We start from the raw sequence: 72,089 nt of genomic DNA on the forward strand, positions 1-72,089 counted from the left end.
TTTTTCAAACCTCACTCTCTCCCATGCTCTGACAGTGTTCATATGCTCCACATGAAGAATCCTTTTCCAGAAATACTTTTGAAGAAAGTCTAAAGTAAGCTGAAAAGTATTACATTTTTCATCTCAACGGGGAAATGGATTTAAGAAAAGGAGCGAAGAGCCTGCAGGTCTTTCAGATTTTTAAAAAAGAATTCAACACTGCTGTATTGGCTCTGGGAACACATCTATCACAGAAGCCGAGAGAGCATCTGCATTTACACACAGAAAAGGTTCCCTTCGCCCTTGATCACGATAATGACTTAGAGTTCTGCTGAGCCTTTCATCCACAGGGGTGCTTCTACCCCTGCAGACATGGCCCAAGGAGGAGCTCTCTGTGCCATCACAGCCCTGTACCAGCCCTGGTGAGAGGGGAAACGGTTCCCCAGGAAGGGACATATTGAAAAAGACAAGCAGGCACTGTAATTCTATTTGCAGAGTCAAGAGGTACCTGAAACAGTACCCCAGCGTCTGGCACTTAGGAATGACAGGAGAAGGATCACAGGACACCAAGAGGCAATATGTGAATGAAGGAAGTGCTTGAAAGGGCCTACAGTCAGGGATACCCTATGGACTCCAAGAGGTCGTGCTTCTTAAACCTGCATTGGCTAGCTGAGGACCATTAAGCCCATTTTCCCTGCTCCCTTTGCCCTGAGACACAAAGGAGGTTGCATCGTGGAGGGAGGCAAGCAGGAGCTGGGCAGTCTAGGTGGAATGGGTGTTATGACCAGATCACAAGGACCCCCAAAAGACCATCACAGAGACCAAACCCCATATGTAAAAGCAAAGAGCCTTTATTACCTTCAAGCTCTGGGGCTTGGTCTCTCTGTCAGTCTGGTGAGAGCAGAGAGCCAAGAGCCCAGGAAGGGAGGGGTTTTTATCATAGCAGAGGTTGGGGTGAGGGGATTTCAGGGTTCAGGACCCTGGTTGGCTGACATTTGTCTGGAGGTATAGTGAATGTTTGGAATGTCAGATATTTCCTCTTAGACACAGGTCCCACTGGGTGGGGTTGGCTTATGGCTCTTCCTGGGTCCAGGTGTTGCCTGCCAGAAGCTGTGTCTAGCCTCAGATATTCCCCTTAGATGTGGACCCCACTGGGTGGGGACTGCCAGAAGCTGTGTCTGGGCCTCTAAGCCTGTCATGGCAGCTGTGTGGTCAAGCCGTTTTAGCCCCCCCTCCCACACACACAATGGGATCTTGCATTGAGCTGGGTCACCAGCTGGCACTTCATGGACTCTGGAACCCTGCGGAACTAAGCCTCACCCCCAGGCAGGCACAGATATGGAGCTATCCTTCTGGACTGGTTGGAGATTCCCTGAGCTAGTCACAGCTCTCCCCTAAGCCTGCTGTGACAACCTGGTCTAACTGAGAGGTACTTAGGGTGCTCTGCCTAGAGCTCTGTCTCTTCACCCCACTCATCAACCACCGTTAACTGCATGTCACTTGTCATTTTCATAGTCAGCCTTCTTTGAATTCCTCTAACTGGGCTAAATACCAGCAACAACCAACCAACCAACCACACACACACACACACACACACACACACACACACACACACACACTTCCACTATATGGACTATATACCTCACAAGCTGCATTCCCCCACACCCTGCCACACCTAGTGAATTTGAGGCTACCCTGGGCCAGATGAGACCCTGCCATTCTCAGAACAGAATGGTAGTAAGGAAGGAAGAAAGATTTCCTGTGCCCCACCCCTAGGTCACATTTCCCCACCAACTGGCATTTGAGGCTGGGTTTATATCATCACCATTTTGGTGTTCCCAACACTAGCACATACTCAGACATTTGTAGGCGTTCAACATACATTGGCTGAGTAATATCTTTGAAGGAAGTCTGTGTGAGCTAAGTGACCAACGTCATCTAACTATAATACAATGTCTTCATTAGCCTTGCGGCCCAGGTAATGATCTCATTTTCCTAGGTAACAATAGAATGTTGAGAGAGAGAGAGAGAGAGAGAGAGAGAGAGAGAGAGAGAGAGAGAGGGAAGCATTAAACAGGGTCTTGGGTATCATGTTGACGAATCAAAAAAAAAAAAAAAAAAGTGTTGTCTTCCTGGATTCAGGTGTTCCTTTCACTGAATTCAGTCAAACCAGTTCTGCATATTGACACGGGAGGTGTAACTTACAGCGATTCAATTGTCATGCATCACTGCATAATCACTTCTGTCATCCATCCCTGTCCTTCTCCACCAAGGCTGCTGCAGCATATTTCCCCAGAGAATGAGTGTGCGCAAGGACTGTGGTGACAGAGGCGTCCTCCTTGGGATAACAGGTCCATTCTGTCTGACAGACTGACAGACCTACTCTTGCTTTCCTGTTTTGTTTTCTCTTCTTTTTCTTTGTTTTGATTATTCCTCATGGTGGGGAAATCAAACCCATCTATTTTGCCATTGTCCCTGCTACTGCCCCAGCTCAGCCTTAATCAAGTGCCCTGGCCTTCTGACTTCACACCCCCACTGAGTCAGGCCTTAATGATATTTACTATGTGTCTCAGCCCTCCTCATCTTCAAGCTCTACACTACCTCCAAGATAAAGTCTATAGACGACAGACATTCAAGCCTTCCTCCATGCTGGCTCTAACCTACCATTCCAAGCTTGTTTTCCATTACCCTCCAATTCAACTCCCTGAAACATCCAGCTGGTGTCCTCAGTGGTTCCCAAAAGAACTTTGCCCTGACCTGGACCCCAATCTGTACACACTCTGTCCTGATTCAAGAGTAAGTCTATAACGTTCACCCCAGCTGGAACTCACAGTCATCTTGGCCTACTTTGCTCTCCCGCCTGGGCACCTGACAGTTGATGACTTGGGTCCTCATCTCACATAGGTGCCTCATGATTTCATTTCATGGATATTTGTATTCAGCCTCCCTCCCTGGGGAATGTTAGTCTCTTTGAGGGCGATGACATCCTCTTGCATATTTGTCCCATGAGAACAAAGCAAGTAGTATTTTAGTGTCTCTTAGAAGGCAGCTATGCACCATCCAGCGCAGGCACAGCAGAGTCGGGAGATTCCGCAACGTGCCACATGGCTCTTGATTGCACGTATTCTCACAAGATGTGCCTTCCACACAGCACTCCTAGTGTCTCCCCACCACCACCACTGCTGCCACCACCAGCCTACCTTCTTCTAGCTCTACTCTTCCTGGAAAGCTCCTTGGCCCCTAGAGGGTTCACCATCACTTCACAAGACCAGAAGAGGTTTGGTTTGATTCCACTCAACAGTTGTGACTCTGGTTAAGATCTCTAGACTGCATGTAATAGGAGCCAATTCAAGTTAAGGGAAAGCTGTAACTGACTGGCTTGTGCATCTGCAATGGTCACGGCAGGATCAGATGCAAGTGCATCCAACGAGGTCTTTCCTTCCCTTTCTTCTCTGTATCTATCATACCCTTCCATTCCAGGTGACCTTTATTATCTGTTATGCAAGAATCGGGGTGAGGGGGATTGTGTTGTTATTTGCCTTACTCCCTGTGGTCTTTTGTCAACATTTTAACCAAATATGGAAACTCCTCTGCAAATACCAGTGGCGTGATTAACTAACAGTCATTCTATTGGGTCTATACACTGGTTATTCTCTCTTCATCCTTGACAACTTGGATCCATAAGCACATGCTTACACATCACCCTTGAGGAAGTTGTGTTTTCTTCCTCAAGTTATTGTGCAAGTTCAAACACCTCCATGAAATTCTAGAACTTTCCAAAGGTTTCCCTTCCTGCACTATTACAGCATGGACACTCTGCACTCCACCTTTTCCACCAACCGCACCAACTTTGAATATGTCTCTCTTCTCTGCCTTTGTCCTACCATCTTCTTGGCCGCTTCTCTACCAATGGAATCCAGAAGCCATAGTATATCTTGAAGTCCAGAGTGGCTTGCTAGGAGGCAGAACAAAGTACTCAGAAAGGTGTTAGGAGAAAATTCTTCTATTTAAAAGACTTGAGAATCTTTAATTCAATCTGGGTATGAACTGAGAAGACAGTAAACTAAAGACTGAGTGGAGTTTTCATTCAGTTCTCTTCTGAGAATCGATTCCTTCCTAGAATGAAGGGTTGGAAGTTTATTTAGGGATATGCAGGAGGGAACAAAAAAGTTGGCAGTCTCCTAAAGGGTCTTTCTCCATGTAACTGAGCTATTTATTATATTAAGGTGAGCACAGGAGAACAGACACATCTGCCTTCAGATACAAATTCAAAGTCCTCAAGCAGGGAGCTCTGCTTTCTAGCGATGTTCTGAAAGCAGATACCTGCCTTGCTCTCTTCCAAAGGATCTGAATGAAGAATAGCAAAGGTAAGTTTTGAAATACGAGACCAGGACTGAGGGTGTAACTAACTCAGAGGAATGGTTCATGGCTAGCACGTATGAGTTCCCAGTACCTCACAAATAAACACACCAGTGAAATAAAATAAGGCAATGAAAACTGTTCAAGAACAGTAGAGTACAACCTAAGTGGACAGGAACGGAGGCATCACTGCAGAGCAGACAGCACAGGAGCCCCAAGTGAGAGTGAAATAAGACTGCTGCAGGAGAATCCTGGCCCAGCTCCAAGCTCAGAGTCAACACATGCAAAGCTCCGGGCAGGAGAAGTGGCAGGGAGGGGAGTGAGAAACCAGGAAAGCAATTAATTACAAGAATTGCCTTTGGAGCAGCTGAGCCAACGAAGCTCCCGCCCCCACCCTCCCACCCATGCCTGCAGATCTCCTAACAGTTTGCCTTCTGGTTAAAGCTGGAGAATTTCTCCCTGGAGAGAGGCCGGATCTGCCTACAAGGGGTCTTGTATCAGAGGAGACGAACGACACAACTGCCCATGGCGGAAAGCGTCAAGTGTGGCTTCACTCAGAGCTGGAGGTCAGCCTTATTTGGAAGACTTCTTGCCTAGCATGTACAAAATCCCGGGTTCAATTCCCAGGGACACCAGTTTAGCATGGTGGCATGGTCTCAGCACTCAGAAGTTACAGGCAGAAAGAGTAGGAGTTCAAGGTCATCCTTGACTACATAGCCATCCTAAGAAACATGAAGGCCTCTCCCCACTCCAAATTAAACAAATAATAAATAATTTAAATTAAAAATTTTAAAAAGCTGCTCAGCCTTGAATAGGGTAGCCAGCTATTTTGAGTCACCCCAAAAGTTCCAGTTTATATTATAATCCCCAAACACTTAATGGTTTAATGGTTTTCATTTTTCAAAATGATTATAATTTTAATATTACATCATGTATTCACTCACCTATGAGTAAAACAGACTTGAGATATGTTTTTTAATCATGGATCAGGTGCCATTTGTAGAAGTTATCATCCTGCACTAGCATCTGATGTAATTTAGTGAGCACAAGGCCCAAATGGCACAATAAACACAGAGGCAAACATGGATTCTGACATCATTTGCTACACAAGATGTTCTGGAACCCGGAAGTAGTATTTCAAAAGATTGTCACTAAATGAAAACCAGTTTTTTAATTTCTCTTAAAAGCTCAAGAACTCCTAAGAATATATATATATATATATATATGGGGACACATTCAAAGAATTATTAAATATTCTGTGAAATTACAAAAAAGAAAAGGGAGTAATTTACCTCTGAGAGAAAAGAGATTAGTCAGAAAGCACAAGATAATTTTGCTTAAATTTCAATTAGTTTCAGTAAAGATTCATGAGGACAATTATCCAATAACCAAAAACAAAATGCTGTTTTTCTTACAGTTCTCAGAGAACAAAAAACTAATTCTTGGAAACAGAAAAGCATAATATTTAAATTTAAAAACTCAATGGAAAAATCTGAATAACTGAATGTGTTATGAACAAAGCAAAGTGATCTTAAAAAAATACTTGGAAAGCTATCAAATCCTAGCCCAAGAAAATAGAGCCAGGACTGTGTCTACATTGATCCATCCACTCGCAAAGAAACCTGTGGAATATGGTACAAGACAAGCTAACAAATGTGAGAATCAAATTCAATAAAGGTCAAAAGCTGGCTAGTGGGGATGTTAGAACCATGAGATGGAGACTAAGAGGGGAAGAAATAACCACAGATGTGCATGAGGAAATTCCTCTGACCTGAGGAAGGGCATGAGTCTTCAGACTTACAAGACCTACTAACTGACAAAACATCATGAAGGAAGGAAGGAAGGAAGGAAGGAAGGAAGGAAGGAAGGAAGGAAGGAAGAAAGGAAGGAAGAAAGGAAGAAAAAAGAGCCATATCCTGACATGATCTGATGAAATTTCAAAGACCCAAGGATCAAAAGGAAACATAGCTGGGAGAGGGGGGGAAGAATTGGAATGGGCTATCCATAAAATAGTAATGGTGGACTGAAGGAATTTTCATCAACATTTGATATTTCAAAGGTAAACAGAACAGTGCCTTAAAGTGTTTCTTGTTGTCTTTATTATCTTAGTCTCCCTACACAGCCCAGGCTAACCTCAATCCAGAGACTCTCCTGCAAACTGCTAGGGTAATAGGCATGTACCACCACAGTCAGTAATGTGTGAAAACTTAGAAGTCCTTATAAATCTGCATTTCACTGGAAGGGGAAAGAGGTGATACCTCTTCCTTATGCATCCAGAGGATCATGACAGACATCTTACAAGAGAAACAAATACATTTATCAAAGTCTCGTATGATGTAGGAGGATTCAGAAACAAAGATGTAAAGATCCAGGGAGACCAGATTTTCTATTCTTTTGATGAAAGAAGCTGTAAAGAGATATGGTTGTGCCAAAGGAACCAGATCTAGTAATAATAAGTTTAGAACCTGTCGAGCCTGTTTAGATTCTGCTTGGCCATCTGGAAATCACAGGCAGAGGGAGAGAGCAGGACAGGATAGGGTTCTTGTGTCTCTGTGCATGCTCAGGTATAAGTTCACACACATGCCAAATAAATGTTTTTGCAGAGATGCAAAGACTGGATAATTTGTTATTGTGATTTACACATGAAAAATAATTATTCAAAAAATATTTTGGAAAGGAAACTAAGGCATCAGAGATAGATTAAGAATGAGTATGGTTGACCTGAGAGTGATGCATCCTACTTAAAGACATTATTAAAGTAATACTTTGACCTTAATGCTCAGAAGAGAACTCATATAAGGAGAACAGGCTGATCAGCCAAGCTCAGTTTCTCAGTCTTAGGTCCAAACATACACTCCTTAAAGGTTGTCTTAGTTAGAGTTACTATTGCTGTAATGAAACACAATGACTAAAGCAACTTGGGGATGATAGGGTTTATTTGGTGTGGTGGTTTGAATAGGTATGGGCCCCCATGGACTCAATTGTTTGAATGATTGGTCCATAGGGAGTGACACTATTAGGAGGTGTGGCTTTGTTGGAGTAGTTGTGGCCTTGTTGGAGGAAGTGTTGGAGGAAGTGTGTCACTGTGGAGGCGGGCTTTGAGGTCTCATTATATGCTCGAGCTATACCCAGTGCTGTACAATTCACTTCCTGTTGCATGCAGATCAAGATATATAAATCTCAGCTCCTTCTCCAGCACCATGTCTACCTACATACCAGCATGACCTGACATGATAATGGACTAAACCTCTGAAACTGTAAGCCAGCCCATTAAAAGATATCCTTTATAAGAGTTACTGGGGAAATGGTGGTGTACACCTTTAATCCCAGCACTAGGGAGGCAGAGACAAGTGGATCTCTGTGAGTTTGAGGCCAGCCTGGTCTACAGAGCAAGTTCCAGGATAGCCAGGGCTGTTACACAGAGAAACACTGTCTTGAAAAACAAAAACAAACAAAAAAGAGTTACTGTGGTCATGGTGTCTCTTCACAGCAACAGAAACCCTAACTGAGATATTTGGCTTACATTTCTATATCAGTGTTCATCACTGAAGGAAATCAGGACAGGAACTCAAACAGGGCAGGAACCTGGAGGCAGGAGCTGATGCACAAACCATAGAAGAGTCCTGCTTACTGGTTTTTTCTTCATTGTTTGCTCAGCCTGTTTTCTTATAAAATCCAAGACCACCTGCCCAGGGATGGCCCCAACCACAACAGGCTGGGCCTTCCCCCAACAATCACTAAGAAATTGCCCTACAGAATTCCCTACAGCCCAATCATGTGGAGAGATTTTCTCAATTGAGCATCCTTCTTTGCCAGTGACGCTAACTTGTGTCAAGTTGACATAAACTAGTCAGCACAACTCACCGCTTGTCAACTTGACACATAAACATATCACTATTAAACCACAACCTTCCCTTTTTTATTCATTCCCCAATATCTCACATTAATATAAGCATCACAATATAAAATATTCAAGATTTTAAAGGTTCCACAATCTTTAAAAGTACAAACACTTAAAAGTTCAAAGTTGGGGGCTGGAGAGATGGTTCAGCAATTAAGAGCACTGGTTGCTCTTCCAGAGGACCCAGGTTCAATTCCCAGAACCTACATGGCAGCTTACAACTATCTGTAACTCCTGTTGCAGGGGAACCAACACTCTCACACTGATATATATACAAGGAAAACATATAATAGATAGATAGATAGATAGATAGATAGATAGATAGATAGATAAAATATTTTTTTAAAGTTCAAAGTCTCTTTAAAATATCCAGACTTTCTTTTAAAAATCCAAAGTCTTCAAAAAGCTCCAAAATGTCTTTAAAAGCTTAAAAGTCTCTTAGCTGTGGGCTCCCGTAAAATAAAAAATAAATTACATCCTTTCTTATTTCAAAGGGGAAGAACCAAGGCACATTCAAAATCTGAACAAAGAAAACAAAACTCCAAAAGTATAAATAACTCAATGTCGATTTACCTGGGATTCACTCACCATCTTCTAGGCTCCTCTGAGGGGCTTGGGTCACTTCTCTGGCTCCACCCTCTACAGCACACAGAGCTTGTCTTCTAGGCTACAGCTGGCTCCACTGTACTGCTGCTGCTGTTCTTGGTGGTCCTCCAATGATACTGGTATCTCCAAAATGCTGGGGTCTCTTGTGCAATTGAGATGTGCTTTCACCAACACCTTCTCCTGGGCTCTCTTTGGTGACTCCAACCCTTCCCACAGTGTGGAGCCTTAGATGCTCTGCACACCCCCTTCATGCCTTCAAAACCAGTACCACCTGGGAAACTCTGACAATACCAACTTCAGATGCAAGCGCAAAGCCCAACCTTGGCCACCTCTGGAGCACAGCTTCTGTGTGTTGACTCTGAAGAAACACTTGCCAGAAGATTTCACTTCAGTGATGCTAGTCTCTTCTTAATCATCACTGATTTCTTAGCTCCAGCATCTATTGTCCCAGTAAAGCAAAGGTTTTATTTTAGTGGTTCTGGTCCCTTATTAATTACACCCAATTATTCAGCTGCAGCTGACCAGACACCCACAGATTCTTCACACAAATGGCTTGGTAGAGTCTTTGCTTCCCTCTGAAACCTCACAAGTCAGGCCTCCATCATCTGCCCTGCTCTCAACATTCTTATCCCCCAAGCTCCTACAGAGCAGCACACTGAGCTCTCAATATACAATGACTTTTCTAGACCAAATTCCAAAGTCCTTCCATGGTCCTCCCCAAAACACGGTCAGGTCTGTCACAGCAATACCCCATTATCCTGGTACAAGTGTTTTAGTTAGGGTTACTGTTGCTGTGGTGAAACACCATGACCAAAGCAACTTTGGGGGGAAAGGGTTTATTTGGCTTACATTTACCTATTACTGTTACTCACTGAAAGAAGTCAGAACAGTAACACAATCAGGGCAGGAACCTGGAAGCAGAGGCCATGGAGGGTGCTGTTTACTGGCTTGCTCGCCATGGCTTGCTCAGCCTGCTTTCTTATAGAACCTAGACGACCTGCCCAGGAGTGAGTGGCCCCACCTGCCATGGGCTGGGCCCTCCCCAATCAATCACTAAGAAATTGCCCTACAGGCCTCCCCACAGCCTGATCTTATGGAGGCATTTTCTCAATTGAGCCTCCTTCCTCTTCAGTGATCCTAGCTTTTGTCAACTTGACATAAACTAGCCAGCACAGTGGTGAGGTAATTATTATTTGTATAAGCATAGGACTGCTTTTAAATTTGGAAGGAGTAAGTACACAGAACATAAAATTACAAAAGAAAATGTAAATACAAACTTTCACAGCATAAAAATTATGTAATTAATCAAATTTGGGAGAACACAAGAAGAGCTATAAGAAAGTATAAGTGAATTAACTTTTCACAGGAGCAAGTCAATGCAAGTCTAATTTCAGTAAGCCATGGAGAAATTTGAATGTATATGCATTAAAATTATGAATATATTGTGTTAGTTCTTATTATTGTGACAAAATACTGGAGATTAACAAATTAAAATGAAAGACTGTTTGGGCTCCGGGTTCAGATGCACTGTTCCACAGAGGGTAAGCACTCTTGTTTTGCAGCCTATGGAGGTATATCCTCCTCATAGAGAACTTGTGATCAAACAAAACTATCCACTTCACGATGACGAAGAAGTTAAAAATCAAATGAAGAAGCCATGGTCTCACTAACAGGGAACACCCCCAATCTAACTTGCTTCTGAAGGTTCTACCAGCTTTACATAGCACCATCCTCTGGAGATCAAGCCTCAATACAGGAGCCGCTGGGAGACATCTAAGAGCCAAGCCACAATATATATTCCATGGAATAACCGTATAGGACTCATAAAACTTAAGAATGAGGTGATATACATGCACAACAGAATTTTATTCAGCTGTAAAGAGAAATGAATTATGAAGTTTACATGTAAATGATGAACTGGAAAATATTGTAATGGGTGGAGTAAGTCAAGCCCAGAAAGACAAACACTGCATGTTCTGTCTTGTATGTAGATCCTAGCTTCAAACTTTTAGACTAAAGTTAGAACTTACAGAGGCCAAGAAGTTACAAAGGGGCCCTGGGGGGTATGGTTTTTTAAGCAAGGAAGGATAGTAGAATATAGGTAGTAATGGCAGGAGAGGGGAATTACTGGGGCTGGGAGGGTTTAAGTATAGATTGGGGTGGGATGATGGGGGGGGGGGAATGAGAGAGGGGATGGAGGGCTAATCAAAACAAAAGGTATACAAAAAATGGGAACTTGTTTTGTACGACAACTAAAAATATGTCAGGGTCATTGAGACAGTTCAGTAGGTAAGAGTGTTTGCCACCTGGCAACCTGAATTCAATGCCCTGAACTCATAAATTGTCCTCTGACCTTCATATTCTTGTGCATGACTTAGGGAACACACACACACACACACACACACACACACACACAGATAGAGAGATAGATAGATAGATAGATAGATAGATAGATAGATAGATAGATAGATAATGTGAAAAATAAATGCTTTTAAAAATAATTTAAAAGAATAATTTGAAGGGAGACTGGGTGGTGGTGGCACACACCTTTAATCCTAGCACTCGGGAGGCAGAGCCAGATGGATCTCTATAAGTTTGAGGCCAGCCTGGTTTACAGAGTGAGATCCAGGACAGGCACCAAAACTACACAGGGAAACTCTGTCTCAAAATAAATAAATAAATAGATAGATAGATAGATAGATAGATAGATAGATAATAGTTTAAAGGAAAACCTCCTGTTTGGCTACAGAGTGAGGTTTCTAGAAGCAATATTACTAACAACAACAAGAACAACAAAATCGCAGTATCAGTTATGAGATACCTCTTTATCAGCAATTGGTCAGTGTGATGATTTGAAAGAAAATGGTCCCCAAAGGGAGTGGCACTATTAGGAGGTGTGGCCTTGTTAGAGTGGGTGTGGTCTTGTTGGAGGAAGTGTGTCACTGTGGAGTTGGGCTTTGAGGTTTCATATATGCTCAAGATTATTGGTGAAATTATTAAGGCCACTCCACATAGTTAAAAGGGAGGTTTATTTTGTGGGCTAACTTACAAATGAAGGGGTAGGTTGCAGGGTCTGGCAAAGGTATAGCGCAGTCCAGCAGTGTTCTCTGGAGAACTCTGCTTGGTCTACCTCTAGCGTCCAGCGTCCCGGAACCAAGAGAGAGACCTCTTCCCGATCCTTGGTCTTCCGCTTCCTCCTCTGCCTTGCCTTGTGGGCGTGACCATTACCGAAGCCTCAATGGGGGTTGGAACTTCCAGGCCAATGCTGGGTTGGCTATCCACTACACAAGATACCTCCTGGTATTGGAGGACCACTTCCTGCTGCCTGCAAGATGTAGGACTCTCAGCTACTTCTCCAGCACCATGTCTTCCTCCATGCTGCCATGCCCCACAATGTAGATAATGGGCTGAACTTCTGAACTGTAAGTGAGCCACCCCAATTAAATGCTTTCCTTTATAAGAGTTGCTGTGATCCTGGTTTCTCTTCACAAAAATAGAAACCCTGACTAAGACAGTCAGGGAGGCCCCAAAACAAAGCCCCCAAAAGAAGACAAGTTCTTGCCATTCTTCTTTGATGTCCACTAGAACTAGGTGATAAAACTATTGTTGAAGTGCAATATATGCAGTCTGCTAGGAGGAAAAACTTATCAATGGTCTTACCCAACTCTAAAACTTGAAAACTATAATAACAAACTGCTTGGTAAGCGATATTCACTGATGCAACCATGGCATGGCCATTGTAGGAGTAACCAAGTGCTTTCTGATAGGATTTTAGGTCTACTCCTTAGGGGGAATTCATACCTTGTACTATAAGCACTATAAATCTGCTCGAAGTGCATAACTAGAGAGATCATAGGCTGTAGGGGAGAACCTACTACTGTTGTTTTGCTAAATAGGCATGGTATCAAACTGCTCTCTAAATATTTCTATTTCTACTCACAAATCAGTGCTTCTCTCAGCTCTGGTTAAAGGTTTCTGTTTATGGTGGCTGACAATTCATACAGAGACACAGAACTTGTCAATGTGCTGTTGAGCGCTTGACCTTAAATGGGACATCTCTATCATCCCTCTAAGGTTTGAGGAACATCACAGAAGATGGAGTGGAAAGAATGTAAAAGCTAGAGGGTGGGAAAGAGTCTGGAAAATGCAGACTTCTGTTTGCGATATGGCTATTACACCACAAATTCACTGCCCATCTGTTGATGTATCAGGCCCAGCAACATTCTATCATGGATGACTGAGGGGTGCTTAGAAGGCTTCACCCTGGCAGAGGAGCTATAAAGTATTAAAGGCTTGGTGGGAGAGGCAGTCACACTCCTAACTGGCACATTGTCCTGACTCAAGCAAATAACCCACTATCCGTGATCATGAAGGCCACCTTAATTAAATGCAGTGGGTCACAAACAAAGGAAATAAAAGTAAGAGGAGACTAGGGAAGAAGGAAGAGAGTGGAAGGGGGAGGTGATAAAAGATCACAATGGGGATCTCATCAAAGACCAGTGTGTGTGTGTGTGTGTGTGTGTGTGTGTGTGTGTGTGTGTGTGTAACTGAAAGAATGGATAAAAACCTGAGAATGGAGTGGATGATGGGACATGAATAATACTACAGTCATACTAAATATTTCATGCTTCACAGCAAGGAGTGCAAAGTTGGCAAGTCAGTAGGGATAGCTGTAAAAGTGTAAAGGTAAGAGTGATGAGACCCAAAGACAGAAATGTCACAGGGATTGTCTAGAGTTGACTTTGCCACGTTACAGTGTGCCTTTTTTAACTATTCTTTTATATTTGTATTGCTTTTCTAATTTAAATTAAATTGTTTAAAACCTCTGCCCTTGCAATCACAAAAAGAGTCATAATGAAAGAGTCAACTCTTTGGAAACCTCTGCTTCCTGTAAATATTGGTCACTCCTCTGAATTGGAATTGTTCACTGTATTTCTAACAAGAACCTTTCCTTCACTATCCAGGCGCTGGACAGGAGGATTCTTAGAAGACCAGGTCATTCTGTATATCCAGCCTCCACCCAGTGTTCTCCCATCATCAGCCAGAGGATGGTTCCCCAGCCAGACCCCCTAATGAATGCCTTTGGTTCCAGCACAGGCATCACCTCACTGTCATACAGACATGTTACTGCACATTACGGATGCTCAAATGAGTTTCTAAGGAACTGAGTAGCACGTCCTAGGATGCCAATCCAAGTAGGCTGATTCCAGAACATTCCTACTACCTCTCAGGTGGAAGAAAAGTTTTCCCACCATCCTCCAGGCAAGGAAATGAAAACGTTGGGGCCTGATGATGCAACATTGATGAGAAAGCCATATGCTTTCATCAGTCACTATCACCAAGCCAATTCATCAACGTTTGGAAGCAAACAATGGAACTCCCATTGTTACCCTGGCAGCTCAAATCTCAGCTATGACTCCAAAGCCAAAGTGCTCTTCTAAATCTGAAGTCATCTTAGACAGGGGCATTACACTGTCTTATGCCCACGACAAACATGCTTTAGAGTATCCAGTTTGTAGTTACTCATTATCCAACCTTTTGCAATTAGTTCTTTTGCTCAAGGTTTTTCGTTTTTCTTTTGTTTTCTGTCCCTCACCATTCCTGTTTGCCTCAGTCGCCATTGTTGTTTGTCTTGTTAAAAGTTTCAGCTGAAAATGTAGTTCAGTGGCACAACACTTTCCTGCCGTGCACAAGGCCATGAGTTTGAACCTGAAAAAAATAAGTTTTTTAACTGAAAAATACGTGTGATATTTTTCACAAAACTCATGATACTTTATGATGATTTCCCCTCTTTGTACTTCCTATTCCCCTGTTACTACAGAGAAAGGAATCGGTGTTGGGAATATTCTGTGTCTGTGATCGTGTCAGATTTAAGTAACATCGACTTTGTTGAAAATAAATCTTGATCTTTATCCAGAAGTTGTTTCATTCTGCTGGAGATATGACAGAGTTTTCTTTATTATTGCCATTCAGTTGTATCGTAAGACCGAAAGTATGACCTCACTTCATTTCTGCTCGTGTGATAAAATACCCTAAGCATTGTGGGGGGTGTTTGCGTTAGCTTACAAGTCCAGATCATAGTGCATTATTTCAGAGGGGTCAAGGTGGCAGGAACTTAAAGCAGCCAGTCCCATCACATCCAAGAGCAGAGAGAAATGAGTGCATGTGTGCACATTGGCTTGCTTGTGCTCAGTCTGATCTCTCCATCCTCAGTTCAAGAACCCCTTCCTCAGGACAAGTGCCACCCACACTGGGCTGGATCCTCTCAGTGATTAACTTAACACAGTTTCTAACAGATGTACCCACAGGCCAAGCCAACACAAATAACCCTTCACTGAGAATCTCTCTCCAGACAGTTCTAGGTGTTGTCAAATCACTATTAAAACTAACAAATTGGATCTGGACCAGAAGTGAGTGCCTGGGGTTATAGTCAGAGAGGCAACTGCCCCTGGGTCCCAACCCTGGGCACCAGCCATCCCAGGAGGACCTGCCCAACTTGGCCCCAGTTTCCAGCCAATCAGCAGGCCCTGTGGGAGGGCTCCCCTTTTCCAAGACAGCAGGCAGACCTTGCAGTCTCCACACCCTGCCCCCACACCCATTTGCCCAAGCCACTTCCTGAGACTCAGAGAGCAGCCCCCAGCTTCCATCTGCCCCAGAACGCCCATCTGGACCAGAGAGACCCTCTGGTGGACACTACAACCTCAACGCCTTGGCCCCACACCCATCTGCCAGAGAACCCAGCCATTTCGGGAGACTTAGAGACCAGTGTCCAGCATTCCATCCTGCCCTGGAACTCCCATCTGGACAAGAGGAGCTCCCATATGGACAAGATAAGGAGACCCCAGGGACATACTGAGACTCAGAGTCCATCCCTTAGCTCCCATCTGGCCAGCACTCTCATCTGGACCAGAGAGACGCTTCCTAAATCTGTCAGCTCTGTCTGTACCAAGTACACTGATAAGACCAAGAATGAATCCATGAGGAGATGGGCAGACATCAAGGCAGGTGTACATACAACAAAATAAAGAGCAATACAGCATCACCATAACCTAGCCCTTCTCCAACAGCTAGACCTGAACATCACAGAATGGAAGAAGCAGAAGAAAACAACCTTATAAGTAACATCATGAAGAGGCTAGAACCTTATATAGAAGAAATCAAAAATAAAGTGGAGGAACAGACAAACAAAAAATGGGAAGAATGCTATAAAAAAAAACTAGAGGAAAGGAAAATTAAAGCAGAAGAAAACAATAAGTCCCTGAAAGAAAATCAGAAAAAAACAAGGGAAACAGTCCAAGACCTGAAGAGGGAAATAGAAAAAATGAAGAAGGCACTAGTAGAAGGAATGTTGGAAATAGAAAATCTGAGTAAACGAACAGGAACTTTAGATGCAACTATAACCAACAGAATGCAAGAGATGGAAGAGAGGATCTCTGGTGTTGAAGATATGGTAGAAGAAATAGATTCATCAGTCAATGAAAACAGTAAAACCAACAAAGTCATGACCCAAAATATCCAAGAAATTTTGGACACCATGAAAAGACCAAACCTATCAATAATAGAGATAGAAGAAGGAGAAGAATACCAACTAAAAGGCACAGAAAATATATTTAACAAGATCATAGAAGAAAACTTTCCAAACGTGAACGAAATGCCTATGAAGATACAAGAAACCTATAGAACACCAAACAGACTAGACCCCAAAAAAAAGTCCCCTCGCCACATAGAAATTAAACAACTAAATGTACAAAACAAAGAAAGAATATTAAGGGCAGCAAAGGAAAAAGACCAAGTGACTTATAAAGGCAAACCCATCAGAATAACACCCGATTTCTCAATGGAGACTTTGAAAGCCAGAAGGACCTGGACAGATATAATGCAGACACTAAGAGACCATGGATGCCAGCCTAGACTAATATACCCAGGAAAACTTTCAATCATCATAGATGGAGTGAACAAGACCTTCCAAGACAAAACCAGATTTAAACAATACTTATCCACAAACCCAGCCCTACAGAAAGCACTAGAAGGAAAATTCCAACCTAAGGAAGGCAGATACACCCATGAAAACACAGGCAATAGATAACACCACAGCAGTAAACCCCAAAGAAGAGAAGTACATACACACTACCACCAAAAAATAAAATAATAACAGGAACAAACAATCACTGGTCATTAATATCCTTTAATATCAGTGGTCTTAATTCACCTATAAAAAGACACAGACTAACAGAATGGATTCGAAAACAGGACCCATCTTTCTGCTGCATACAAGAAACACACCTCAAATTCAAAGATAGACACCTCCTAAGAATAAAAGGCTGGGAAAAGACTTTCCAACCAAATGGTCTTAAGAAGCAAGCTGGTGTAGCCATCATAATATCCAGCAAAATAGACTTCAAACTAAAATGAATCAAAAGAGATGGTGAAAGACATTACATACTCATCACAGGAAAGATCCACCAAGATGAAGTCTCAATTCTGAACATTTATGCCCCAAACACAAGGGCACCCACATATGTAAAAGAAACATTACTAAAGCTTAAATCACATATAAAACCCCACACATTAATAGTGGGAGACTTCAACACCCCACTTTCATCTCTGCACAGATCGACCAAATTGAAACTTAACAGAGACATAATGGACTTAACTGATATTATGGCTCAAATGGACTTAATCGATATCTACAGAACATTCCACCCAAACAAAAAAGAATATACCTTCTTCTCAGCACCCCATGGAACCTTCTCTAAAACCAACCACATACTTGGCCACAAAGCAAATCTCAACAGATACAAGACAATTGGAATAACCTCCTGTGCTCTATTGGACGATCATGGTTTAAAGTTAGATTTAAAAAAAAATTAAAAAAAGAAAGAAAGAAAGAAATCCTACAATCTCATGGAAACTGAATAAGGTACAACTGAATCACCAATGGGTTAAGGAAGAAATAAAGAAATTAAAGACTTCCTAGAGATCAATGAAAATGAATACACCACATACCCAAACTTATGGGACACTATGAAAGCAGTGCTAAGAGGGAAATTCATAGCACTGAATGCCCACATAAACAAGCTGGAGAAATCTCACGCTAGTGACTTGACAGCACACCTGAAAGCTCTTGAACAGGAAGAAGCAAAGTCTCCCAGGAAGAACAGATGCCAGGAAATTATCAAATTGAGAGCTGAAATCAATAAAATAGAAATAGAGAGAACAATGCAAAGGATTAATGAAACAAAGAGTTGGTTCTTTGAGAAGATCAACAAGATAGACAAGCCCTTATCCAAACTAACCAAAAGACAGAGAGAGAGCAATCAAATTAATAAAATCAGAAATGAAAAGGGGGACATAACAACAGACAATGAGGAAATCCAGAGAATCATCAGGTCATACTTCAAAAACCTCTTCTCCACAAAACTGGAAAATCTAAAAGAAATGGATAATTTTCTGGGTAGGTACCACATACCTAAGTTATATCAAGACCAGATAAACCATTTAAATAGTCCAATAACCCCTAAGGAAATAGAATCAGTCATTAAAAGTCTCCCAACAAAAAAAGCCCAGGACCAGATAGTTTCACTGCAGAATTCTACCAGATCTTCAAAGAAGACTTAATACCAATACTCTTTAAATTGTTCCACACAATAGAAGCAGAAGGAATATTACCAAACTCCTTCTATGAGGCTACAATTACCCTGATTCCTAAACCAAACAAAGATGAAACAAAGAAAGAGAACTACAGACCGATCTCCCTCATGAACACTGATGCAAAAATACTCAATAAAATACTGGCAAACAGACTCCAAGAACACATCAAAACAATTATCCACCATGATCAAGTAGGCTTCATCCCAGGGATGCAAGGTTGGTTCAACATATGAAAGTCCGTCAATGTAATACACCATATAAACAAACTCAAAGGAAAAAAAAAAAAAAAAAAACCACATGATCATCTCACTAGACGCAGAAAAGGCATTTGACAAAATCCAACACCCCTTCATGATAAAGGTCTTGGAGTGATCAGGAATACAGGAAACATACCTAAATATAATAAAGGTAATCTACAGCAAGCCAACAGCCAACATCAAATTAAATGGAGAGAAAATCAAAGCAATACCACTAAAATCAGGAACAAGGCAAGGCTGTCCCCTCTCCCCATACTTATTCAATATAGTACTTGAAGTTCTAGCCAGAGCTATAAGACAACATAAGGAGATTAAGAGGATACAAATTGGAAAGGAAGAAGTCAAGCTTTCCCTATTTGCAGAAGACATGATAGTATACATGAGTGACCCCAAAAATTCAACCAAGGAACTGATACAGCTTATAAAAACCTTCAGCATCACAGCGGGATACAAGATCAACTAAAAAAACAAACAAACAAACAAACAAACAGTAGCCCTCCTATATACAATAGACAAACAGGCTGAGAAGGAAATCAGAGATACATCACCCTTTACAATAGCCACAAATGATATAAAATACCTTGGAGTTACTCTAACTAAGCATGTGAAGGACCTATATGACAAGAACTTTAAGTCCCTGAAAAAAGAAATTGAAGAAGATGTCAGAAAATGGAAAGATCTCCCAAGCTCATGAATAGGCAGGATTAACATAGTAAAAATGGCGATCTTACCAAAAGCAATCTACAGATTCAATGCAATCCCCATCAAATTACCAACATAATTCTTCACAGATCTGGAAAGAATAATACTCAACTTCATATGGAAAAACAAAAAACCCAGGATAGCCAAAAGAATCCTGTACAATAAAACAACCTTTGGAGGCATCACATTCCCCGACCTCAAACTCTACTAAAGAGCTACTGTAATAAAAACAGCTTGGTACTGGCATAAAAACCAACATGTGGACTAATGGAATCGAATTGAAGACGCTGACATTAACCCGCACACCTATGAACATATAATTTTTGACAAAGAAGCCAAAAATGTACAATGGAAAAAAGAAAGCATCTTCAACAAATGGTGCTGGCATAACTGGATGTCAACAGGTAGAAGGCTGCAAATAGATCCATATCTGTCACCGTGCACAAAACTTAAGTCCAAGTGGATCAAAGACCTCAACATAAATCCAGTTACTCTGAACCTGATTGAAGAGAAAGTAGGAAATAGTCTTGAATGCATTAGCACCAGAGATCACTTTCTAAATATAACACCAGTAGCACAGACACTGAGAGAAACAATCAATCAGTGGGATCTGTTGAAACTGAGAAGCTTTTGTAGAGCAAAGGACATGGTCAACAAGACAAAGCAACAGCCTACAGAACGGGAAAAGGTCTTCACCAACCCCACATCTGACAGAGGGCTGATATCCAGAATATATAAAGAACTCAAGAAATTAGACATCAAAATGCCCAGCAGTCCAATTAAGAAATGGGCTATAGAACTAAACAGAGAATTCTCAACAGAGGAAGTTCAAATGGCTGAAAGACATTTAAGGAATTACTCAACATCCATAATTATCCAGGAAATGCAAATCAAAATAACTCTGAGATACCACCTTACACCTGTCAGAATGGCTAAGTTTCATCTCTACCTCCTTTTCTTCAAGGAGGAAATTGTGAGTTCACACCTTTGGACTTGTGAGAAAGGGCAAAATAGGTTTCACCTTCTTCAGTCTTTGCAAAGCTGAGCAGGAGGGGAGGTAGTTGCGCATGTCAAAGTCTGAGAATCTGAGCTACTTAGTGAGCAAAGTAGGGACCAGCTCCCCTCTGCTTGAGAAGGGCAGAACTGAGACAGACCCTGTCCTCCCAAGGCTAAGGGATTCCCAAGGGTGTGGAGAGCACAGAAAGGGAGCACTTCCTCCCCAAACTCTCCTTGGGTAGGGGACACTCCTACTTCTGGGGGAAGTCCCCTCCTGCAGCCTGGCACCATCTTGGCCTCCCTGTTGCTGAGGCGAATGAGCAACAGCAGTTCAATTTCCATCCTTGGGAGAAAGATTTGGGCTTGAAGCACTGGAGAATGAGGTTGCTGCCCACACCTGCTGAAACAAGTTCTTCCAGTTGTCTTCCCCAAATAAACCATCACTGGAAATGGGCTGGGCAGGGGGAAGGAAGGCTTTGATGAATGGTGAGATTGGCAGGTTAAGCCTGGAGTTCACAAGCCTGCCCAGGGAAAGGCAGGGGGAGGAAAGATGTTTCATGAGTAACTCTGTCTCCCAAGCACTGTCTCTGCTACTTTACACAGCTTCAGAGCAACTGCATGAAACTCAGGTTAGTCTTCCATCTTCCACATGAGAAAACAAAGGCTCAAAGATGTACTATAGATCAGAGGGTGTGATGCAGCATTGGTCTACTGTGCACAAATCTTAGGTTTGGTCAACCCAAAAGAGGTCCTGTCACTATCCCCTGTTGCAGCTAAGGTCAACACCTCAGCTGATGGTGAGCCCTTGGGCCACATCTCCTTCCAGCTGTTTGCAGAGAAAGTTCCAAGATAGCAGAAAACCTTCTGCTCTGAGCCTGGAGAGAAAGGGTTTGGATATAAGGGTTCCTCCTTTCACAGGATGATTCCAGGAGATATATATCAGATTGGTGACTTCACACACCATGATGGCACTGGTGGCAGGTCCATCTACAGGGAGAAAAGTTGAAGATGAGAACTTCATACTGAAGCATACAGGTCCTGGCATCTTTCCCATGGCAAATCCTGGATCAAACATAAATGATTCCAAGTTTTTCATCTGTACCACCAAGACAGACTGGCTAAATGGCCAACATGTGGTCTTGGGAAGGTGAAAGAAGGCATGAGCATCATTAAAGGCATGGAATGTTTTGGGTCCAGGAACAGCAAGAGCAAGACCAGCAAGAAGATCACCATTGCCAACTGTGGACAACTCTAATTCTTCTGACTTGTGGGCATCTTACCCACCAGACCATTCTTCTGTAGCTCAGGAGAGCACCCCCGCCCCATCTGCTCACAATACCTTACAACGTCTGCTCTAACTGAAGTTCTTTGGGTTCCATAGCTTCCTCATTCCCCTCTAAGTGCAGAATTAAGTTTATGGATTGCAGAAATAAGTTTACAACTATGAATAAAAACTAAATAAGGAAGGGGGGAAAAAGAAGTCACCACTCAAACTTAACAGCTTAAAACAATAGTGCAGGATTGGGCTGTAGGTCAGTTGGTATGTGCCTAGCATAGTGAAAGCCTGGGGTTCCATCCCCAGGACTGCATAAACCACATGTGATGGGGGTGGGGCAGGCCATATTTTTAGGACTCAGGAGAGAGAGGTGTAGGATTGAGAATTATGAGTTGGAGGGCAGTCTAGGCTATGTAATACCTTGTCTAAGAAAAATAACCCAGTGTTTGTCATGATAATGTGAGTTGGCCAGGGTTCAGCTACACCTTTCTTCTAATGGTCCCTCTCACTGCTGGGGACAGTTGCAAGGCTAGCTACTGCCAAGGGGCTGGGCCTGTTTGTCTGTCTGTCTCTGTCTTTGTCTCTCTCTGTCTCTCTCTCTTTCTCTGTGTATCTGTTTGTCTGTCTGTCTTTATCTCTCTCCCTCTTCCCTTCCTCTCTTCCTGTCCATTTTGACTTATAGGGCCTTTCTAGCAAGACTGCCATACTTCTCGTATGGAAGATCAAGCATTCAAAGAAGCAGGCACAGACACCTCAACTCTTGGAGAGATTAGACCTCAGCCTGGGATTACAAGATCTTTCTATTAACCCAGGATGGTTGTTGTTTTATTCTTTGCTCTTTGGGGGCCCACTACCCAGTTCCCAAATAAATCACACAGAGACTTATTATTATTTATAAATACCCAACCTTATCTTGGCTTGTTTCTAGTCAGCTTTTCTTAACTTAAATTATCCTGTCTATCTTTTGCTTCTGGGCTTTTTTCTCTATTTCTACATACCTATCTTTACTACTTACTTCCGTGGCTGGTTGTATAGCTAGGTAGCTGGCTCCTTCTTTTCTCACTCCTCAGTCTTGATCTTTTTCTCCCAGATTTCTCCTCCTCTTTATTCTATCTGCCTTCCAGCCTTGCCTATCCTTTCTCCTGCCTTGCTATTGGCCATTCAGCTCTTTATTAGCCCAATGAGGTGTTTTAGACAGGCACAGTAACACAGCTTCACAGAGTAAAACAAATGCAATATAAAAGAATGCAACACATCTTTGCATCATTAAACAAATGTTCCACAACAAAAACAAATATAACACATCTTAAAATAATATTCTACAACAGCTGGTTATGAAACCATCCTAAATGTAGCAACACCTCTCAGAAAAGAGACTGACCAGAATTTGCAATGATCTTTAGTCTACCCTATTGCCCAAAGTCCCACAGACCCACAGACCTGGATCTTTCTACAGGCTTTGGTGCTCCTGGCTCTGTGAAGTAGGGGCAGGAGTAACACCATGGTCAAGCTCAGGGTTTTATAGAGTCGTGGTTGTGGAGAAGGGCACTGTGCAAGAGCAAAGGCAATGGACATCTGAGAGGAGAGATGAAGGACATAAGTCTCCAGGAAGGCAAAAATTCCACCCAGACCATTTAACTCATAGATGAATTAAATGTTGTTCATCTGGGTCATGACTTCTGAGAAGACTCAGATTTCCAAATGAGATCAGAGCCTGTAGCACACTGCACATGCATTTAAAGGAAATGAGAATGTCCAGTTTCCATCTCCACTCAGGAGCCACTGATGGCAAATGATGGAGGAAGATAACGTGTGTCTAACTTCATTTATCCTGTGGTCCTGAAAACACCAAGCCACCTTTCCCCACCTTCATGTGTTCATTTATCTACTCATGGATCAATTTTTCATTGTGCCTCTGCTACGGGTTGAGCTCTGTTCTGATTGGGGACACAGCAGTGAGAAAAACAAAATCTTTACCTTCGGAGAGCTTGCCTTTTAAAAAATATTTTATTTCTCATCAGTTTTTCTGGTGAGCAAAATAGAAGATAAATAAAGGATAATTGCATAGCCTTTCCTGTGAAGCTTTGAATGAAATGAATGTGACTTGAGATGTGTGTAACTTTATTTAGAATAGCAGAGGAGGTACATCCTAGAAGAGGTGACATTGGAACAAAGACTAGGGAGGTAAGTGAGCAAGCCCAGGCTGTATCTAAGAGAGTGCTCGGGGGAAGGACTTGGAGGATGAGGAGCAAGGTCTGGAGCTAGGATACACCTAAGATGCTCAGTACAGGAAGCCAGGGTAGACGTCCACTCTTTTGTTCATTAGCTGACCAATATTTAACAGACTTCACTACTACTCCCCAGCATTGTCCTCAGTCCTGAGCATACAAAGACATCCAGGCCTCTGTCCTCAAGGAGGGCACCATCCAGAAAGGCAAAAGAAAACAGATACCTGGACATGATGTTAACAAGCATGATTATGGGTGTAAGTGTCTCAGCAGGCAGGATGCTTAGCTCAGCTGTGAATGTCTATTCTCCTCCCATCTGTTGATGGATCAGAGACACAAGGATAGTGTTTGGTATTTGACATAGAATCTACCCATATCCCCAAATATTACAGAATTATAATTTTTATTAAATGCAAATTTTATTATTGCATTCTAAAGCAAAAGTGCAGGGTAAACTGCGGAATATAATCACCATGTAACTATCGCTTTGAATTAGTACTGCAGATACTTCTAACTGCTTAATTATTTATTTTTAAAATATATTCCAATATTTTAATTATGTTCAGTTAAGTGTACTTGAATATTTGCAGCACTCTGCATTATTTATATTAGAGAAAAAGCAGCCTAAATCAACTTGCCCTGGCATTTCATAATTTGTGCTTGCATATCTCTAAAATAGATTTATATGTAGCTATCAAGTGGTTGTTCGGAATATGCTATGATTTTAAATTTTTATCTAAATTTTATTTTAATGTCCCACAAAATAAAATTTATTGGTTTCTTTATACTACTATGTGTCTTATCTGATTATTCATATTCAATATTTACAGAATACTAACTAAAGCTGCACTCCCTTCAATTAAATACAAATGCATAGGGGCCATCACACACCCCAACCTCCACCCCACTTACCCCATCCCTGCTTACCCCATCCCGGCTCCATTCCTGGGAATAGTCAAGATTTGGCATCAAATTCTCTGGCAGCCCAAAGGGACAGAGAAAGGGAAACTGTGTCAGCCAGCATGGAACACTACTATGAACCGGAAGAAGGGGAGATCAGAACCCCGAGGGAATTTACTGTCCCATGAAGAACACAGACCTTAGTGACACATGAAAGGAGGAATCGCAGAAGCTGGCACAGATGCAGGCTCCACCAGAACTGGCCTGAAAATAATGCCAGCTGCTCTGGTGTTTGGTATCTGTCCAAGGTCCTTCCCAGCTTTTAAATTCATTTAAAAGTCATTTCAATCTAAAGGATAAAAATATTAAAGTTACAGTATTTCAATAACCCTCTTTATGTCCTGCAAATCTAATAGACAGACGCCCTGGAAAGAGATTACCGCTTGAATACTTAAGCCCAATTTGGATGTTTTTTAAACAAGGCAAACCTGGACTTAAATGCAATGTGCACAATTTAGCTAAGTATAAAATATTAATGCACAAACATGACTACAAATACAGCCAGAGAACTAGGCAGGAAGAAGCCACCCAAATCCACCTCTGCACATTACTCTCCCAAATCAGAGACTGGGTGGATAATGAACCTGTCTGTGTCCAGGATGGAGGGACAGGTGAATTGCGACACATCAGCTCCAGCATGGGAGCAGAGTGCTAAGAACTGTAAGTTCCGAGACTCGGGCCAGGCCAGTGGTTGTGTTCCAAGGTGGTTTGCTTCCCCAGTGTTTCCTGCTTCCTTGGACTCTCTTTGAAAAGGAGTAAACATATTCTCTGTGCTCGGGGATATGGTGCCCCATATATGCACACAGTAGGATTACAAGCTCAGGTTTTGAAGTCAGATTTCCTGCCTCAAATCTCTGCCCCTCCCCACCACCACCACCAAACATTTGTTACCTGGGCTGCCTTGGAGAAATCTCCCAATCTCTCAGTGCCTCACTGAGTTTCCTCGTATAGTCATGTGACACAAAGTAATGGAAAAGGATCCACAATGTAGTTACTGTGACTTAACAGTTGATGGGTGAGGGGGAGACATCTTATTCAGTGACATAGACACTGGCAAGTCATGGATGCTCCCGGACATGGAAGGAAGCAGAAAGGGACTAGTTGGGGAGAAAAAGGGTCACAAGAAAAGGGGGGATACAAGAGAGGGTGACAGAAAGTGCACAGGATCAAAATACACTACGCATGTGTATGAAAAATCACAATAAAACCTGCTATGTATAATTAATGTGTGCTAATAGAGTGTCTTAAAGATAAAAAATAACTAAGTAAAATGGAACGTCTTTTTCATTTCATCCTTTGTCTTCCAAACCCTTTGCTCCCCAGCCCACCTTGTCACTAGCGGCACAAAACAAGTAGATTCTAGGTACAGCCACTGGATGATGTCACTGCCCAGAGCACCTCTTACTATGACTGAGACGCTGCCCCTGGGGACAGCCTAAGGGCAGGCCACACCAGCTCTACATACTTAGTGACTAAACTGCAGGAAGAAAGAAATGGAGGGGGGAGGGACAAAACAGGAGCGCAGGAATGTGCCTTTCTGTCCCTAGGGAGCCGAGTGACAGCCACCACCAGGCTGTGGCGAAGGCTGCTACTCAAAAAACAACACTCTTCACTGCTCACCTTACAGTCGAGGCCTATCTTGCACTAAATATGGTGATGAAATTCTGAATTCCAATTTTTAAAATGTCTTGAAATAGGAACTACATAATAATAAACACTTCTTTTCTGTAAGTGGAAGTAAAATCCACACAAGAACTAAAAAGGCCAAATAAAAACCCTTAAGGGTTTGGTTTCTCTCTCTGGAAAATACAATAATATCACCCAAAATTGGTCTTACTAAAATATCAGAGTTTTGTCTTCACAAAAACACGACGTGTTCCTCTCAACTCCATCCTCATACAACTCCAAGTGGTAGAGTCAAGTCTGAAGCATGAGTCCTGTCCGGCTCTCCCATCTCTCTCCAGGAAAACACTCCACACTCATCTCCCAACGAGAAGCCAGGCCACCAGCAAGCATCTCTCTTCGACTGGTTTCCTCAATTATGAAACTGTTATTTTTACATAACCTGCTTCATGGATCATATAAAGATTAGGCAAATGTGGGATATATTAGTGAAGTAGTTGTATATTAAGTACTCAAAATGTTATTGTCAAAATAACATCTTAATTCTTATCTTTCCTACACAGAGTGGTGATTTCTGACAAAAAAAAAAATATCTAACTTTCTTCATTTCTTCTTCCTCATCCGTAAGACAAGACTTGTTGGAAGACTCTCAATAAACTAATTTCTGGCTATAAAACTGATACATTTGTAAAAAAAGTACATAAATAATATTTATATATAAATATATATATATATATATAAAACATATGTTGGCCCTACATTACATGTGTTCTATGTGCATTTTATGTATATGTACATAACACATGTAAATGTGTAACATATAGAATAGGTCTATGTTACATGGTTTTTCCTGAGTGCACTACCCAACTCACATAAAGAAGACACAGATGAAAGAAAGGATCCCGTCTCAGTCCAGCTGGGCAAACCAAGGAGTTTACTGAGGTCACTTCAGGAGCATGATGACTCAAAGGCAGTGGCATCACCCCCACGTCCCCTGGGCAACTTAGGGGCAGCTGGGCCAAGGAAGAGTCTTAAGCACAGCATGGATGACTCATGACAAAGTACACCACTGAAGTTCCCTGTTGGAACTTGGAACTGCTACAGAGTCCCAAGGCCGGGTCCATTGTTTACCTCTTAAATGCTCTCAGAGAGAGGGGCCTAATGAGCCTCCCTTCTCTTCAGTCCTTCAGTGACGTAATGTCAATAGGTCCAATCTCATGCACGGTATGTTCAATGGCAAGGACACACACACACACACACACACACACACACACACACACACACATGAGATGGGAGGGTAGGAAGGGAAAGGGAAGGAAGGAGGATATTTGAGATGGAGTTTTGCTAAGTAGTTCAGGCTGACCTGGGACTCAAGTCCTCCAGTCTCAGACTCCCCTGTGCTAAGATTGTGTGTGTCACCATGCTCAATAGTTTTTGCATTTTTTATAAATGAGTTATTATTTTTCTTCTCTCATTCATTCTTCACTACTTTTTGGAATAGGTATTCTTTCCCTTTTAAAAGTTAGGAAAGGGAACTGAAAATAGGTAGTGAAATGATTAGAATTAAGTTATCAATTGGTATAAAAGGTAGGACTCAAAGCCTGGTTTCTGGTTCACAAAAGCCCACACCATTTCCAGTGCTCAGTGCTCAGTTCCTGCCCACCATCTCTGCCCATTCCCAGTGTGCCATCACGGACCAGCTCCTGACTCAAGCTTTCATCTGTTTATCCAACAATACTCATTGAGCTCCTGGCTCTCATCCGGATGCTGAGAACACAATGGTAACCTAGATCCACCAAGTCCTTTCTTCATGAAGTTTACCGTCCAGCAGGAGAGGCAGACATTAATTAGATAACTCTAGAAATAAGTGGTAAACTGATGGTAATAAGACGCCTATAGGGTTTGAATGCCTGTACCAACATCCACTGAGAAAAATCTAAAATAACAGACATTAAAGATACATAAATCCATATTCATTGTCTGGCAAGCTATAGAGAAGCTGACTTCTGAGGGGTACAACTCAATAGACAGCTGCAGCTAACTTTGTCCATGGTCCCTCTACCTGTAAAGCAACATTTTTGCTAGTTGGGAGATTGTCCAACATGGCTCCAAGGGCTTTTAGATCTGTGCCACATTCTTCTGAAATCCCATCTGCCACTGCTATCATGCCCTCAGTCCCTAACCCCCAGAGACCAGAAACTGAGTGAAAAAGCCACCTTTTAACAGAGTATGTTTTGTGGTGGTCCTTAGAGGAGCCAGTTTGGAAAGAAAATTAAGATATAATTTGTTGATAGCGCAACCTTCCTTTGTAAATGTGCTGAAATTTGGGGAGTCAATCTAGCCCCTGCTTTTTGCTCTGTCACAGTCTTTCCAGCGACCTGATGAGACTGAGGCATCATTCACTGAAAGCAGAATGGAGAAACCTGGAAAACCAGACACCCAGTTGCCGTACTTCGTATAAAATAACTGAGTAATATAGGTCTTGTGTGACATATTACTTCATACTTCTCTAGAAAGATAGTAAGAGGTAATTATCAAGGACTTAAGGACTCACACAAAGGACCACATTAAAGTCATAAAGACCCTCAAAAGCCTATGGAAATGAATTTTAAATGAATACCCTTTAATAAAATCCATTGTTACATGTGGTTGAAGAGTCACAGTGTATTGTGTAGAGTTTAACCACTTAAATTCTTCTGCAGTTTGGCATTTAAATTATTCTTCAACCTTGCCATCATGGTGCCCACATTTGGGAGGGTCTATACTAGCTTTGTTATCTGGGAATTTCTGTTGTTCTTTCTGGATACAGATTAATCCACCAGCTGACACTTGACCCTAGATGGGCCAACCACATTCTCTCCTCAAACGTGTATGTGCCTGTCCACTCAGGATTTCTTCAGGTGACCTGAAAAGAAAAGCAAGAAATCCCTGGAAAGAGGGAGAAGGGAAAGCAGGGGGGGGGGGGTGATGCATAGGAGCAGAAACGGGTTCCAATGGCTCTTGGTCCTCATTCAGCTTTTATTCCTGCCCTAGATCCTGGCTGCCTTCCTACCCCGTGCCTCCCGGACACCCTGGAACCCTTACAACTAGCTCTCTCCCTGTTGCATAACCACATTCACCTCTGTTGCTTGTACCCAAAGCATTCTTTCAAAGCACAAAGTCCAACCCAGTCTAGGGCAGAAGGCCATGCACTCAATGTCCCACACGCATTTGTGGGAGGCAGACACTGGAGACCCTGATTTGAATTAGTCACCATATTTGACACCAAAACCTTGTGTTTAGCTGATAAGAGAGAGAAATAAAATTTCAAAGTTGTACAAGGCAGGTGTGCATACCACATGTAAACATATCGTGAAAGCTGCAAAAAGGGATGAGAGGATGTGGCTGACCTCCAAGCCACGCAGCCACTGTCTTGGGGACTTCAGCTGCCCCTTCTTGCAAAACAATCATGCCAGCTGAGCTTGTTGACTTTTTCTAGCCCCTCACGGAGAGGCAAGGAGGACCATGAGACCCCCACCTGCGTATCCACCTGTTATCTTCTACCTGTTGGTTGTTTATTGTAGCCTTCTTTGCATGTGGTCTTGGGGAGGTGCTAGAGCATAGAGGCCTAGAAGACATGCAGCTAAGGGGAAGGCCTCAACCCTGCTTGATAAAGGTTATCCAAATGCACTCTGTTGACGGAAGAATCACGCACACTGCTGGAGTAACCCCTCACCTGAGCTCTGTCTGAGAACCACATAAACTCATTGGTTCCCCCAGAGTGAACTTCAGGGAATTGCACCTCACGTGGTCCCTGGGACCTTAGGAGAAGGGTAGGTATTGCTTATGTCTTTTCTTGGGAAGGAATTGCAGCAACAGGATGTAATTGACTAGTAGAGATACAGTGTAAGGATGGAGAACATCACCTGAGAAGCCAGAGAAGGTGGCTCGAAGGTGAGCATGGCAGGGAATCTTGACAGATGTGTAGGAAAGGAAAGGGGGAGAGCTTTCCCACGGGAGGATGAAGCAGCCTGGTGTTCTGGGGCAACTATAAAGAGCTCTGTGTGCCAAGGCACCTGGCTACTGAGGATACCAGAAGGTATAACAGGAGAGGAGCCAAGATGGGCACTGTGGCATTAACATGATCAGTAGTAGGCTTTGGGCTCTCAACTCAATGGGGAAATAGCACCAAGGTTTTGATGTCTCCCTCCCCACACACACAAACTCTGCCATTTCCATACATTTGTAGAAATGTCCTTACTCCTTCTTTCAGGAGGCAAAATGAGCTACTTGGTCGATCCATGAGAGCTGTTTCTGAAGTCATGTAAGGACTTTTGACTTGAGACCTAAGACCAACGGACATCATGAACTCTCGGTAAAGGTCCCAGCAAGATTCAGGAGAGGACATGCCCTCAAACACTAACCCTGAGTTCTGGAATCTGGGGAGTCAAGAAAATTGGATTTCTCCAGAAGTGAACAAAATCATGTCAGGACACCTCTCAAGTGCCTTGGTAGACCTTTTAGTAAAGGTCTTTGTTGTTGTTGTTGATGTTGTTGTTGTACCTATGTTATGATACAAATGGGAAAGTAGGACAATGAAGTTATTTTGGAAAGAAGATTAAACATGTTGAAGAAAACCCCAAGTAGCACGGGCTAAAGGACAGAGAGAAAGTTGGAAGAACAACTGTGGATTACGGAACTATAACCAACAAAGAAAGCAAAGTGCAGGGTGAGCAGTCTGAAGAAAATGCAGTCAGTCAAAGCGAGATGCGGAAGTGAGGACTGACTTTCCCAGGCAAGCCTTCCACTCCAGGGTTAGTGCCAAAGAATCATAAGGTGGGACGCCGAGCAGGTGGAATGGGGTTGCCCCTCTGTGCTGCCCTAAAACAAGAATTGATCATTGCAGATTCTGAATCCAGTCATGTCATCATGTGCCAACACAATCATGTCGGTCACACACAGGATTCAAGCTAGTGTTTCATTTGGAAAATTAAGTGAGATTCAATCAAATTTTGCCACCACACAAATTTAATAAATTCAGGAGAAACTACTAGGGCCCTCCATAGGCTAGGGTAAAAAGTCTAAATCCAGAGGGTCTAGTGGGCTGGCACTGGGGCCTGCTGTCTTTTTATGTTGACCCTTGGTTACAAAACAGCTCTAGCTGTTGAAGGGCTTACTAACCCTTGCTTATTCAAAAGATGCAAGAAAAGCAAGGATACCTATGGACCTGCTTCATAAGGCCATAGGGAGACTCTAATCCTAAAAGGTGCTCTGTGGTAGGGACACTTAACATGACTCCCCAAACCCACCAGTCAGGGCAGCTTTCTCAAGGACTCCAAGTTCCTTCTTAAACTTAACTTCAGTGTGCATACAAATCACTTGGGGGCCTTGTTAAAATACAGGATGGAGGGAGGGGTCCATGTGAGCATACACGTGTATGCGTGTGCCTGTGTAGGCCAGAGGTCAATATCAATATCTTTCTCTGCTGATTTCTACCATGCCTTTTAAGACAGGGTCTGTGGTAGAACCTGGAGCACAGCAACCCGGCTAGACTAGCTAGCCAGTGAATGCCAGGGATCCACCTGCCTCAGCCTGTCCCCAGCCCCACTACAGAGATTACACTTTCCACCGCAGTCAGCTTTGAGGTGGGCGCTAGGGACCCAAACTCTTACCTTCATGCTCGTACATCAAGTACTTCACCCACTGAGCCATCCCACCACTGCCCAAGACTTTGCCTCTCAACCAAATCCCCCCTGTGATTCCGAGGCTATACATACTTCACACAGTAAGGCCGTGGAAAGTTCTCAACAATGAACAATCCTTTAAGAGACTCAAACATGCACCTGGTTAGGACCGGTTAGTCCAAAGCCGGAATGGCTGTACCATGTGGAAAATTCTGCCAAGCTTTCAGATCACCTGCTACAGCAGCATTCCCCAAATGGAGATTTTTCACAACGAACCAGCTGGAGGTTGAGATAATCACAAGACTTCAGCCATGGGCTTCATTGCAGAGCAGATAATCACACCGAAAAGGGGAAGAGAGCCCGAAAGCATTCAAACCTCCGGGGGAATATGACTTGCGATTTATTATCGTGTGAAAAGCATAAATGGTAGTAGCATTGTGATTTTTTTTTTCCAGGATATAGAAAAATTGATAGCATCAGGGTTGAGCTATCTCCTGCCAGACTCCTCTCCTCAAGCAGTCTCCACCCGCTACAGAAGGTCCTCCTCAGCCTCGTCTATCAAGCAGGTCACACATGGTTACTCAAGTTAGATAGAAAGATTGCAAAAGAAGCGTGCCGGGGCAATGAGCTCTCTGCACCACAAGAATGCCGTTTAGAACAACCAACAATTATTAACCCTGGGGGAAATGCCATGCCTGGTGCCCCTCTGTTCCTGTCTGGAAAGAGAGAGGTCACAGGAATGGCAGCAGAAAGACAGATTCCAGGACAGTGGCTGGAACTCCGAGGTCTCCATCCAGCCTTCACACTGATCGCCCGGTTCCATTTGCTCCCTGGAGAGCCCTCCTTACCAAGAGCTGCGAAGCTGCTATCATTACGAGGCCTTGACTGTCTTCAGGCAATCGCTTAGATATTTTCTTTCTTTCTTTCTTTTTACCTTATTACCAATCTGCCTTTCTGAGCAGAGGTCACAAAATGGGCAGGAGACGTCTCATCTTCGTTATAATCCACTGTTTGAAACATTTCAATTAAGCTTCAGATCAGGCCCCAGAACTAAGGCCGTTTTAACGAGGGGAAGTAATGACCTTCTGTTGCAGGTGGCGTCTGGCACACCATCAGTTTTAATTCTTCTTGATCCTTCTGCACCCTTTGATAGCTGGGATCAAGGGTTCTCTTTCTATGCTCGCAGCGCATTGGAGGACTTCTAGAGACTGTGAGGACATGGTTTTCATCCCGCAGTCTCTGGGAAGCTGGTTGTCACCTGCAAGCTCTCCATGCTTGGTTCAATTTACCAAAGATTAAAAGACCTCTGAAAAGACGGGGCCCATGTGCTAAACTGTGAGTGTCTGCATGTGTTCCCAAGGCAAGGAGACATCAGGAGGATTCGGAAGAGACAGTGGGATAACCCCTTTGATGCTTGCCCTCGGGAGGAAGCAGAGGACAGGAGAACACTTGGCAGGTTTAATGGGGTGCGAGCGGGGAGTACCTATGCATCTGAAGCAAGACTTCTCCAAGTGGCAAGGGCTGCATATTGGAGGGTCCCGGCTCTGGTGCAATTTTGTTTCCTTAACCAAAACACAGATATTTTAAGAAAATGATGTATTATGTTTCCCATCTCTGATAAAGGGCTAGAAGGACAGAACATGCCAGCTTTCCCCCACCCCCTTCTCCTTGTCCTTCAACAACCCTTGAAGCCTACTGTACACTTGGCTCATTCCTGGGCTGCCACTGAGGGGGCAGCCGTGACAAATGTTCTCTGCCTCCAGAAGTTTGTCGTCAACACTGAGGGATTAATACAAAAAAATGATAATTATGGAAATAAATGTTTAAAGCAAATACCAAGTGAGCTGAGAGGAGAAGTGGGCTGCTGTGGGGGAGGGGCAGGGAGAAAAGAACAGCCTGGTTGAACATGTTTGAGGACACATTCCTGGAGAATGGAAGGGCTGGCAGCTGGAACCACAGGAGTGAAGGGGGGCTAGAAAGAAGCTTCCAGTGAGTGCTTGTGGGTGCGGTCGTCAGCTACAAAAGGCCTCGTCAACTGTCCACAAAAATGCCCCCTTAAGTGACTACATTTGGGTCCCCACAGTGGCTAAGCATGGAGATGACAGCCTGGAGCGAGAGTCTGTTTCAGTCTCTGCCTTGTCACTATGTGTCGTAGGTAAGTTCCTCGGCTTCTGTACAAGGCGGGGGACTGATGAGCGTGCCCACCTCCGTGGGGTTAATCTGAGGAGTAAGCGAATTAGCCAGTGCTAAGGATTCACAACTGTGCAAGCGTCTGCGACCACATAAAGGTCAAATTCGCTCTCTCTGCTTCTGAGGGCAGCAGGAGTGCCCTCTTCTTTCCAAGTTGCATCTCCTGATTTTCCTCCCCAGAAGAAAACAGCCTTTCCCTGGCCAGGAGGGCATGTCCTTCCAGAGCTCCTTCCCGGAAAGCCAGCAAATCCCCTCCTTCCTTCCGCACTGAGCCCTGTCCTCCTGCCCAGACACTGGGAACGGATCATTTCAATTCAAGAAATGGCTCCTGGTGTCTTTTCAATTCTTCCACTGTTCTTTCTTGCAACCAGACGGTTTATCAGGAAGGGTATCAGCAAATACTCTGTGCTTTACTGCCGTTAGATGGCACTGGCATTGAATTGAAAAAGCCTTAAAAATAGCCATCAATCATTTGATGTACGTAGGCAGTGATCTATATTGATATGGCTCCGGCTACTATCTGAAATGGTTGTCTTTCATTTTACCCTTTATATGAGGGTTATTACAGTGCACACCACTTACAACAGACATGGTTATTATAGACAATTGGTTATAGTGGACAAAAACTGATTTCCCAAACCAAACATATTAAATCCAATACATTTTTCATAGGTTATAACCGACAGAAACCTTGGTTTCAGCTGACATTTTCCAGGGCTTTTAATGACATTACTATAGGACTCCAACGAGGGAAAGGAGGGATGGCGGGTGTCAAAATGAGGCCAAGGAACACCAAAGGTTTCATTTCCAACAAAATAATTATCCAAGGGGAGGAAACTACTTTGGAGTTAATCCCCAGGGTGCCCTTGGCTCAGGTGACAAGGCATCAGGTCTCAGTTTCTCTGCCCACCCCAACTCAGCCAGGCACCTCTTGGTGGGTGTCAGTGGTGGCCTGAGGACACAAGAAACAGCCTAGAAGAGCCTCCTCCTTGCATATCAGCTAGGCCACAAGTGGTGGTCCCTCATCCATGCAGGGCACTGAGCCTCTAAATGCTTTTCTGTTCTTCATACGCCTAGACAAACAGCTCTCTTTTAGCCATATTTTAAGAGGTTTTATATAGAGGCAGGAGGATGGACTGAATGACCTTTGGGATCATTTCTGTTTCTCTCACAGGAAATATGTAGAAACCACCATCCGTTTGCTTAGTGCCCCAGCCCATCTCACACCATCCAGTTAACTCTCCTCTCAGCCTGTGCTTGTCCCCAAAGAGCTGGCTCAGCGTCTCCAGCTCTGTGTGATGTGTCTCTTTGCCTTTTGCCCAGAGCCCAAGGCTAGTCTCTCCTTTCTTTTGCCCCTCCACCACCTTTGGGTGAGCGCAGGAGAGAGCTGGGCCCAGCAGCTGTTCATAGCTAAAAGAAACACAATTCTGCCTTTCAGCTCGGAATCCCTGCTTGTTCTGCTCTTCTCCAGCTTCCTTCCCACGGCAGAGGCGGGCCATCCTGCTCCTGAGAAGACTTGCCTGTTAGCGAGCGAGTGTGAGCTCTGCCTTTCCCAGTTCTTGATTACCCAGGTCCTTCTGGTTAAAAGTAAGGACATGCTGGACTGGAGAGATGGCCAATGGTAAAGGGCACTAGCTGCCTTCCAGAGGACCCAAGTTCAACTCCCAACACTCACATGAGATTCACAAGCATCTGACTCCAGTTCAGCTTTCTCTTCTGCCCTCCCTTGCATTACACACAAACGGTGCACAGACATATATGAGGGTAAAATACAGAGAGAGACAGACAGACAGACAGACAGACAGACAGACAGAGACAGAGACAGAGAGAGACAGACAGACAACAGAGATAGAGAGAGAGAGAAACAGTAAGGACAGAGCCTCTGGAAAGCAAGAGTAGGCACTAGGGCCTGCTCTCCCACCATCCTGTGCCTTAGAGACGTCCTGTTCTTCTACCTGAACCTGTGGGATCCAGTGACAGAATACATGGAAAACTGCTGTGGAAACTGTGGGTTTCTTTCCCAAGATTTGAAGACATCGCTCACCACTCTTAGTTTCCTTCTGGAGTATTTCACCATCTAGTTGATGCTGAGACACAGTGACTCATGAAAATCCTTCTGACATGATGGGAAAGTGACCAGGACTTGACGGTCTCTCACCCGCTGGTCTGGCCATGTCTTCTTAGGGTCACTTAGAAGCCACCAAAATGCTACAGAAAGCACTGCCCCTCACTGGAGAGGCCCGGAGACTCGCCACACACCCACTTCTAGCCCTTCCGCACAACAGATTTCCCGAGGTGATTTGCCTGAATTCCATCATCTCTGACTGCATCCTTTTCATTTTGTATTGTTGTGACCAAAATCCCTGACAGACAAATGGGAGGGGAAGGGTTTGTTTGGGTCAGAGTTTCCGAGAGGTTCCAGTCCATCATGTGGAGAAGGCAGGCATGGCAGGAGCCACTCCTTCCGTGGAGAGTGGGCTACACAGGGAAACCCTGTCATAAAATTGAAAAAAAAGAAGAAATGGTGGGAGGCAACCAGGAAACAGCACCACAGACTGTCTTCCAGCCTTCATGTGCAATTGTGTGCACAACAAACATGCACACAACACATGCATACGCATATAACTAGATCTCCATATTCTTCATCACAGTAGGGGAACTGCAATTTACAACAGTTTATTATCAGTCTTATAAAGAACCAGGCGAGGACTCAAAGCCTCCCAGAACAAAAGGAAGGAAAGGCTAGTACCCTAATTTGATTAATACACACTGTATATGTGTATCAACTTCTCACTGTGCCCCGTGAACTTGTGAAATTCTGTGTCAAGTAAAACTGTATTTTAAAAAGGAAGAACTCGTGAGGGTCAGTGTTGAGTCCCAATCCCACCTCAGTCCCTCACTGGCTGGGTACATGGGACAGGTTGTATGTCTCTCTATGGGAATTATTATGGGAATAATAGTGGTGGTATCTTCTCCATATTGACAACTAAGAGACCCTATGCATGTAAAGCACTCAGAATAGTGACTCAAGCACCCTCAGTGTTGCATAAGGTGAGTGGTTGCCAAGCTTCATTTCTTGGGGGGAAATAATTGTTTCTCTCTCACTGGGTCCTGGTGAAAGATGCAGTAGATGTTTACAAGGTGCTAAGCACAGTTCTTGACAAAAAAGTCAGAACTCCCACAAATGTAAACGCAGCACCCTCTCTCCAATGTCCTTTCCTGCTCTGCCTGGCCATCCTTCCATTACCTGAGCCCCAGTACGAGCCCCATTTTCCCATTTCATGAAGTCCTTTCTCATGAAGCCCAGAAGAAAGCAAGCTTTCTCTCTACTGGTTTTGCAAAGGCCTTGTGTTAACAGTGGCTCATAAATGGAACATGTTATCCTCAGTCATTATAACACAATGATTTGTGTACATGCCATCTCTCTCATGAGCTAGAAACTCATAGAGGGCAAGGCCTGAGCTGAAATCATGCCAGGGGCCCATCTACCATAAGCCCTTTATCAATATGTGTGGGCTTTTAAATTACTTATTAGTGTGTGTGTGTGTGTGTGTGTGTGTGTGTGTGTCCCTGTGTGCACTCCATGTGTGCAGGTACTGAAGGGGTTAGAAGGGAGCAGTGACTATCTTGGAACTGCAGTGGCAGGCAGTTGTGGGTGCTGGGAATCCAGTCTGTGTCCTCCACGAGAGCAGCGAGTTCTCTCCACTTCTGAGCCTAAGCACAGAGCCTGACCTCCATGCCTGACCCCATGCTTGACCTCCCACCTCTGAGCCATGGTTCCAGCCCTATCTGTGAGCTTTGTAAACAAAAAAGAAAAAGCTTGGAGGAAACTTGGATTAGATAGTTCGGTGAGAAAGTAATTTTCAAGAGTGAAACTTGTCTGATTCATTTCCTTCTGTTGGTCCAGATTCTTTATAAAGTACCTTCTGGAGTATAGGCCTTCTGGATGGCTCAGAGGCCAAAAGCACAGGCCACCAAGTCTGACAATTCGAAGTCAATCCTGGGAACTCACACATAGGAGAGAACAGGCTCTACAAGTTATCCTCTGACCTCCACACATGTGCACACACACACTAAATAAATAAATAAATAAATAAATATCATCTAAATTAAAAAAAAAAATCTTTCAGGCATGATGGTACATGTCTTTAATACCAGCACTTAGGAGGCAGAGACAGACAGGTCTCTGATTCTGAGGCCAAACTGGTCTACAGAGTAAGTTCCAGATCACCCAGGGCTACATAGTGAGAGCCTGTCTCAAAAGAGGAGGTGGGGGCTGACAGCCTCAGTGAGTCACTCTGCTTTTAGGGGAAACCGACTGCTTTCTGCTTTCCTCTTCAGCTTGCTCTGGCTGAGAGTATGGTGTGGGGAAAGAGGCCCAGCACCCAGTTTAGGGTCTGGCCAGCACCTCTGGTTTCGCCCTTGCATTTCTTTCCTGTCTGGCCTTAAGTCTTCCTTGACCATGTTGTGGGCACATGACACCAACAGTTCAAGTAAGCGTTCAGGTTCGGGGTCGAGGGGAGAGTGGTTTTGAGTGAGGCAAGTGACTGAAATCAAGTTTTGGAGTTGTCTGTTGTGGCTTTCAGAGCCCCAGGTAGCTCCCTGACTTTCTCCTGAAGTCATCATGGAAAACAGAAATACTTCCTCAGAGGTATCCTTCAGACTTGGCCTGCCTTGAGCAGTTTCCAGAAAAAAAAAATAGCTGACATTTCTGGGACCTTCCCTTTCCAGATGGGTCCTTCCATGAAAGGAGCCAGGGAGATGAGATTCTAACCTAGGATTTCTCTCAGGCATTTACAAAAATCAATCCTCCAGCAAATTCCTGTAATTTATATTCAGAGTGTTAGTGTGTTGTGTTTGGTATTCCTGTCTTTTGTATGAGCACCTTACATACAGCAGCCCCTCCCATAAATACAGACACTTGATGAAAGAACAAATGATTGTACTGCTAAATAGATCAAACAGAAATCATCTTAAAACACAGAGGCCATTCTGCATTTGGCTACTAGTTCCTGCACCGCCTGAGTCCTCATGTCCCAGGCCAGACAGAAAAGGGAGAGAGAATTCACTCTGCTCCAGATCCACCAGTGGCTGGTGGGCTCACCCAAAGGGCCACGCAATATATGCAAGAGCTACCTCTGAATGCTGCTCTGTCCTGTTGTGTCCCTGCAGAGGGCACAGTGGAGAGCAGCAGAGGCTGAAGAAGCAGCTCTGGCTGGGCTTTTCAACCTGGTGTGCCAGAGGTGAGCAGCGAAGTCCCTCCATGCACCAAGGCAAGCTTTGGATGGTACACAAACAGTGTCCAGCTATTCCACCTGCTGCCCCAGCTCTAGGCTAGCAATTCGAGGCCTAGAGTTCAGCACATGAATCCCCTGGGGCCTCAGCATGGCCCAGCCCCACCCCAGCACACTGGAAAGGCAGAGGGGTAATTCTTTAGTTGAAGAGATGAAGCTCCCATTAAGGGCTTTGCCAACTGAGGGGCATGTGACTGCTTCCTTCGTACACTTTACTTACGGACTTATTAATCCATTATTTAAGTGTTCCATAATTTAAAAACTTCCGTGCTTTGTAAGTAGTAAGACTTTCCAGTTAAAGACAGTCATTGTCATCCCAACACCCACTATGTTCCTAATTAGCTCTGTAATTAAATTTCCAACTACAGAGAACTGAAAAAATTCATCATTGGATAAAGTAAAATGTTCTTAATTATGATGTTGTATCTCTGATGAACAGAAGTAGAAATACACACACACACACACACACACACACACACACACACACACACCACGGAATTAAATATAAATGTACCCATCTATAAATGTCATCTTTTCCATATCACAGCTTCACACTCAAGCTACACGCCAAAGTTGTGGCTCTATTTTTTTTTTCAAGAGGGTGGGTGGGAGATAAAAAGGACAAAGAAGAAACTTTATAGGTTTAAACTTGTCTCATGAAAATGATATTGATCAACTTTATAGTTTAATTCAAAAGGAATTATTCAAGCCACTTCTAACTGAAATCAATACAATGTTTAAAAACATGTAAGATGCAGCGCTATCAATGGGCTACTTTTGCTGCCATCTTTGCTCACATAAAAGCAGGTCAGAAAGTCGACAAGGTAAAACAGAGATTTAGAGGCACCCCTGGGTATTGTGCCTTAGTGGTCCTAAAGGTTGGACTCTGTAAAACTGCTTGTAACTGTCATTTTCCCTAAAGTCTAATACAACACAGAGAATAGAGCAGCTGGGGAGATGGCTCAGCAGGTAAGAGCATTTGCTGTTCTTCCAGAGGACCAGGGTTCAGTTCCCAGCACCCACATGGCAGCTCACATCAGAACTCCAGTTCCAGGGGATCTAGTGTCCCCTTCTGGACTCTTTGAGCACCAGGCATGCATATGGTGCACAGGCATGTGAACAAAACACTCATACACATAAAATAAATAAACCTGAGAGAGAGAGAGAGAGAGAGAGAGAGAGAGAGAGAGAGAGAGAGAGAGAGCGAGCAGGGAAAGGGAAAGAGTAGGAGAGAGACAGAGACAGAGAGAGAGAAAGTGCTGTGAATAGCAAGCAAAGAAGCTTTTTTTCTGTATTTACATTTTACAAAATTTACCCCTTTCCCCTGAGGGTGCAGAACCACGAGTGTGCTAATTAAGTTCACAACTGTGCACATGAAGTCAGGAAATACCAAAAGAAAAAACCCAACAACTTCCTCCAGCAAATCCGAGTTGCTGGGATTGCCCATGGCATATAATGAAGTCATACACTGTCCTGCTGCTCAAGCCTTCCAAATACCAAAGGAGCCAAGTAAATTTAGTTCTTAATTATTGGGATCTTAACTCTTTTCTCCCTTCCATTTTCTCTGCCTTCCTCAGCCCAGTACCCCTTCCAAGTCTGTGTGTGTCTGCATTCCCATGTGTTTGTTCTAAAGTCTTGGGGCTGGATTTCATGTTGTATACTTCCATTAGGGAGAGAGGAATTTAGCACAAACATTCCAGAGGAAATTCTAGTAGGGTGATGAAATTTAGTGTGGAAATTTTTATCTCAAAGAAGACATGAGTTTGGGAAAGTTCTTATTAAGGAGCATTTTCCATAGGCAAGGGTTGCTACTGTAAGCATAATAAAAGCCACATTTATAAATGTCTTCTCTCTCTCTCTCTCTCTGTGTGTGTGTGTGTGTGTGTGTGTGTGTGTGTGTGTGTGTTCATGTGGGTACAAGGATACACACAGATGCCAGAGGACAATTGCAGGTGTTTTTATCCAGGCATCCTTTACCTTTTTCCAAACAGGGTCTCTCACTGGACTGCAGCCTGCAATGGCCAGGCAAACCCAGGGATCCATCTGCCATGGCTTCCCCAGCACTGGGGTAACTGCTGTACACCACAAAGCCTTGCTTTAAAAAAAAAAAAATTAACATAATTTCTTTATTGAATCTTTGGGAATTTCACATTATGTACCCCAATTCTGCTCACCTCCCAGCCCCTTCATATATTCCCTCCCCCCTACAGAGGCCCCTCAGTAAAAATTTTTAAAAAATCAAAACAAAGCAAACAAACAAACAAAAAGAAAAACAAAAGAAAGAAAACAAAACAAAACAATGACAATGAAAATCCTTCACTCCTCCATCATTTCTGACCCTCACACACCCCTTCATTAGTCCTGCTGGCGTTGGGAGCCACACCTTTTGTCCAATCAGCTTTACTGGTAAATGTTAATTGCAATGAGTCACTGCTCTGGTTCAAGGCCTCTGGTTTCTCGTACACCATCATCACTGGATCCTCACCAGAACTCCTCTGGGATATCAGTAATGGAGATCCTGTGGGTATCGTTCCACAGGGCCAGTCCCTTCCTTAGCTCCAGCAGGTCCTAGATGGGTAGATGTTAGAGTGGGCCGACCCCAGGCCTGGCTGTGGGCCTGGGTGGTAGTTGAGCTGGTCAATCCAAGCCATTTGGGCTGCCCCACCTCAGCCCTTGCCATGTGGGGTAAGGGAGGTGAGCAGGGAAGTCGCATCTCTCCAGTGAGGGTCCAGGCCAGCTGTCTTGCCATAGAATCCATCGAGGGGCAGGGCCAACTATCCCAGAAAGCCAAACTTTTTTATATGTGTTCTGGGGACTTGAACTTAGGTCTTATTACTTACTCAGCAAGCATTTTATCAATCAAGTCATCTTCCAGTGCTATAGTTTTGAATGGATCCTAGGAATCCAATGCTGAACTCTAGTGGGCACCTGTTACTTTGAAGTTTGAGTATAAGAGACCACAAAGTACCAATAGTTTGCCCTTACTCCTTCTCCTTCCTCCACAGGTATGACTTAGCATTTTCCTGATAGAAATTAAAACACCCAAAGAGGATTCAGATGAATGCTACACTCCTGACTTGTAGCTGAAACTCACAACAACACTTTCTCCTAGCCAGCACTGTATTCCTCTAGGCTCTTAAAACTGAGTGAGAATTGTGACTTCTACTCCATCAACTGTGGGCCCCAAAACAGTCACAGAAAATGATGGGCTGTCAGGTCAGGCTCAAAGCAAAAAAAAAAAAAAAAAAAAAAAAAACAAAACCAAGGTCTAAACCTGCAAAGCCAACCTCTGGACTCAGAAACATGTTATCCCTCGGGCAACATTATCTGCTCACATGTCTCTGGAAAGCGTGCCTCTACACACAAAGGGGGCACCCCTCCTGAGAGCACGCGATTCTGGGTTGGGCTGGGAAGTCTGTCCCCCAGCATCACACAACTTTGCAGTAGGGCCTCTCTCTACATAAGGCACACACCCTACATGAGCTGCCACATGTCATATGCTTCAGGAGACGTTGGATGTGAATCCATTTTTATTTTAGCAAAGACTCGGTCCCTCTCACCATTAATCTTCCCCCTTTTGTTTCCTCCTTCATCTCTTGCCAAATGACATTTCAAGTACTACTGGGCTTAAAGGACAGAGCCTTTCCTCTGTCTAGGAGGAGGCATGAATTAACGTGGCTGAGGGATTTTTTGTTCAATGAGGGGTTTGTGTTCAGATTTCCACATTTGAGCAAATGACTGTCACCAAGGGAACCTGTTAAAGAATTAGTCCAGTGGCCTCTAAGTAGAGCCTGGAGCAGTGATTCTCAACAGTAGTATCCTGACAGAACCCTGGCTCCACTCCACCCAACTTAGTAAATATGGGGCCTAGAAGCCTGGAGTTTCCCAGGTTTGTGGAGGTTGAGTGGTGTGGGTGGTCTCTGGACCGCACCTGAACCAGAGACTGTTTATCCACAACACCAAGATAATTTGCAGCATAGGCTTGGGAGAGCCTGGCTTCAGGATATTGGAATGTGAAGAGGTCAGGGCCAAAGGGCTGGAATTGAGATACTGGAGCCAGAGATGTCAAAGGTTACATGCCCACTTCTTTTCCTCTGGATCTAAGGAATAACTGAGATGGTCTTGTTTCCCTGTATCCAAATGCATCTGTTAGTAAAATAAAGAATGGCTTGGCTTCTTCACTTCTTGCTGCAGATTTTTCCTGGGTCTCTGAAAAGCAGAAGGCCTGCTCCTCCCCAGTCAGCTTCGCTCTCGCTCTCCTCAACAAGCTCTCACTTTGTAGTCGTGGCTGGCCTTAAACTCAGAGATCCCCCTGCCTCTGCCTCCCAAGAGCCAGGATGAAAATAGCTGTTTCCAGTCTACCCAGTGCGGGAATCCCCAGGCTGTATCATAAGCAGTGTGAACAATGAGAATCAAACCAGGCAACACGACGTACAACCTGAATGCCGTCCCTGCCTCATGACTGGAATTCTTAATCTTCAGTTTTGATTGGTGACTTAAGACATGGACCCATGGGATCACTCTTTCTGCTCCCTTACAACTCCCACACAAGAACAGAACTCACATAACCCTGCTTTAATTTTTATCATATAAATAATTAATTCTCCATTTAAAAACACGTTAAGATGTTTTATTTCTTAATCAGTTCATTTGACTGGGAAACAAAGGTGTCTGCTGTTCACATTTTCTTCTGAGTTCTGTTACTCTGGTAAAAGTTCCCCCACAAGATTTGGCCCTCACTCATTACTTCTGCAGCTGACAATTCATTTCCAGAGGTTCTATTTTACAAAAATTGTTTCTCACTTAAAAAAAAAAATGTAATTGAATGTCTGCTCATCACAGGGTTTCTTGTGTTCGGGCCCAGGGTGTTAAACATTTTGGGGGTTGACTTGGGTCACCTTTGAAATTTTCAGACAGTGCAACTTGAGAAGGGCCTGTATGCTCTAGTGTGTGCCTCACATCCTGTTAAATATTAAGTGGGTATTTGACATGGAGCCGCTGCACTTCTCGATGGACTTCAAGTGCACCATATAGTTTACAAGACTAGCGATTAAAGGAAAGGGCTGCATGGATGCCCATGCTTTTCCAAACCATCCGCACTGGCCCAGCATTACCCTTTAACTTCCGTTCGCATTGAAGTAACACACTGAATGAAAGGGTGGATGGCTGCGTGTCTGCAGAGATGCTAACGCCAATGAAATTGCAATGGGGAATTCTTTTCTAAAGAAGGGAAAGTGTGGAGGAGGAATTCGCCTGAGAGGAACTGACTCCATTCCATTCACGCTCCCTATGTGTGTCACTACTGGATCAAGTTTTTAATTTAACAAGATTTCATTGGGGGAGGAGGTAGGTCAACCCCATCTGTCTGGGGCCAGAGTGTGCTCCACCTGGTGGTGCAATTGATTTTTGAATGAACTGGGCTTTATTTCAGTACAATAGAGCGATTGTTTGGTTGCTTTTAAGCACTGCATTCTTGGAATCTGATGGGCAAAAATAAATAAATAAATAAACCGATAAATAAGATTGCAGTGTGCAGCTCTCCGGGCTGTTAATTGCATCTGACCCATTATCCTCTGCAGCCCTGGTTCAAACTGGCATGGCTGACTTGGAGTTTGAAATGTAAATGGAAGGGCTGCATTTGCAGGTCATCATACTGTACAGCGTCCACTCCTGGCACACTTTCCAAGACCCGGAAGGGAGAAGAGACAGATATGAGCAATTATCCCAGGACTACACAGCTGTCGGTATTTGGGGCTGGCAGACACAGCTGCTGGCCCTGTCTCTGTCTGACACCACCCAGGGAGGAAAAATGGGGCTTGACTGTCCCAGAGAACAGTGTCAGAGGTGTAAGCAACCACGTGTTCCTTGCACCCCTGGGGAGAGACACAGAGGAAAGCTCCCCTCCCATGGCCACCTTTAACAGCAGGTGGATTGACATACAACAGCAACCCTTTCTTCTGCCTCTAGCTCTACCTTCACCACCCATAAAGCCTCTTTGAGAAGAGAATAAGGTTTAGAAAGATTCTCTTTCCTCACAAAGGGAAGCTCCCCACACCTAGAAGGCTCATCCAAAAGCAATAGTCTGCACCGTTCCCCAGACAGGATCTTAGACAAGGATATGAATATTCACCTTCAGCTCTGCACGCTCTCCTCACAGCTCTCTCCCTGAGGGATTCTGCTCAGGGTTTATTTAACAGTGACTTTAAAAACAACCAGGGACAGTACTTATAAGGGGTGGAAATGGTCCTGAGAGGAGAATACTGTGGGGGAAGGGGGTTTCCACTTCAAAAAGGCCAGATAGGGAGGGAGGTGAGGGTAAGGCCCAGAAGCCAACTGCAGCTGGAGGAGGAATGGGGACCCTGGGCCCCGCTCTTGACTGGAGAAGGAAGCTCTGGAAGGCAGGGGTCGGGACTAGGGCAGGGCTGCCTGCAGGATCAGCAGGGTCAGAACTGGTCCACAGCCTGCAGCTGCACCCGAGGCAGAGATCCCATCCCAGCATCAGCACTACTTCCCAGCTCTGTGAGCTGTAGAACTCTTCTCCCTCGGTTTACAAAGCCCTCAAGTAGAGAGCAGTCATAGGCAATAACACAGAAATATCCCTGCTGTGGGAGAATTCCACACTAAAACCTGGTGTGACAAATCCCAAGTAATGTGATCATTAGACTCAAGGCCAAGATGCATCTCATTTGCTGAAAGCATTCGAGCCTCCATAATCACGGGAGCCACATGAAAGCACAGGGCTTCCCAAAAAAAGGCCACAACTTTAAGCTTAAGTCAACACCATCACAGGGAGGGTCTGGCTTCGCCTAGGATGTCTGCCAGCCTTTATACATCTGACCATCCACGCTCTGACCTGTAAGACAGCCAAGACATTGGCATCTTCTGTGCCTCAGGGCCCCAATGGCTTTCTTCGGGTCCAGCCTGACCAAGCTCTCCTTGCTATACTTTTGAGGTTCCTGTACCACTCTGTGACAAGGAGAAAACACCTTGGTGTACACCAAGGTCAGGTTGAAGCAGTTTCTCCGCCTAGCTCTGTATTTTAACCTTGTCCCACAGATTCAAAATGCAATCTGATCTTGCTATTGGCTCATGTGATGATCAATTTTATGCATCAGCTTGACTACGGAATGGCAATGGGAAGACATTTGTTCTCTGGGTCCTTGTGAAGCTCTTTCCGAAAAAAGATCAGTGTTTGGATGGATAGACTAAGATCACCCTTGCCAAACTGGTGGGCACATCCAATCCAGCCCCTGACTGGACAGAGGGGATAGAGGAAGAGAGAGTTCCTTTTTACAGTAGAACTGGTGTATTCACCTTCTCCTGCCCTGAGTTACCTCATACCTCTTCACACTCTGACTGGAACTAGTACTTCCAGCTCCCTTGGTTCTCAGGCCTTGATGAGTAGAACAGAAATACCTCCCAGCCTTCCTGTGCTCTGCCTCATAGACACCATCCCATGAGCCAATATCTCTTTCTATACATCTCCACTTATATCCTATGAACTTAGCTTCTCTGGAAAACAATGACTAATACGGCTGGATTTGGCCCTGCTTCCTTTTCTCAGTGGAAAGTCAGAAGATGATGCTTTTGTGAGAATGTAGTTGTAACTCCCATGCATGTTTTTAAATGTGACTTTGATAGCAGAGGCACTCACCCACTTTCTTAGCTCAGAGATAGAGAAACACTGAGCTTGAGACCAGGTCTACACTGCACCTGGATGCCTATATTTGCCAGTAAATAGAAGCACATGGAGTTATTAATTAGCATTTATGAGTTAATTAGCATTCATAAGTAATGTCAACACAAGATGATGAACTAAGCTAGATTGTTTGGGAAGGGGAGATGAAGGATAAAACTTCTCCTCTACTTGGATTCATATAAATGTTACTTCCCTAGAATGGGACCCCCACCTAGGAGTCAGAAGACGTAAACACAAACATCCACGGAAAGGCAATAAATTCCCTGAATCTGAGGGTGGCCTCTCCCGAGTTTCTGGTTCTTATTACTAATCTGCTTCATATTGAATGGATTTGAGACTCTGTTTAAAGAAAACATACAGTAGCAATATAACCATCCAAGGTGGCCGTGTGTGATTCTCCTTCCTGGAATTTTGAAGTTGAAAGGAAATTCAGAGATCACTGCCTCATTCCCCAGGCTTCCACAAGGAAAACCACATCCTAACGTGAGTGACAGAGCTGGGTCCATAAGCCTCACATTTCTACCTCTTTTCTGTGACCCAAAAAGCTGATGAAATTGGCATTACCAGATTTGGAGCCAAGAAGTCCACCTGAGTCCAACGTCACTTCTCTTGAGTAGTCATCATGTCTACTGAGAGGGTGTGCTCAGTGTCTTTGGGGACCAGATGTCACTCCCATCCCTTTTCAGTCCAGCTCACGAACCTCATCGGTCGACATCCGTGCTTTGAACTCTTCTGTGCAGGACAATCCCTCAAGAACCACTGAACTTTAATGGAAGCCTTCTGCACTTAAAGAGTCCACCTTCTTAGAGATTAAAGGGGGTTTTCAGGAGAGGAGAGCAAAGAGAGAAGCAGCTGGATGGAGGAGGAGAAGGCATGGTCGGAAAGCTGGCAATCTCTAGAGGATTATCCAATCTCAGTTGGTCCATCTATGTGGAAATCTGACCGTTTTCACCCAGATCCGTATAACATCTGAACTACATTTCACAGTGGTTTTTACAGATTAAAGCAAACACCTTTTAAAGCTTTTCCCACATCCAGTTCACCCCAGGTGCTCTGCTCACCAAAGCCACTTACAGAAAGACGGTTCCAAGTGTTTGCTGGCAGCACTCCCCTTCCTGGCTGTCTCACACGGCGTTTCTCTCACTTTTAAAGGATAGCCCACATCTCTCAATTAGGATGAATAGTTTCAAAGTCAGCTTCCAGGTGCAGAGCATCACTCCAGAGTCCCTTGATGCAGTGTACAGGTTGGTATCTTGGACTAAGTTAAAGCAACATCTATGAGGGCCAGATGGGACGTGTTGGAAGACCCAGTACTAAACTATGATCCAGCTGCTACCAGAAAGGTTCAATAATAACACGTTTCTATAAACAACTATGGTTCCCATCATAGTAGACCCATTATAAACTATTGCAACTCACAGTTATGCATTGTCTATGGTTGTTAATGGAAGAAAAAGTCAACAAGGCAAATGTGGCCTCTGTGTCTTATTTGAGTTCATCTACATCAAATGTTGAATTGTACATGAAATTTAGTTTAAGCTAGATTACCAGAGTATTACAAAGTACTTCACCGTCCTTCTTGTCTCCTAAGGCATGATGACCTTAGAATTCAATGTTTTCTTTACTCTTGACTTTTGTGCTCTGATTATGGGATGGTCTCATGTAGTTATCTGCCTTCAGAATTATCATTCAAGAGCTTAATAAATACAGTGAAGTGATCCCAGCCAATGAGACCTTTCCATGCATCATGAGTATGCAGGGCCTTCTGGGTTACTGTCTCAAACTGCTGGTATTCTGGAGCTCTGAGTATATGAGAAATTGTCAGTTTTCCCTATCAATACTTTGGATATTACTATCAAAAGTAATTTGGGGTAAATGATCAATTTTCAACAATATATGAAAAGCCAACTAGGCATTATCTGCCTTATGGAAGAACCTTGGACAGGGAGTAGTAACCTCAACCATGTCTTTTCAGCTCCAAGTTTTTCTTGGTGTCTATCACAACTAAGGTTTTAGGTTAGTATAAACACGCCATCTGCCCATCACATCAGGCTTCAGGTGTGGCTTCTTGTCAGTGTCATTTGTTATAAGAGGATACTCAACTTTCATGAGAAAGAGTTGTCACTGCAAACAAGCAATAGAGAACAAAAGACAACCTCATCCCTGCCAATGGCCCTATGTCATCCATGGAATAAAACTGGTGACCCTGTCCTTGCCTTGACCTCTGCTACAGCAACACTCACCTGTGAGATTCATCACCTAAACCTTTGCTCTGCTTGGAATACCCCTCCATCCAGACCTCCTGTGCATCACCAGACGTACTGAGCAGCCATTGATTGCCAAAAGCTGTCCTTTCCTGTCTTTCTTCACCAATCATCTCATCTTTTATGACCTCTCTACCACCACGTCTACCACTGTGTTTAGTAATAGTCTGGCTAAATTTCTTTTTTTTTCCCACCACCAAATTGTGACCCTCCTAAAAGCAAGGGGAAACATATTATTTCTCTTAATTGTTTTCATATTTCCCATACCAAAGACAAAAACCTACTTAAGAAGTGTGCAGTGGATAACAGTCCTCAAGCAATGTGAAAAGGTTGTGGGGAGATCGTTGATTGATAATGCCACCCAACAGCCTACCTGGTAGACTAGGAAATACTATTTGGTCCCAAATAGCCAGATAGCCTAGAAAACAATGGCAATGAGCCACTAAGACCAGGAACCTCTGCCTGACTGACTCAAGCCCTGTAGACACAGCCCCTAACTGCTGCTGGGGCCAGCTACATTTGTACCTGGTTTCAAGGTTGCCATTGAGATCACTATTTCCTCTTCTGATGACAATTTCACCCTTAACCAGAACCTCTTCTAGTCTGGGTGGCCTGCCTGGTAGACCTGTTCTTACCAATGCCCTTATCTTTGGGAGGATGAGCTTCTGAACCTCTTCCCAGACAAGGTTCCTCTGCTTGTCCATGTACCATCAAACCTGGGTCAACAGACTGCCTAGAGATATCCAAGTATTCACATGGGTGAACACAGGCCTGACTGCCCTGCTGAGTGGGTAAAAGCAGCCCTATTTCTTCTTGGTTGTGGTCAAATATGACTGCTAAGATAATGATCCCTTGGCACTTGGATCCGAAATGCTCTGCCAGTAGCCATAGCTTCAAGTCCAGGGGACTTTGTTTCATCCCCTGCTAAAAAGCTTTCTCCCTTTGGGACCCAAGACCTCTAAGTCCTGATAAAACAAGAATTGGTTTTTGGTCTGGTTACCTAGAGAAGAAACATGTAAGATACCTTTGCATTGCAGGACAGAGGCCTCTGCATTGTCTTTAGGCAAAAATAGCATAATGTTAACAGTTAGCTGAGAGGACCAGCCAACTTGTACAGGTCCAAAGATGGTGGGAACCTACATACTTACTCAGGTACCTCCATCTAATGTGTCTCCAGGTCCTGGTCTTTCTCCCTCAGAATCTAGCCTGGCAAAAACAGTACACTCACCTAGGTTGAACATTCAAATTCCTCTGGAATACTGTCCATCTTAGGATGTCTCTGGCTCTACTCCCTTAATGTCTAACTTTTCTGCCTCCAAATTATAAAAAAATCAGACTTGCTTTATATTTAATCAATAAGGCTTTCTGGTTTCCATACTGATTGCTAAATTAATTACCTCTTTTTCTAAAGCATTTATGCCCCCCTAGTGATAGCCATCAGTACTATTGTCCTATTTCCCAGATGCTGGATACATTCCCCAGCCAGCATACCATTTCAGCTTGGCATTGATCTGTCTCTGTCCCATGTTGCTCCAGAAATGTGGTCCTCATCTCTCGGCCAGCAGGTATGCCCCCTCCAGATTCCATCTTCATATCACCTTGCTCAGACTACCCCTGTACCAACTCTTTAGGCTGGCTTCTCTGAGAAGTAGCAGACTTTGAATCAGATATTTGTGTACAAGAACGTTATTAGTGTGTTCTCTCAGGGACTACTCCTTGTAGAAAGGAAAACAAGAAGGAATCCAAGTGGGGCTGTGGGAGAAATTGAGCTCTGATGAAATCAGAGTAAAGGCCTCAGCTATCCTCACCGAGAGGTCTGAACCTAGTTTGGACTTAGAAGTTTCCCCAAGCCTGGGTCAGGGGGGCAGATCCTCATACCCCTGCAACACCAGATTATGGAGACAAGCTGTCCCAGCAAAGGAGGCATGGCATCAAGTGAAGAGGCCTTGCTCAGCAGAACACAATTAACAGAGGGACTGACGGATGCGCTGCCAGCCAGCAGCACAGCCAGCAGCTGGAGGAGCAAGGCCTTCATTCCCAAAATGGATTAGGGTGGTTCAAAGCAGGGAGTGCTGAAGAAGCCAGCTTTGGCTTTCAGTTGCTGAGTGACCTTGGGTAAATCAGACATGCTCTCAGGGCCTGAGCTTCCTTATCTGTAAAATGGAATTGGGGGGAAAAAAGCCCACCTCCTAGGGTTGTCACGGAGATTAAATGGAATGATGATGTAAGGCACCTTAAGACAGAGCATTGTGCATAATAAGCACTGTAGCCTCTTTTAGCTGTAAGGGGCTTAGATGGGAAGCTAAGACTAAATTATAGAGTACAATGAAAGAGTTCCTAAATTGTGGGCATTAGGAGCTTAGATGCAGTGAAAATCAAGGAAGCAAAGATGGGTTTCAAAGAGGGGATGATCAATATACACAAAGAGTTCAGAAAAGCGCAGCAGAAGTCTTCTACATGAGAGACTAGCAAGAGCAAAGGCCTCAGGAACAACATGGCTTTAGCAGGGGCATGAGCCTGCCAACCTGACGGCCACAGAGCACCTGATCTAGAACTGGAAGTTTGGGGATCCGTACAGGAGCCCCTCAGGAGACCACAGCAGACACGGCTGAATTAAGCCCTGAAGTAGTTGGAGGAGCTTCCTGAGAAATGGAAATATGACAGAGAAGAGGAAAGAGGAGGATAGTGAGTGATGGGAGAAGAAGGAGATGAGAAAGACAGAGTGGAGAGAAATGAGACAAGAGAAAAGACTGAGAACAAATTGGAGATTAAAAGCCAATCCAGAAAACCAGGCACTGTTGCTCATGCCAATACTCCCAACTCCAGGGAGGCAGAAGCAAAGCCATCCACTGCAAATTCTAAGCCAGCTTGGTCTAAATATCAAGTTTCAGACTAGACAGGATAACTCGGTGAGACCCTGTTTCAAAGCCAAAAGCAAACAAAGATAGGGTCCGTGACAGCACTTAGTGGGTGAGGTTGTTTGCAGCCAAGCTTAGCAGTCTGAGTTCAATCTCCAGAACCCACAGGGTAGAGGGAAAGGATCACCTCCAGCCGTTTGTCCTCTCAGCTCCACACGTGAGCTATCACACACACACACACACACACACACACACACACACACACACACTTAAATGTAATATATATATATAAAGCCAGTCCAGAGAGCACAGAAACAGAGAAAGCAGGACATTAAGAGATGGTGGTCTTTTCATTTCTGAAGCTCTGTTTCAAAGAGTTGAGTGTTCAGCTGGGTTACTTACTGGCGGAACAACATAGGTATAATTACTAAGAGGCCAGTGTGTTTTCTTTATTATAAATAGTCCCAAATTAATGTCCCTTCCCAAAATGTCTACCTTTCCAACAGGTGTGATATTCTACCATCTGCCCAACAAAAGAATCTAAATGTCACTAACTTAATAAAAGGGGGGGGGGAGCAGTATAACCAGCTGCCTGGGACCCTTGTTGATTCCCAAGATACCTAATAATCTGTGCTTGTATAGCGCATGAGGCAGCAACTAAGTTAGAAATGTTAGTGTCTGCCTCTCACAACAGCCCTGATAGACAGGAGGCATGGCACCCCTTTCAACAGATCTACTCAATCAGCAAATATTTATTGGTTCCTATATGCTGGGCATTGAAATTACAAAGAATTTGGCTACATGAAGCTTGATTCATACTTTTGGGGAGCCCACTCAGCTAATCTGAGAACCCCCCAAGAGCAGTAACCACAACTTTTACTCCCCAGAGTCCTAGGGCATCTGCAAGAGGAGCTGCTTTCTAAATGTATGTAGACTTTTAAAAATAATTAAATCCTCCAAATCAGCTACAAGTCCATGCTGCCGTTATTACAGATGGTACCTCTGAGCCATCACTGGCTAAGGGCCTCACTTCCTGGGGAAACCCCTAATCTAACTTCATGTCTGCTCTTCTGAAAGATAAAGCATTCACTCATCCTCTAAACGCTTCGAATTACACAATTTCCGAAGAGCTTTGCATTTGTTGGAAACAAGGTTGAGGCTGAGGCTGGGCCCCACACTAAGACCTGCTTTTTCCTTCAAGACTTTTGGCTTCCGTGAAGATTTTTATATTGAGCAGAAAAAATAATAACAATAGAATTCAGGATCTAGAAATCACTCCAAGTCAATATCCTCCTGCTAGTCTGGGTTGGGTGTGGGAAAGTTCTGATTGGCAGGTCCAAGGTCCTGACTGCTATAATATCAAGTGGCTGGCATGAAAGAGAAACAAATTAAATGTTCATCATTTCTCTGACTCAGGCCTCAGGACCTCGTTTTGTGGGTGAGACTACACTCCGGAGAGAGTGCAGGCAGATGATCAAGTAACCCTCTTAGACAAGATCCTCAAACCTATCAGGCCCCATGGCAAAGTCCCAGGGAGCTGGAAGGAAGATTGTCTGTCCCAAGCCTGGGCCCTGACACTGTACCATCTCCTCTGCACTCTCCAACCACACCCCAATGCAGGCATCCATAGAGAGCCAAGTTGATCGCACATGGAAGGTCTCCTCTGCTGTCTGCCAGAATGAAGGCAAAGCATCAGACTAAGGCTAACCCTAGGACTGGAATGATGCCACAAAGGCCTTCCTTACAACAGACAATCCAGTTTCACAAATGTCGAAATCAGGCCCCAGACACTTGCCAAGCCAGAGAACACACTAAGTAAGTTGCTGGCCATTTCGACTGTAGCAGTAATAATTTCTCTTTCCTGTTTGGTCCTAACGTGGTTCAATGGCTGCGTGTTCACCTGCTCTCTGAAGAGCTTCAAATGAATGATGTTTAAACCGTTACTCTGAAGCTGATGAAAGTTGAAAAGAGGACTTGGCTTTCTCTCTTTGAAAAATATGACTCGCACTCCTTGACTGGATGTCACGAGGGGAAAAAACATCTCAGAGTTTTTTCCTTCCACTTTTCTCGCAGGAGGGTGGCAGAGCCGTCTGCCGCTGCCACAGTTGTACATGAAAGTTAATATTTCCAAGGCCCTGCATGGGACACCTTTCCCAGAATTCATGTTCTCCGTGGGAAACTGAAATAGCACACAAGAGTTACCCTAAGTAGATTTAAATAATTAAATTCAAAAATTCTCAAACCACTTGCTGTTTCAAATTTATTTCTTTAATAACAACTCAGCCTCAGCAACAGACTGGATTAAGATTTCATTTATTTGAAATTTAAGGTATATCCAGCTCTGGGTGTTGTTTTTAAGTATTTAAGGGGAAATTTGTGCTTGGTGAAAACGAAGAGATGGCAGCATTATAAATTCATTTCCTCTATTAGAAGCAGGGCCTCTCCTGCACACTGCAGCTGTTCCGGGCGGCCAGCCCAAAGGGCTGGCCCGTGAGCTGCAAGCAGGCGACCCTTTGTTTGCCCAATAGGAAAGACTGGGCCAGCCCCACACCCTCCCCAAGAACTATTTCCTCAGTGGCGCCAGGCAGTGAGGCAGGATCATCTGGGGTGGTTTTCATGTGGCAGGGCAAGGCATCCTTTGGGATTCCAGGGCAAGGATCTAAGGATCCATTTTCACCGTGACCTCAAACCATGCTTTGTCCCAGACCCCAGAGGCAGAGGCCACTGTGGCCTGAGCAGGGTTTACTGACCCCTGGGATGACCCTTCTCGTGCATTCAGCAAAGCAGAAAGCAACTGAGAAAGCAGGTGTTACATCGCAGGTAACAGCCCCATGGTACTTACTATTCATGCTAACAATTTTACAAACAAGTGAGTTTCTTATACATTCATCGCCACCTCCAGGCATTCATATTCTTTTTAAGTACAGAAACCTTAATTAGATTTTGACCACAGACCCGGATTTGACTTACCCTGACAGGGTTTCCATTAGTGCAATCTGTGGGGGAATTCAGTGTTTTAACATCTGTGTGCCTGAGGCCTATCTCACATTTACTGCAAAACTCTGAAAAGCTCCCTTGTAAGGCTCTCTCCGTTTCCTCGCGCTCCCAATTTCACAGAAGTCATTTCAGCACCAAACAGTAATTAGCAAAGGGATGGGCCTCAGCTGACATGAATGCAATTTATTGTTTTCCACGAGGCCCTGAACCAAGCAAACAAAGAACACAGTCTAGCTGTCTGGCATTTTATTAACTTGTATTGTGTGGTACACCTTACGGAAGGAGATCTCCGGGAGAGACCCAGCAGTTTGTGTGTGGCAACAAGCAGACTTGGGGAGAATGTTAATTTCACTTCAATTAGGCAAGTTTTGTGGTACCTCAGCCTGCAATATAGGACAGCTACTTCTATAATGATCTTCCGTATTAACTTTATCATCACCAGACTTTTGCATAAATGCAACCTTTCATCTTTAAAATGCCAACACTTTTTCAATTTTGGCAACCGTACAGCACTGCTAATTATTTGCTCATTATGTGTGGTTAACTGATGAATCATTAATAAATGAATGAATGGCTAATATATTTTTATGGTAATTGGAGATATAACTGATTGCAGACTTCCTTAGCTTCTCAAAATGGCACTGAATGAGCAGCGCCTGCCTAATTGTTTACAGATGATATTTATGCACTGCCCCAGCATTTCCCACAATTGTGGTTTATCGCTGGCAAACTCTCCTCGGCCCAGGGTAGCAGTGTGGTTCAGATCAGTCCAGGCAGAGGGGAGTGGGTGGCGGTGTGACCATGCTTCCTTCATTGTATTTTTGTCACCTAGTCCACTGATGGCCTCCTGGCTATCTGCTACCAACTGGGAGGCCGGGTCTGTATTTGCTTGTGCATCGGCAAGGACACAGCCACCCTGCTGCTGTGGGCACCCTATTCAACAGCACATAAAGACCGACACTCAGACATTCACACCATCCAACTGCTACTTGTCTTTCTTGGCACACAATGGAGTAATGGCCAGTGGCCTCCCAGCTCAGCATCCCTGTGGCTGAAGCGGTTAAATACAGCCTTGCACAAAACTCCAGAGAATAAAAAAACCAAGCGAAGCTCCTGGGCTCTGGGCTCTGGGCTCTGACTCACCATTCCATGACTGGTCTACAAGCTCAGAGATGAACCACTGGATTACCAAAATTATATCCATCATGCTGTAAATCAGTCATCACCTAGAGTTTAAAACAAGCAGTCTGCATTTGTTGACAACTCCTGAGAAAATGAAAGACGATAGAGTACTAGCCAAATAAGGCTTGTTTAGCCTCATGCAAACAGACGGAAGATCAAGTTAAAAATGCAAAGGAGATTACCAATTCTTAATTATAATTATTTAACCAGGTGGGTAGTTTCTCCTAATGAACATTTCCATGAAAACAGAATAACTAATGACAGTCTTAAAGAAGCCTTTGTCTTTCCATGTACTAATGATCACATTTATAAATATGCAGCAAGGCCCCCGTGTACATTGCTAATGATAAGTAATTAAGCACCAGGCGTGGGAAGCCAGTGAAAAGGGTCATGGTAATGCAAGAGAGGAAATTAAAAATGCAATAAAAATAAGTTGCTTAGAAAAGATTAAATAAACTTGTGGCTTCTCCTCCTTCCAGAAAGAAAAGAATGATTTCCTCATTCTCTAGAACACTGTGTCAGGCTACTGGACAGCTCACTGTCTCTTCCAGCCCTTGGCTTCCGCATTAGACTCTGACAGTTTTCAGACACTGAACGCCCCCATAACCGACCCTGCGAGGATGCAGTGAGTCCTCAATAAAGATGGCTGAATACATGATTGGAACGTTCATGATGCATCTTCTCTAAACCAAGTAACTGTCAGCAAAGACTCTTTTGACGTGGCCCTCAGTCCAAGAAGCCCTGCCATCTAAGCGTTTGGAGCCACATGAAAGACGCCAAGCCTGCCTCTCATGAAGTTTCCGAGAAAGCCATTCATTTCAATGTATCATCCCCAAACAGAACAGGAATCTGAGGCACTAAGGCAAAAAAGTGGACTTTGCAAAAAATTACAAAGTTGGTGGTAAGACTTCTGTTTGGGGGCCGAATAGGAACCCCAGCATTTCCTTTAAGCATTAAAGGCGCACCAAATGAGTAAGTGGCCTTCTTGGCAGAAGAAAAGAGGCTTATATTTGGATCTCCAAAGCTCTTAAATAGGGGCAATTTTGATTCTTTTTTAAAGTGTTTTCATAAAGCTCCCAAGCCACTGAGGATTTTTTTTTTTTTCTTACAAACATTTAGACTCCTTGATCTCAAGTCTCTCAAGACCTCACATTCCCTAACTGTTCTGCGTGGTTAATCCCTCGGTGGGGGAATCTCCTCTGAGGCTGCATTCTCGGGTTAACAAGAAGTCAACAGCAGCTCCCAACATCTAAACTTTGGTGGGATGCTTGGAGGGGGATGGTTCCTTCTTCAATCAATCAATCTCTCTCTCTCTCTCTCTCTCTCTCTCTCTCTCTCTCTCTCTCTCTCTCTCTCTCTCTCTCTCTAGCTCTCTTTAAACAAGTTCTAATGCAAAAATCCAGGGCTTAGCTGTTTCTGTCTTAAGACTCCTTGTGAAAGCAAATGAATCTTTTTCTATTACATAAAAATCTTCAACAAGGCCACACTTCTTTTGTTATCAGACTTGGTCATCTGCTCAAAGCCGACTGCACTCTGGTAAAGGCCATTTAGTACCTGACATTCCAACAACATGGAAGGCCCGAGGGCGCATCCTTGCTGGCTCCCAGGCCGTGCCTCCCCAGGGCAGAGCCCGCTCCCCTCCCAACCGCGCAGCCCGGCCACTCTGCGGGCTTATCCTGACCCCCAGTGGCCGGTACTGTCATCCTTCCGGCCCACACCGCGTTCCCTTCGGGCCAGCACCGCCCTAAGGCTCCTTAGATCCCAGCTTTAATTGACAATTAAAACAAACTTCAGTTCTCACAGGCATCAGCCGAGTGAAATTTCGCAACTTGGAAGTTTCACAATTCAGTTCCCTTGAAGCAAAACCGACAGTTTCCCTGAGGTTTCACGCACACCTCGCCATTTGTTGTTTAACTCCCCCGCCTCCAGTTTCTCGCCCCACCCTCTACCCCACTTTTACTTTCGAACCAGTCGTGGAAACAGTTTAATTATGTTTCTGGGGTCCTGCATCCCCTCTGCCCGGATGCTGAGTCAGCATTCCTTGGAGCCCCAGGAGGAGTGTGTTTATTAACCGTATTAACTGCATAGTGGAGCTCCCAGGGACCACCCCATCCCCAGGGAGCCATTAATGGTTTCTGCCCACCCTTCTGCGGGTTCAGGCCTTCCACAGCAGGCAGTCAGCAAACCCGCTGACCCCGGGTGTGGAAGGGCTGGCCCTGTATTCACTTAGCAACTGAATACAGGACACCCGGTGGAGTGTGGATTCCAAATTACTGCCACACTCGAGTTTTAATAAAAGTATGTCCCAAATACTGCCTGGCTGGGATGAATTTGTACTAAAAAGTATCTGTGGTTTATCTGAAATTCATATTTTGGGCCCTCTCTATTCCACTGCGTAACCCTACCAGCAGACAAAGGAGGGATCGACTTTTTCCAGTTCTATAGCTCAGATCCGGGGACAGATGGGAGGGCCTGGCTCCTCTGAGAATTAGTGAGAACTTGCCTTTTTTAAGAAAGGAAATGCAGTGTATGTAGATTACTGGAGGGAGGGATGGGGGTGGTACGGGACAAGACGGGCTTGGTCTGTGACCCTTCCACACCCTCACACCCCCACCCCCACTTCCCCCACTCCCACTCCCCCCACCCCTCCCCCCCATCCCCCGCCAAGCAGTGGTATCCACCACCATTTTCCCACCAGCATTGGCTCCTACCACCTTGTCCTGCAGGGCCTCCATACCCATAACCAATTCTCCAGCTTTCCGATGTTTTCCTACCACACAAGTTAAAGCAAAACTTAAAACGAATGTAATTACTTTTAGGAGCGACAGATTAATTGCAATAGGATCATCAAGGGGCCCAAACAGCTACATTTTGTATGCACTGATATGTAAAAGGTTTTAAAAAGCAAGTTGTGAATTACAGTTATCGTTTAAAGAAACAAAAACTCACAACAAACAGGCCTGTGGCCTAGGGAACACTGTAGAGATCTGTTACCGACAGCTCTACAAGTTTGTCAGCTAAACCAAATGTTAAACGGAAAATATTTGGCGGGATTTAAAATTAGACCCACACACATTACTTACAGATGTTTCTATGCAAGACATGAAACTGAAGCACTCCAAGTCATAAACCCCACAATGGTGTGTTTTTTTTATATCCAGAGTTAATTTTTATTATATAAGTAGCCATATGAAGAAGGTATTGCATACTGCCTAAATTAAATACGGAGGAATGGAATCAGCAGTATCCCTTTTCAGCATATGGCCCAGCAAATCACATTACAGAGCTTTCCACATCTCATTAACTGCAATGAATACAGTGAGTTTTCTAATAGGTCACATCTTTTGCATGTGAGTGGTGAGCAGTGACTTACTGTAAGAAGTCAAGGGATGACCCTTGTGCTGAAATTAAGAGGTAATCTAGAATGGGCAGGGTCACCTGGTCAAGACTGATCGTGACATTTCCTCATTATTGTTTTAGTTGGCTCGTGCCCCAACTGAGAAATGCCTTTGATAATTTCACTGACAGCAAATACCACACACACTGTTATTTAATGAGTTCAGGCAGGATTAGTTGACAATAAGGAATATAGCAAAGTGTTTTGATTAGAGCAGATTTTTTTTCCTGGGATGGGAGGGGACTCATGGCCATGCAGAAGCCTCCTACCCTGTGACCGCCCTGCAAGCGGAAAGGCAGGGGAGCTACAGAGCCCAGGCTTGGCCGAGACAGTGCCTTTGGGCTGCAAATGGTGAAAGGCGAATTCCAGCTGGAACCCACACTCAGATGTCTGGTTCCTCTTTTGCACAACAAGAAAAAGAAATACTTCTACAATTGCTCATCATGTGGCCTTTGGTTGAGATGAATTACCAATTTACAACCTCTTGTGTTTCGAAGAAGCAAACTGTGCTCTTTTGAGGCAAGAATCAGGAACCTAAAATCATTCAAGCTTTCTTGTTTATAAGGCCAGAACGAGGCCAAAAACCCATTTCCCCCTCTGCTCTGAGCCCTTTCAATGGGGAGTTAGTTTGTCACCATCTGCACTAATGGATATGGACTGGTGTGTGTAGAAGCACACACCGAGGGAAAGGGAGGGGAGAAGGGGTTTCAAATGGTTGCAAATTGCTCTCCTGCTGAGATAACAGCAGTGCGCAGTGAGCCTCAGTCGTCACACATTAAGAATGGGCATTTGGCTCCTTCTCACACAGCTGCAAGGGGAAGGCTGCTATCCGAACAGCCAAAGAGAAAAGAGGTTCATGGTTCTTAGAGGAGACAGGCTTTCTAACGACATCTTGTCTGGAAGCTCTTGCCTCACAGCTCCAAGCCTGAGAACTGGAAACAGTCAGCAGACCAGCCCAGGAGCTAGGTGGCAACTGGTCCACTAAAACCCTGAGATGAAGAATCATAAGCCCCAACGTGCAGCAGAAACCAAGGGCATCAAGCTGGAAGACCCGATGATGACGTTTTGGACAGTTGTGCCTAAGACCAAAGTGAGTTTTCTTGGAGAACCTGGAGACTTTAGACTGGCCCTTGGGCACAAGTGGTCACAGCAGAGAGCTGTCTTAGGAAGACGAAGTCTCTCTCTGTCTCTGTCTCTCTCTTACACACACACACACACACACACCCCTAGACTAGGAAGTTATGGGTCCAGTAGCATAAGAAAAATCAATCTGGCATAGCTCATAGCCAAGTATCCAGAGATAACTGAGTCTATCAACTTTCAGAGGTCATGTCCCAGAGGAAAAGAAGCAACTTTATTCTCAGAACGATGTAATGTCTGATTGTGGGATCTTCAAAGAGACCAACCAGTAAAAGCGGGAAGAATAGCAACCGCAGTGAGTGGAGTGCCCAGGACATCAAAAGTACACTTAGGAAGTTTTAAGGCTCATAGACCGGCCTCTGGCTGGAATGTCTTCAAAGACATTTTCAGCAGAAAACAACCTGACCCAAAACAGAGTCCCCTCAAGTGGGAAGAACAAAGACTCTGGAAGGCAAGAATGAGAAGCATCCTGCCCACATCGGGAGACTAAGACAGTGCCTTCAGCTACCAGATCCAGGCAAACCAGGAGGTCAGGCTTAGGAAACCAAGGCCAGCAAAGGGCCTGAAGAGGAGTGATGCTTATGCAGCACCCATGGGAGAAGACCTTCAGCAACACCCTAGGCAGAAGGTGGGTGTCTAGGTAATTAAAAGAGATGGGGGTCTAGGTTACTGTAGTGCATATCTGTTCTATCATTGACCTAGAGATGTAGCAGGTAACTACTCTCCTACATACCTATGACCTTGAAGTACCTGCCCCTGGGGTGTGGCCTCTCGGGGCTACCCTTAAGACCTGAGACACACATAGCCTCTCTCTTCACTCCCTCGTGGGCTTGGATGCTGGGACAGACTCAGGCAGAAGAACAGTGTGGGACTGTACCTTGGCCTTCCAGGACTCTATGATAAATCTCCTATTCTATAGTGAGTCTTCCTTCCTGATAAATTCCTCTACCCTTTAAGCAGACCGTGGATTTCTCATAATAGGTGATCAAACAGATAACGAATCTTTTAGGAGAGGGAATCGCTCATTCCCACCCAGGGAAACTGTCCATGGACATTTTAGCTCTTCAAAACAGTAATCTGGGTAAGAATCCTCATCAAATAGTCAGTTGTACAGGTACCCACCAAGCCATAGACTCTGGTTACTCACATGGAATTCACGTGGAATATTGACCTTGCTAGATAACAATCACAAACTAAACTGGTCACAGCCTCAGAGTATTGTCAAGATCTTTTCTTTATGCCCTTCATCACTGGGTTGTGAAGAAGACACACATGGCTAAGTAAAAGCACCCAAGTCTCAGCCCCAAGCCTTCAGATCCCAAGCCAAGTATTTTTATTACTGTAAATACTCTTTGTAAACTAGACCGTGATCACTCTACAGTTCTGGGGCAGCTGATGAAATGCCCATCGTTCGTGTTCATTGTGGCATGTATTGAAAATGTAGAGTACCTGCTTTACAATATCTTTGCCTCTAAAGTGTCTGCGATAGGCCCTCTGCCTCCCTAATAGGTGCAGCCAACTTGACCTTTTTTTTTTTTTTTTTGAGCTGAGGATCGAACCCTGGGCCTTGCGCTTGCTAAGCAAGCGCTCTACCACTGAGCTAAATCCCAACCCCTTGACCTTTCTAAGAAAGGGCATCTAGAATCCTTTGGACAGCTGCTCATGACCCATGCTTGGAATTAGAGCTTGATTTATTTTTGGCAAAATCCAAGCACACACCTTTAATCCCAGCACTCAGAAAACAGGGGCAGGTGGATCTTCCTGAGTTTGAGGCCAGCCTGGTCTTCAGAGTGAGTTCCAGAGCAGCCAGGGCTGTATAGAAAGATACTGTCTCAAACAAAACAAAACAAACAAATAAACCAAACAAAAATAAAAATTCTGTTAAGACTTTAATGACACCAAGATGGCTCTTCAACCAGGGAGCATCTAGCCCCTCAAAAAACAGGTGGCAGATCCCTCTCCTCTCCTCTCCTCTCTTCCTCTCCCCTCCTCTCCTCCTCTCCTCTCCTCTTCTCTGCTCTGCTCTGCTCTGCTCTCCTCTCCTCTCCTCCCCTCCTCTCCCCTCCACTCTCTTCTCCTCTCCTCTCCTCTCCTCTCCTCTTCATATCTGCCCCCTTTTTCTTTCTCTCTCTTCCCCTTCCTTCCCTATTTCTTTGATCTTTCAGATATCCATTCACTGTGGTACTCAGGATAAACAGGAGACTCTTCTCTCAGAAATCTTGATCCCCAAGTCTAGCATATGAGAAGGACCATTAAATGTGAGGAGGTTTCTTGAAGAAATAAAAACTTCAGGTGGATGTTGAAGATTGGTTTGTGGAGGAGGGGCTTATAGCTCAGCAGTAAAAAGCATGCCTATTATCCCTAGCGTGAAAAAATAATAATCATAAAATCAAGGGCCAAGATGTTAATAAGAATTCTGCTTGGGGCTAGAGAGATTGCTCAGCAGTTTTGCAAAGGACTCAGGTTCAGTTCCCAGCACCTATATGGAATCTTCCAGACTTCTGTAACTCTAGTTCCTTGAGATCTGACACCCTCTCCTGGCCTCCACAGTCATATACAAAAAATCATTTTTTGAATGTTTTAGAGGAATTCTGATTTTGTATAGGAGGGTTTGGAGGTTTATCTTCTATCACAGCTTCCTGAAATTAATAGTAGATACTTTTCATCTATTTATCTGAAGTGACCAAGCATGACACAGAAGTCTAACGTATCCTTATGCAGGAAAATGATGTGAATGATAGCCGAGTAAGCAAAACGTTTACACCTAAGAAACCACTCCTCCCGTTCCTGCCTTCTCTGCTTCCCACCCTCCCAAAGGCTCCCTCTCCTTCTTACCACCAAGCTTCATCGCAGCCAACTCTGACTCCAGAAGTCCCCATCCAGCTCACACTCACCCCACCCCAAGCCAAGAGCACTCACTTCGTGTTGTCCATATTGCTTCCTGCTCTTCCTTTTAAGCTGCCTTGATGGCTCTAGAAAGCCCTCTTGCGATGATACTCTATTCTCAAACCCACAGCTTGCCAAAGTCCCTAACATATGCTCTGGTTAAATATTGGGAAACTCAACAATCATTTCCAAGTTAAGATTGACAAGTCTTAGAGGTTGGAAGGGAATCACAGACTTTGGTGGTTTTTAAACATTTCTCTAGCTAGTGACAACATTGTAAACTTCAGCCTCTTCGTCGGTAAAACAAGGTTCGCAAGCTTTATTCTAATATTCTAGAAGTCCAAGGCTTGGCCAAGATCATACTGAAATCCCTCAATAGAACCTACACCCCTTATAAGTCTATATACTCTTTGTTCTGTTGTGGGGTGACCATGTATACAAATCAAGCCGATATGTCGGCTTCCTTTCCTTAGTTTCAATGTGTAGCAATTTGAAGACAAGGAGCAAAATCTTGCTCTCCATGCCCTTTATGTTTTTATAAAAGTGTGTATGAGAGTTTAGTAGCATGTGTGTTATACACGACATGCATGTCCAGTGCTTGAGGAGGCCATGAAAGGGTGTAAGATCCCCTGGAACTAGTTCCATGTTGTTATGTCACCGTCTGGATGCTTAGAACTGAACCCAGATCATATGTAAGAGTGACATGTGTTCTTAACCCCTGAGCTATCTCTCCAGCAACTGCCTCAATGTCCTTTAATATTTATAGAGTATGTAAGTACCAACCCAGTCTTACCATCTCTATCCACCCACCCTTCCTTCTCCTTATATTTTAAGCAATGAAGATACCTAGTAACTGCTTTTAAGTGAGTTAACAAGTGAATGAATGAATGAATGAATGAATGAATGAAAAAAGGACTTCTGAATTTGTGTATGATGGGTTGAATGAGAATGGCCCCCATAGGCTCAGATATTTGCATGTTTCATTCCCAGTTGGTGAGCTATTTGGTAAAGATTAGGAGGTGTGGCCTTGTTGGAGGAGGTGTGTCACTGGTGTAGGTTTGAGGTTTCAAAAGCCCATGCCATCTCCAGTCTCCCTCTCTTTCTACCTCCATCTCGCAATCTTTCAGATAAAATATAAATTATAAGATGCAAGCTACTGCTCCAGCACTATGCCTGCCTGTCTGCTGCCACATTCTTCTCCACGATGAAAATGGACTTATTCTCTCAAACTATAAGCAAGCCCTCGTTAAATGTCTTCTTTTATAAGTCGCTTTGGTCATGGTATGTGTTCACATCAGAACAGTGACTAAGACATTGTTTTTTCACAGCCAGAGGAGATCACTAATTGATTAAAATGGAACCTCCAAACACCCAACAAGTTTAACCCTCCTAGATGTGCTTTCTCATAGTCCTGGGTCCACTGTTAAACAGCTCTGTCACTCAGCAACATCATCACTTGATGGCTCCATTTCCTCATCTTTAAGGTAGGGATAAAACAGTATCTACTGCATAAGGCAGTTTCCTACTCACTTAACCAAAATTAAATGGAAGAATCTGTAGAGAGAACAGACAATCATTCATAGAAAAAAAAAATGCCTAATAAGCTCCAGCTACTGCTATTCTACACTGCCATCTAGTACGGCCTGCATTACACATTTCTGTTTAGCTTGTTGACTTTCAGGATGACTGGTAGTCCTGTGAGGCTGAGAACCAGGTCTGTCTCAGTCTTATCTCTGGCATGATGGTCCATTAAGTGGTGGATGGTCAAGAAATGTTCAGATGCATCTAAATGGGAATGAAAACAAACAAGTAGTGGATGCCTTGAGCTGCACAGATGAGAGCGGGGATTGCTCACCTGCGCTCCATGGCCGAAAGAGTGTTCATAACCCCTGCGCTCCTTTGCTCATCCCTCGGGCTTGTAATGCCAGGTCAAGTAAGAACAAAAGACACATAAGCCATAAGCCGGGGTGGTGGTGCACCCCTTTAAACCCAACACTTGGAAGGCAGAGGTAGGCGGATCTCTATGAGTTCAAGGCCAGCTTGGTCTATGTAGTGAGCTCCAGGACAACTGTAGCTACATAGTGAGACCCTGTCTTGAAAACAAACAAGCAAACAAAAAGAACAAATCCCAGCATGTGGGAGTCAGAGACAGGTAGATCTCTGAGCTCAAGGCCAGCCTGCTCTACAGAGCAAGTTACAGGACAGCCAGAGGTAACAAGACCAGAGCTTTGAGTTCTGTTCTACCACACACCAGAGTGTCATCTTGTACTGCATAACACTGATGCCTCTGTTCCCATCTGTGAAGTAGACTAACTGTAGTACCTACCTTAGAAGGGGCTTATGGAGAAGTCCTAGTGCTAGCTAAAAGTCAGTTGCTGGTTAGACTGTCGAGGTAGCTCAGGGAGTCAAGGTGCTTGCCACCAAGTCCAGTGCCCTTAACGGAATCCCAAGAACCCACACAATGAAGGAGAAAATCAACTCCTGACCTCCACACACCGTGGCATACATGTGCACACACAGAGAAAGATAGAGAGACAGGTAGACACAGAGAAAGACAGACAGACAGACAGGTAGACCCAAAGAGAGACAGACAGGCAGACAGACACAAAGAGAGACAGAGACATAGAGAGACACAGAGTACTGCCCTCATGTGTAAGAACACAAACAATATGAAAACTGAGACTGAAAATACATGTGTGGCACAGTGGTCATAAAACAAAGAAGCAATCGGTGGCTGGAAGGTGGTGTTCAATAGTCCGATGTCACCAAGACAAGTACCTGCTGTACATCTGTTGTTGAACTATTTTGTTTCGCTTAGTAAAGCCACAATGAGGATTCCCAAGAGAAGGTCTGATTTTCACAATACACATGCCCATTGTCACCAGCTCCCACCCACAAATCCTAAGTTCAACAGCAACACCTGTGGCCCCACCTACATCACTTCTTGGGTCATGCTGGAGCAGGGGGCTGCTCTCACCTCCTGGTAGGCACCTGCTCATCACATACCTGCCAAGGACACTCTACACCTAAGGCAAACATCTTCTTCTCTCCCTATGGCAACCATTCTCTATTTTGCTGTCAGGTCATCAAAGGGAAGCCCAATGGCACCTCTTCTTCCCTGGACCTGGCTGCAGGCAGGTTCCTCAGCTGTCAAAGCATGCAGCACACCAGACCTCTCCCAAGTTTTCAACCACTGAGCCTCCACAGATGCAGTGGGAAGCAGGAGAAACAGCCACACTATTGAGTAGTGAAGGCAACTCTGAGAAGATGTGGGCTTTCCTTCTCTGCCTTCAGGAAAAGCTGGCTGAAGTCTCATAGCAACGGAACTGAAGCAAAAACTGGGGTGAGCTTGGTACCCTCCAGGCTAGACTCTCTTTCACCACAGTGACTTTTCCAGCCACAACCCAAAGCAGGAAGGTGACTTGAAGCCACTACAGTTAGCCACAGATTAATTTAAAAATTATTCTAAGATTAGATGCCGCCCTATCTTATAGTTCCTTTTCAAGGGACTGAAATCAAAATCTCCTTGTGAACGGCATTCTCTCACCTGCTATGAGCATGCCCTGTGGTTTGCCATCACAGTTCTTGACTCTAGTATCTGCTGAAGCTATCTGTCCTGCTGGTTACATGCGTCCATATTTATATTGCAAACTCTATGCTACATGCAGGAGGGAAAAAGTCAAGGAGCCAGCCATGGCTCTACCCCAACCAATGTCTCCTCCATTGTGTTTGTCGTACATCAAGATCCTCTGCTGTTTAACATCTATCCATGCATACAAACGAAAACAGGTCCCTGAAAATTCCTCACAAATAGATCAAATTTGCTTGCAATGCAAGGCTCTTGAATAAAACACTCGTGTGCCTATTTAAGTAATTTTAGTAAAATATTAATATAATGAAGTCTATTTCCTGGGGACAGCCAAGTTGTCTCATGGTGACTGGAGCATGAACACATATGCAGATGCTTATCTACCAAGAAAGTTAGGGAACCTGATGTTGGGAAAGGACCAGAAAGGATGCCGAGGTGACAGCTTAGCGCATTGTTCCTCGAGAGAGCAACAGCCCTCACTGCTTGTGAGCTCCTCATCTGACCCAAGTGGGCACAGTCTACCCATGTACGGCAAAAGTTGTTAAAGGCCTTAGAAATCCATGTAAATGTGTGTGTGTGCATCAGTACCTACAGAAGTCAGAAAAGGATGTCAGATCCCCTGGAGCTAGAGTTACAGGCAGTTATGAACCACCTAGCATAGGAAGTGCTGGGGACTGATCTTGGGTCCTCGGCAAGAGCAGCAAGCATTCTTAACCACTGAGCCATCTCTCCAACCTCACAAAATACAATTTAAAAATTTGCCTTTTGAAAGAGGCACCCCTCTTTCAATTTGCTAAGTAACAATATAAAAATTGAATTCAAAATTCCTCATGGCTTCCCCACACTGGAGAGAGATGCAAGGGAAGGATGCTGGAATGTGCTGGGTGTGTGGCGTAGCACAAACCTCTCAAAGCGGTCGGAGTCCAAGGTAAGCTGCTTCACAAACACTCAGCCAATAATAAAATGTTTTGAAAAGCACTTAAGCTTAATGGGTTGAGGTGTTAACTCTGTGGAAGCGTCTGTTACTATGGAGAGGGACTTTTTGACAACACAATGATGCCACAGGCCAGAAAAGAAACGCCATTAGGAAGAGTCACACCACATAGAGCAAACCCACAACAAAGCAGCTCTGGGGATGTGATAGCAACCCTGTTAGGCCTAGAAGGATAATGAAGGGACCAGGGACCTCCCGTTAGTACCAAGATGGTCTTTGAATTCCAAGATGCCTTGTGGATTTCATCCGGCTTCCTGACTACCTGAAGTCCCCAGACCTATTACAGACCAGCCCTCTAGGCCAACCTGCCACCTTCTCATCCTTTAAGCCCCTTTCTAGCTATCAGGTCAGACATGCTAACCTCCAGGTCTGGATTTTCTCCAGTGTGCAGACCTGTGTGCAGGAGACCTGCTGGATTGCTGGTCTCCATAGCACACTCTGCCAGACTCTCTGGCACATGGTAGATATAGAGATAGCATCAGGACCAGGCTACATCCTCAAGAGAGAGATGACTCAACTTTCCCTTGTCTAAGTGGGTGGCCTCCAGTGATGGTATTCTGTCATTTCCCATGAGATCGAGCCTTTGAAAGGATCCCAGTCTCCCGACTCCCTTCAGCCCTGCCACACCCTGAATGTTCATGTTCTACCACCCAGAGCCACCCATCAAGGCTTCCTTGGTGCAGTACACCAAGGAGCAGACTGGCTCATGCTAACACCATTTGACAAATGCACTCCCGATGGTCTTCTACGGTGCAAGACACTGGGAGGGGCCAGGATGTCAGCCCACTAAATGTCTTTGACCCATATCGTTCAGTCATCTGAACTACTGCTCGTTACCATTTAATACTTGGAAATCCATTCTTCATCAGAAGCACTGAGGCTCCTGCCCTGACACTTAAAATGCTCCTTAAAAACAGATTATATGTTGTTGTTGTTTTTTTAATGAAAGAACTAAATAGACCTCTGTTCACCCAGGTGAAGATGAAGGGTCTAGGGTTTGATTTTTCTAATTGCACACATACATATAAGACACTGGCTTAGTTTCTTTTTCTGTTGCTGGGATAAAATGCCCTGGCAAGTGCAAAGAGAAGATGGGCTTATTTGGGTTCACAGTACCATGTCACAGTACATTGTAGTGGGGAAGCCACAGCAGAAGGGATGGAGGGAATTGTTCTCATTGCACCCACAGACAAGAAGCAGTGGGTTACAATGCTGGCCCCCAGCTCACTTTCTCCATTTTGTACAGTCTAAGATCCCTGGCCCAGGATACCACCCATAGTGGGCAAGTCTTCCCATCACAATTAAAACAGTCAAGCATGCCCAGAGGCCTCTTTCCCAGGCAATTCTAGATTACGTCAAATTGACAATAATACAATATCATAGTTTATTTCTCTCCCTATAGTCAGGAGTGCCTTGCTAATAAAACTCTTAATTCATAAAAAGGGAATAAAAGGAGCTAGGGAGATAGCTCAGTCTGTGAGTGTGTGCTACAAAAACATGATGATGTGAGTCTGATCCCTGGACCCATGTGAAATTCCATTACCAGGCAGGTACTTATATAATCTCAGTACTAGGAAGACAGAGACAGGGGGACACTTAGGTCTTACTAACCAGCCATCTTAGCCTACCTAACAAGTGAGCCCTAGGTCTCAGTAAGAAACCCTGTCTCAAAAAGCAAGATGGTGCCAAACATGGAGACATATGCCTTTGTCCCTGGCACTTGGAGACAGGGGCAAGTGGATTTCAGATCTATATAGTGAGTTCTAGGCCAGTTGGGGCTACATAGTGAGACTCTGTCTCAAAAAATAAAACAAAACAAAATGTGGTGGAGGTTGGTAGGTTAAGTGGGTTAATCTCTGCTATCCACACAGAGAGACCGAGAGAAGGGAAATAATGTCTGACACTGGCTCTTGACCCTAAAAGAACTTCATATGAAGCATGACCCTAGGCCCTTCTAAGGTCTGTGCTCTCTGAGAGCAGGCTAGGTTGGACTCCGCTGCCAGTAGAGCTTCAGTACCTGCACAGGTGCCTGGGTTGAATGAAAGGGTCAGCTCTCGTGACAGAGTGAAATCAAATGCCTTGACTCCAAGTCTTCTGCCTAGAGGATTCTGAGGGAAGACCTGGTCTCGCTGAGCTGTTTCTCCACCTTAAAGCACAGTACCAGCAATGTGTACTCTGCAGGTTACATGACAGACAACATTCATGAAAAGGTATTGCATAGACTACAAGTGTGTTCCTCCATGCCTACATCATTCTTGTTCCTCTAAAAAAAAGGGGGGGGGGACTTCTTTTTTCACCTGGCTCTGGACTCCAGTAACCAGCTGTGGCTGCCTGGGTGATTGAGGTCAAGCCATGGCACTGTGTAACTCCTTAGCATTTTCCTATGATTGTGTATACCAGTCTGGCCTCAAACTCACTGTGCAGCTGAGTATTTCTAGGTGGGTCCTCAGGCCTTCTCTTCTGACACAGGCTGGTTTCCTCCACCTTCCTTCCCTTCCTGCACATCCTTACCCTCCTCCTTGCCATGTTGAAGCATGAGCAGCTCTTCAGCATAGCTGCCTCTCTATGCCCCTTGTCCACCATATTCTGTCTTCTACAGCCCTTCACCTCCCCCACTTTTGTTGGACATCAATGCAAGCTTCACTTTCTTCCATGGCCCTTGTCACTCTGTCCTCTGACCTTGGATGTTCTTGCCCAGCCTCACCATCAGACTCATCACTGTGGTCTTGACCACAGAGCACCTGTGAACTCCTATGTCTAATGTCAGGCAGAGTATTCAGTGCTTTTATGGAGACCAGATTCCGTTCTCAGCTGAGTAAACTGACTCTAGGCATGCCCAGCCCTGTCCAGCTACTGCAATACTCTGAACCAGAAAGGAGTTCAAGTTCTCCTAGAAAAGGAGGATTTAGGACTGAGATGCCCAAGTCAAGATTTTAAACCTACTGTGTGGATCACTTGCTTCCTGATCCATGATGACTCCCTGAGTTTGGATTCATTGGGTTGCTTATTACTAATACTGCTGATACCCCACAAAACAACAACAACAAACAAACAAACAACAAAACCTTCAGACTTGCTTTCCCCTTCAATACACTCATGAGCTCAAGCCATGCAATCCCAGTACAGGGGTTTTCTGTCTACCATTCCTGTTGCAGGTCAACATCTCAAGAATTCATGGCCTTGGCCATAGTATCTAAATATAAGCCATTTGATCACCCAGCCCAAACTCTTCATCTTACAGCTGAGACTCCACCCTTGGCCCATGCTCTGCCCCTACCTCATACAACCTACTGGAACTTGGGATCTCATTTCCAAGCTTTTGATTCACACTCTTGCCCATTTCTCCTTGAAGATGCAAGGTTACCCTTGCTCCTGGATTTCTTATTCTCAGAATCTCT

General features: G+C 44.3%; 1 pseudogene; it reads left to right on the forward strand.

Moving 5' to 3' along the window:
* The first annotated feature begins 21,122 nt into the window (after nt 1-21,122).
* Nucleotides 21,123-21,706, forward strand: LOC118586272 (annotated as a pseudogene).
* Nucleotides 21,707-72,089: the final 50,383 nt, after the last annotated feature.

Source organism: Onychomys torridus, chromosome 6 (genome assembly GCF_903995425.1).
Source record: "Onychomys torridus chromosome 6, mOncTor1.1, whole genome shotgun sequence".
Taxonomy (NCBI): Eukaryota; Metazoa; Chordata; class Mammalia; order Rodentia; family Cricetidae; genus Onychomys; species Onychomys torridus.